Source organism: Artibeus jamaicensis, unplaced genomic scaffold, assembly GCF_021234435.1.
Source record: "Artibeus jamaicensis isolate MK-2021 breed Jamaican fruit bat unplaced genomic scaffold, CSHL_Jam_final contig_76, whole genome shotgun sequence".
NCBI classification, from domain to species: domain Eukaryota; kingdom Metazoa; phylum Chordata; class Mammalia; order Chiroptera; family Phyllostomidae; genus Artibeus; species Artibeus jamaicensis.
The window spans coordinates 4,325,959-4,398,047 of NW_026521954.1; the positions used below are offsets into that span (position 1 = coordinate 4,325,959).

Consider the following 72,089-nt stretch of genomic DNA (forward strand, 5'->3'; position numbering starts at 1 on the left):
TTAAATATTTTTATAAAATGAAACCATTTACAAGTCTAGTATTTAAGATTCACAAAGTTGCCAATATAAAAATTCAACCCCAGGCTTCATGTGTGCTGTGTCTCACCCAGCATTTTTTTTGTCTTTCATCTTCACAGTTTGATTATGATGTGTCTTTCAGCTTATCATTTTGGGGACTCAGTCAGCCACTCAAATGTGTAGGGTTTTTTTGTCTTGTCTTTCAGCAAATTAGGAGAGTTTGAGACATTATTCCTTCAATATTTTTTAAGGCCCGCACTTTCTTCTCTCTTTTGGTACTTCAGGAGCATAGATGTTAGATCCTCCCCCAGCCCCGGAGGCTGCGTTCTCTCCGCCCTGTTTCCTCTGTGCTGCTCTGATTGGATACTTTTCATCGATTTACCTTCTACTTTACTGCCTCCTCTGCCATCTCCACTTTGTTACTGACCCATTCAGTGAGTATTTTTATTTTGGATATTGTTTTTTTCCCTTCTAAATTTCCATTTGATCCTTTTGTTTTTATATCTTCGATTTCTTTGCTGAGATAGTCTAGTTTCCAGAATGTTTTTAATTACCTTCAGAGTTTTTATGATCGCTCCTTTCGAATATGTTCATCAGATAGTTCCAACACGTCTGTCTCTGGGCACTAACATCTGCTGACTTGCTTTCCAGTGCAAGACGAGATTTTCCTGCTTCTTGCTGTGCCACGTAGTTTTGGGTCGTATCTTAGAAGTGCTGCGTGGTGTGTTACGAGACTTTGGTTCCTCTTGAAGCCTTCTATTTTAGCAGGCAGCCAGCACATTTAGATTTAGAACACACATCCTGGCCCACTTTTGTGGGCTGTGGTTTGAATATTAATCTACCTCTTGAACCTCCGCAGTGCTGTTCTGGACTGCCCCACTGTGCAGGACGGAGGGGCCCGTCTGAAACCTGGCTGGAATTCCACACTGCAGTTCAAGTCTCAGAGCTTTTTTGCTACGTTGCTTTTCATCAGTTTTACTGCTTGGGCCCCTTGGAGATGAGTCTGGGACTTCATATTTGGATTTAAACGGTCTCTTTCTCCTGCTGCCTCTTCTCACAATCCTCCTCCAACTCTCTAGTGGGAAGGGGAGGAGGAGGCTGCTTCTCTGTGGTTAGTGCTGGGCCAGCGCCGACAACGAGGTCCCAGCCCACATTGTCTCACCGCTGTGCTTGGCGGTGAGAAGCAGCAATGCCTTTGCTCACATTAATTAAACGTGGCAGGGACAGCCAGCGGGTCTGCGTGTGAAACCTAAAGCTACAAAACTTCTAAGAGAAGACATAGGGGAAAATCTTGGTGATCCTGGGTTAGGTAAAGACTTTTTAGATAGAACACAAAAAACCCATTTAAAAAACATGATAAATTAAACTTTATCAAAATTAAAAACATCTGTTATTCAAAAGACACTGTTAAGAGAATGAAAAGACAAGCTTCAGATTGGGAGAAAATAATAGCAAAACAGGACCTATATCCAGAATATATAGAGATTTATCACCCAGGCTGGTGTGGCTCAGTGGATTGAGTGCAGGCCTGAGAAGCAAAGGGTTGCTGGTTTGATTCCCAGTCAGGGCACATGCCTGGGTTGCCAGACAGGCCAGGTTCCCAGTGCGGGCAGTGCAAGAGGCAACCATACATTGATGTTTCTTTCCCTCCGTCCCTTCCCCTCTGTCTAAAAATAAATAAATAAAATCTTTTTTAAAAAGATTTTTCAAAACTCAATATGAAAATGAACAACCTAATAAAAAATGTGCAAAAGACTTGACTGGACACTCCACCAAAGAAGAGATACGGAAGCAAACCAGCACATGATAAGATGCTCATTGTAAGTCATAAGGGAAATACAAATTAAAGCCACAGTGAGGTACTGCTCCACACTTATTAGGATGGATAAAACAAAACCAGACACTGGTCAGTACCAAGTGTCGGTGAGGCTGTGGCGTTGCCTCGGGACACTGACTCAGTGCTGCTGGTGTTAATGACAATGGCACAGCAACTCTGCAAAACAGCCGGGCAGGTCGTTACAGCACTAACATTCACTTACTCACCATCCAGGAACCCTGTTCTTAAGCAACTGTCCAAGAGAAGTGAAAATTTATGTTAACACAGAAACCTGCATATGATTATTTGTAGCAGCTTTATTCTTAGTGGCCTCAAATTAGAAACTGTCCAAGTAGACTTCAAATGGAGGATAGATAAGCACACTGCAGGACATCATACTGACTAACTAAGAGGAGCAAACTACTGCTACATGTAACAATGTGGGTGAACACGTAACACCCAGCGACAGAAGCCGTACCCCAACGGCTCCAGTCCTCCTGAAAAAGACCCAAGTGCAGGGGAGTGAAACAGGCCCGGAGGTGGAGACTGACTGTGAAGAGGCCTGAGGGAGTCTGGGGAGGATGAAATTGTCCTGGGTCTCCACTGCGGCGACTACATGTGCGTATGTGTCTGTTAAACTCGTTGGTAGGTGCACACACACACAGATTTTTATGTGAATTATACCTCCATAGACCTGACATTTTAAAAAGTGCATGAAGCTTCATTTATGGAAATTGGCAGATTTCCCCCCTCTTTCAACCCTTGGAGAGTTCTGGCCATGCCATCATTGAAGAATCGTAGCATTTTCTGGGTAAGGGATGGATGAGTGGGGCCCGGGGTGGTGGGCGGGGCATCTCAGAAGATGGCCCTGTCTGAGCAGAGGCAAGCGCATGTGGGCTGAATTGTGAGAGGAGGTGCTAAAATAACCCACAGGCCCCGCAGAGCAGAGGCCTGTGCCACAGTTGAGAGAGCAGGCTCTGGGGTGGTGAGACAGCCTGAATTTGAACCTGGCTCGTCTACTTCCCATCTTTGTGACCTTGGGTAAGTTACTCAACCTGCCTGTGCCTCAATTTCCTTCTGTCTAAAGAGAATGCTAATATAGCTACATGCCTTACAGTGGTGAGGACTAAACTGATTAATCCCCTCAAGTGCGTAGAAGAGTGCCGAGCATACAGTAAAGTGCTCAGTTAATGACCATTGATGAGGCTTTAGAGGGGGCAGGGCTGGGTTAAGAAGAACCAGTTTGGGTGCCCCTGAGTTCCGTGGAAGAATTTTAATTTTAAAAGGTGTGGCAGCCACACGATCAGACCTTCGTTTTGGAAGGGTGGCGCTGGTGACTGCTGCGGAGCAGGACATCTGATGTTGAGTAAGGGGACTTCTGCGATGGCCCCAGAGGCCTGAGCCGGGGCAGGGGAATGTCGGTTCTATTTCTCTGGGGAATGCTGATGCACTGAGTCTTGACAGAAGGAAGAAACAGCAAATGTGTTATGGTCTAAGAGCCTGAAGATGCAGCTCCTGTCTTCCGCCCTTCTCCTGGACCATTCAGGATGCTCAGAGAGGTAATGCGCAGAAGCACTCAAAGCAGTGTACCTGTCTGTCTAGACTCAGTGAGAACCACAAACCCTGCCATCGCCCAAGTAATAAGTTTTAAAAGAATTCTGTTTTACAGTGTGTATCTTTCTAATTTGAAGTGTGCTCTCTTATTTTTTCTTTAAAATAAAAGACAATTTTCATTTTCACCAATAACTTTACTGATGATATTTCAAGTATGCCAGCTAACTCCTGCATGATTGTTTTTAATTAATGTCTTGATTTGATAGCTATCAACTTCAATTGTTCTACCCAACCATGGAGCATCATCCAGTGAGAACTCTCCAGCATGAAACTTTGTGAACCACTTTTGACATGTTTGATCAGTCACAGCACCTTCTCCATACACTGCACAAATCTTTTATTGCGTTTCAGTTGCATTTTTACCTTTGAAATAATAAAGCACGATATGCTGAAAATGTTGTGTATTTTCTTCTGTCTTCAATATTAAATTGGCCACACAAAAATTCACCAATTTCAGTAAGTTTTTTAATGCACGCTGATATGACAGCTGTCACAATACAATCTAACAAAATTGTTTTGAATTAAGTTCAAGACAGCTAAGCACTACAGTACCATTCCTACCCATCATGACCGTGACCACCTCAGATGACAGGAAATGGTAACAGGTTCAGTTTATACATGAAAATGAATGTACCCTCAAAGGGCAATTTATTGCTGAGTTTTGTGCTGCAAACATACACACAGGTCACTGGTCTTTAATAGTCTAACTTACACATCTGCATGTTTTCACTGTCATCTCAACCCGTTCTCCCCTGAGCAGAGTCCCTGCTTTCCTCTAGCACACACTAGGACTGATAACTTGCCCCCCAGCAAGGCTCCAATACCTTCTCCTTCAACCCAACAGCATTTAAAATATCGGGAAATGACTGTGAATGAGCATGTTCGTGCAGTGAACATCCTTGCTTTGTTCAACCATTCCTCATAGACTCCTTCTCATAAAATCTGCGTTTGCCCCGGCCCTCACCACGCACCTGGGCAGAATCCAGCTTTAACATACTCTCTCCTAGGTTGGGTCTCATTCTGAACTCATCAAGTGTCATCTGACCCATGTCTGAAGTATCAGGCATGGGAGCATTACGGCCAACCATCCAGACTAATCCAAACCAATATTCCACTAGGATGCTAACAGTTCCATGCAATACCTTTTCAAGCTTGCAGTCCTGTGACTCAGGGTAAAAGCAGTTTCCTGGAGAAGGCTGAATTCAACCTTCTCCCAACCTCCTTCCTCACTCCAACCTGTGAAGGTGACTCATGTGATGAAGTGCCAGCCAGACATTATTTCACGAGTTGTTAAAATGCAGTCTGGGCTGGAAGCTGCTTGAGATCTAACAAGCCAGTATCTTTAGGGGAAGAGGGGGAGGTAGGTTACTGTTTGCTTTAAACCAAAGAACTTAAATCCTCATCAGAAACTTCCTGTGTGGCCGTGGACGGGGCAGTTTGCGGACACGGCTTACTCAAAAACGTTTACCCAGAAATGTTTACTTTAATGCATTTATTGCCTCATGCCTGATTCCCCAACTCCCAAAGAATCCTGAGCTTTTATTTTAAGAATAAAGTATTTAACATATGCCTTTTAACACAAAGCACTGAAGTTTTTTGGGGGGGAGAGCAGGTAAATGTCAGAAACAAATGGCCATCCCAAGATATGCATTAGGTGAGTTTATGGCCATATGCTGGGTTGTCTGCAGGTGTATAGTTTGTGCTGAGATTTCCTATTGGCCATTATCAGAAGACAGGGGACACAGCTTTAGGGCCGAGTTAATTTTTTTTAGTGCATCTTTTGGTTATTCTGTTTTCCTTTCCCTCCATCAACAATGGTTGCCTATCAGAGTGATTTACTTGGAAATTTCTAAGTAGGGTGTCTTCCATGGTAATGCTGCTGAGCTTTGTTCCTCGTGACCCCTGCACACACAGTAATCACATGATCACACTTAATAGTCTGATGGTTTTATTAACAAGTATATAATACATATATTGCATACTGTATATAGTATATGAGGGCTGTACAGTACAAATTCGTGTTCACAGTTTGACATGACAAAATGTCATTACTGAATTCCCATTGGACTACAGAGTAGAAACAGAGAAGGTACATTAAACATTCACATCTTTAGTAAGAAAGATTACCAAAATGTTTCAGTATTTGCAAGTATACTAATGCATGCTAAAAACCTTTACCCATTCAGTCTTATTAGCTTATAAAATATATTACACTTTATTAAAAATTTCTGCATAGTTTATACAAGTATTAAAGTACTGTCAATGTAATAATCCTGCTACACTCGCAGGGATGGGTTAAGAGATGCTAAGCAGACAGATTATTTTGACCCTCTAACACTAAGTACATATCAGCGAAAAAAAAAAGTGCTAGTATTTGTAAAACATAATATTGTAGCCCTCGTTTAATGCATGGAAAATGGCTTTGTAAATGTCTTATTTCTGAAGTAAATTTGTAATCATTTAGAAATTATTATCCTTAACCAAGAAGAGAATAAATACCACTCTGAGCAACTTCATGTATGAAAGCAATTCCTTCAAGATGACTGTATTTTCAAACCAACGGATTTACTGTAAAACTTCAGGTCTTTGAGATTGCCTTGAAAACAATCTCACCAGGAATGATGTGCAGACATATACAGTATCGGCAACACTCTTTCAAATTCCACATTAGTGCAACACTGATAGTGCAGACGGGTGTAAGAAAATATACGTATGTAGTTCCCCTGTAAATCTGTTCCCAGGCTCTTGAATTTTCTGCCTGTTTAGCATTTCCTCAGTTGAACACAGCTATACGGTGCTAGCCCATTCATTCTCCAAACCAGGTGACTCCGGATTTTAATGCCCATTTCTGATGCAGATTCACATTTTACAACTCTAATAAAATATGATGGGTTCAGATGGAATCTTTCTGACTTCTTCAAGATGACACTTGGATAGTAACTGAAGAAATTCTCTAACAATTTATACAACACTAACGCCATGTTTACAAATCATTCTCACCCACTTCAATATTGCAATTAAAATCACCATGGATGGGAAAACCACACATTCAAAGGGCATCTCATCTTGTTTGAGGCCTCCCACAATTACAGCTAAAAATGACTAAGACTAAATTTCTCAACTATCATAGTAAAATACAAATATATATAAAAAAGTAAAATTTGGAAAGAGCCGATTGGTCAAGTATATAGTCTAGCATGGGAACAGAGAATGGCTTCTCTGGGTTGCTTCCCGCCCCCAAGTTCAAAAGGAACTTTGTTAATGAACTGTTAGCATAATCAAAGCTAAGACTTACATAATAATGTAAGTCTCTGCAGGGTCTTGCTTACACTACCAAATGGAATTTTTATACACCACAGCGCACAGTAAATTTCATTAGAACCCATGAAACTTTCTATTCACTGGACTCAGACTCAAAAACAACCACACAAGAGCCATTTTTATCCCTCAATTCCTATCTTAGTGGCAAACATACAAAACAAAAAAATGAAAGGAAGGGCCCAATTAGGATGTTTTAATCAAATTGTTCTAAGCAAATTCTGCAGTGCTTAAAAAACAAAACCAAACCAAAAAACCCAAGTGCCAGATAACACATCACTTTCCACTTCTCAATCACATTTCCTTTCAGCCAGTTCAGAGAGCTATTGAGTGAGATCTTAGGTGCACCATCCTTACTTTTATGAACAACTAACTTTTATGAACATAGCGCCAAAGTAAGCTTCCCACACAATCCGCAGGCCTCCAGAATCCCTTATTCACCGATGCTCTAAAAATAGTGCATTCCTCCCAGGCAAGGTTGCGTTGGGTCCCGAGTTGTGGCTGGGATGCATCTTCAGGGTGCCATTCTTCTCCATCCTCTACGAAGGGCCATTTGGTTATACACGCCCCCATTTGACCACCACCAATTCCTTCCAATTTAGGACCAATAGCATCTCTACACACGAATTATTTTTATTGGCATATAGACTATGGTGCTCAAAAGCCTGCTTTTGAAAAACTTCCCCCAAATAATGGTGCTATTTATCTTCAACATAAACACGAGTCATTTTCAGTCTGTTCTTCGGACAGGACACTTGATAGTGAAAGGAGATCGCCAGCCCTGACGGTAAACATTTGCGAGTTTTTGGGCTACATATGTGAATCCCTGAACTGTGATTTTCTGCATTTTTCAGAAATCTACCCCCCCAAGGTAAGGTCTGTGTGCTTCACAACTATTCACAAATAGTGTCACTCAGGTCTTATTGAACCGACCAAAGCACTAGCAGATGCTTATTCATGATACGTGTCATGCATGCAAATGACAGCCAATTTGGCACCTGTATAGCTCACACAGAAACTATAGCTCACAGTTTCTGTATGAAAGGTATGTGAGAAATTTGATATGGGGATATCATTACCACTCGATGTTTCCTTGTTTGTGATAAAAAGCTCTAAGTAGATTGGGTAAAAGGCCATTCAAATCATATCCAAAAGATTTTTTAAAAATAATTACTGGGCAATTATTTTTGTGGTATCCGTACTGTCAATGCTGGATGATCTCCATTAAGGACACTGTAAAAAAGGAGACCAGTGCAAGGGGGACTCCATCAGAATTTGGCTTTGCAGGACAGCTTAACGCAGCTGAACATGCACAGAGACCGAAGCTCTAGGAACGCTCCGCGCAGCTAACCAGAGGATGAAATCTCCCTGAAGAGCCCTGGCTGGCTTCCTTGTTTGCCCCTCTGCTCCAACTCCATGCAATGCAAATACATCCCTTGAACTGAGAATCACCTACATCAACAGCTCTAGCCCCGTCTTCCAGTGGTGACAGAGACCTCCTTACTATCTGTAGGCACCAAGGAGGGGAAAGGACTTGATTTAGATGATGTGATAAATCCCAGCTGACAAGCGAACCTGGTGAAGGACAATGAAAGAACTGACTGTACTAGCTTGGAATCCTGCTGCCCTTCTAGCTAACCCATGAAGGGATCCGCCCATCTTCTGCTGTGCAGCACAAAATGCGATCACAGGGCTCAGAGGTATGAATGTCTCTGGCAAGGACTACCAGGCTGGATACTGTATTTCTAATACATTTACTTCTTTAGAGGAATACATGGACAAACCGACAACTGGTTCTGTTAGTTTACATGTTCCCTTGTTCTCATTACATTAAACGTATCTGTAAGAAGGGTTTGCTTAGCATCCCCGGAAAAAAAAAAAAAAAGTGTTCACATTCTTTAGGTCTGACCCGTGGTAAGGAGAAGGGGGGATTAGAATATTTACTACTGACCATATATGGAAGTTTGAATGATATAAATTCAGAGATTCAGACCAGCTGAATCAAAATTAAAATGTACATGTAAAAAATGAGTTAGACAGTGGGGGGGAGGATGAGAGAGCCGGGCGAGTGGGGCACCAAGGCGGGAGGGAGGTGGAGGCACTCAAACTAGCATGTGGCGTTTCCTGTGGAGGGCAAGGTGGTCAGAACGGGAGAAGCTGCGGTCACAGTCTGGACACTGGAAAGGTTTGATTCCAGTGTGTTTCCGAAAATGTCTTGTGAGTTCATCAGACCGAGCAAACTTCCATGTGCATCCTTCCCATGTACATTTGTAGGGTTTTTCTCCTGCAAAAAAGAGAAAATGAAAAGAGCTTATTTTTTTTTTTTTGATAGCAAAAGACTTTTAGTAAAGGTAGTAACATTAAATTTTTCAGCTAAAGCTCTTGAACGGATTATTGTAAAGGCGTGTTTATCCATTTGTCCCTCAATAACAGTGCCTTATAAGCCACTATAGGACAGGCAATACAAATTTAATTCATTCTCTTTAATATTTAACTGGCTTGTTGCCCCAGCCCCCCAAAGGAGGGAGGTAATTTTAAGAATGCTTATAGCAGGAAGGTGCAGAAATCCATTCTGAGGGGCTAAATAATTTTGGTTTTGTCCTTCAGAATGGGGATTAATAACTTAAGGAACACCTGGTGACCTGTATTTGTCTACTGTCAAGTCTTAAACCTGCTGACAAGCTTAGTTATGTGCATTCCCAGCCCAAATTGAGCATCTGTGGGATCTTCATGTTCTTTTGAATAGTCTTCCAAAAATCTGGACTCTCTACCAACTAAATTATCTGTTGAGATTCCAACATCTTTTGTTCAGTCAGCAATAACTATTCCTAAGAATAATGCTGTAATCAGAAGCACTAAAAATACAGTGATTCCTGCCCATCCCGCCAGAAGCCAGGCTCCTCCAGTCCCCTCTGGTGGGACGAGGGTCATTTGCAGAGGAGGACCAGAAGACCCCTGTAGGAAAACCCTCGGGAGAGCCATGATGAAGACCCTCACAAAGAAAAAGGCTTTTAATGGCCATCTCACACGTTCACATGAGTAAAAATAGGTAACGGGCATCGCAAAATAATTTCCATTGCCTGTTCTCTAGAACATGGCTGCTATTCCTTGGCCTTTCGGTGGGATATTCAAAATATGTCTTATCTGTTTTGCAGCACAGAAGATAAATGCTAAGAGGTATTTTTTCCTACATCAGAATTCTTAAGCAAATATTGACTTCGGTCTTTTTAATCATAGGCTGGAATTTGGTAGCATCTACTTCTGAGGCCCCACTAATGGCCTGGGGATGCTTTTATGAACCTCTTTGTTATCATAGGGCTGGGTGACTGAGAGTTTCTCTAAGTGCAAGGCTATCTACCACCCTCCCCTCTCTCCCTAGCCCAAGAACAGCTGTAGGTAGGCTGCTTTTGTTTCCTCTCCCCAAAAGTCACTGAAAAATTCCACCTCCATTCTGCCACATACCGTCCCGCCCTTTTCTCTTCCAAATCCCAGATTCTTCTCTTTTTAAATTTTCCTAATAAGAATGACTTGTAGGAATTAAAAAAAACAAAACACCTACATTCTGAATGAAGAACAATACACATGAAGACAAATTCTTACTATGCTAGAATTTCACATTGAAGAGTGTGAGGCTCGGTCAGATGAGGCGTACAGTACACATTAATCACCAATACTCAGTACAGTTGACCAGCCTGTTTAAATAATTTTATACAAATCCCTTTAGATAGTTTTCTACAAAATGTTTAAGAGCCCACAGAACAACTTTTATGTTTTCTTCACCTACGCAAGAGTTTCATGAGATCCGGATTCAAGACTGGGCAAGATGGAAAATATATCCCCAACAACGAGGGCCGGCAGTCGCACCGGGGTCTCCTCAGTTTCAGAAGAGAGGATTTACCCAGATTCCATTTCTACGAACTGATGCCTTTATTCTGCATAAAGAACTGAATTTTTGCTATTGTGAGTTTGATAATGTATGAGGTCTGTCCGGAAAAAGCCCAGCCACTGTTAATACAACAAGGATGGTTTGTATGCCATCCTTGTAACCTGGCAGCCAAAGAGAGTGGACTGGAATGCACGTGTGTGAACAATGAGGCCTTCACTGTACTAGTCAGTGGGTGTGGTAGACGCCACTGAGTGAGCCTGGGCACTGAGTGGCTGTCACATTCATAATGACTGAGTAGAGCAATGGATCTGCATCAAATTTTGAGCTAAACTTCAACAATCCTCCATGAAAACTATTTGGATGATTCAGAAGGCCACGGATATGGGCAACTGGTGATCGGCACTTTCATTAAGACACCATGCCTGCTCATTCATCACATCTTGTGCAGTTTTTTTGGTGAAAGATCAAATCACCCCATTGACTTAGTTCCCTACAGCTGAGATTTGGCACCCTAGTTCGGGGTTTTCCCAAAACTAAAGTCACCTTTGAAAGGGAAGAGACTGCAAACTGTCGGTGAGATTCAGGAATATGGTGGGGCAGCTGATGGCCAGTAGAACTATTGAGGTTCCAAGGTGCCTACTTTGAGAGGGCCTGAGGCTTCATTGTCCTATGTACAATGTATCTCGTATCTTCTTCAATAAATGTCTCCATTTTTCATATTACATTGCCAGATCCCTTCTGGACAGACCCTGTCCATTCACTAAATGGGAGCCCATATGCAGACCACACCCTGACCAAATGGGCCCTCAGCGGAGAGCACTCTCCCTCTGTTACAGTGGGGATTCCGCCCCGTCCCTCCCCTTCACTGCCGAGTACAGACTGCAAGTGATGGACTGCGCCAGACATAACCTTGAATCTCCTCCGCTTATTACAAAAGTCAATCATTATCAAAAACTTCATTTTTCATGACAGACCATCTGTAAATGACTATGGTAACTTTCAGAGGCCTAAAAACCAAATTTCATCCGAACAACCCCTGAAAGTTAGAACATTCGACTTAACATTTTATTCTAATTCTTCTTAAGAAGAAAGGGAGCCTTCTATCTCTGATACCTGTATGTGTTCTTCTGTGTGCTTTCAAGTGAGAGCTTTTAGTGTACACTTTGTTGCAGCCGTCATAGTCGCATCTGTGTATCCGCCGCTTCCTCTGGGTATCTGGAGACTCCACAGGTATAGGTCTCTTCCCAGGCTGCACTATGACTGAAGGGTGATTCCTGTGAAAGCCAATGGTCAAATGCAAAATGTTGAGTGAAAGCAAGGCTCTTCCTTTTCTGCAGTGTACCAAAAGCATTAAACACCTCTAGGCAAAAACAAACAGAACACCCAACAAAATAAACACACACAAAAATAGCTGATCAACCCAAGAAGCACTGCTATATTCATTCAACAAACATCGAGTGAGCACCTACCATAAGCCAGGCATTGTGCTTGGCACCAGGACACAAAGATGAATAAAAACAGGGTTCCTGCCCTCGAGGAGCTCACACTCTAGGGGGAGACAGACATGTAGATAAGTAACGACAGTAAGAAGGGTTAGGTGCTACGCTGTAGGGAGGTGCCAAGTGCCAGCAGTCTGTGCCTGACAGTTACCTATGGATACACTTCTGCGGCACTAGGTACTGCCAGACACTCCACTATGCTTCACAGGCCGTCCTGGTTTCATTTATTGTTCCTTAGGGCAAGGTCAGATTCCTGCGTGCCAGGCAAACACACTATAGGATATACCTACATTTTATCCTTTCCACAACTGGCCTTCGGTGGGACTCTTAAAAATCGACAACTCACACTGGATTTTCAAAAGCTGGCTCTTCCAAAAACCAACCAAGCAAGCAGGCTGGCCCTGCTGCTTTCACAATTCAAGCCTTTCCTGTTTCTATCCTTCCTGCCAGCGGGAGGCCGTTGGGGCGGAGCCGGCAGTCAGGCGAGGAGAGGAAGCTGCAACCGGGACCCTATGGCGCAGGTGCTCCCCCCGGGACCCCGACATCCGTTCTGACTGATGGCTCTCACCCAGACTCACCTGCCTGCACATGTACAAATCCACCCAGGGGAAACCTCAGTCCTAGGGACTTCCTTTCTCAGAAAGGTAACTGGAAAGTAAAGGCAGATGGGAAAACCCGGGAAGGGTCTGTAGTTTTCTCAGACTTCCTCTGCTGATTAATGTTAAGTAATTCAAATTTCTCATCCACTCATTCATTCTGATCCATTCACTTGCTTTCCTACTGACTAATTACTTGATACATTACAAGCTTATGTAGTTGGCCTCCAACTATAACAGAAGACTTTAAAAAAATTAAAGCTCTTAAGATGTTGCAAATAACATATAGAATGTTTACACAAGTATGTAATTGGGAGAACGAAGATTGTGAGAAGAAAAAAAATAAAAGAATTTAATGAGGGTAAACACGCAAACCTGAGATGAAAAAGGAAAATAAAATTTAGCCATAAAGATAAAAGAAGACTCTCTGACATAAAAGTTGGTTTTTTACCTTGGTAAAAATATAAATACATATCCTTCACCAGTACATTTTTAGGCAAGCTAGGAAGGAACTAAAAAGAGAATAAAAGGTGTGTTTAAATGACCACACTTATTTATCACTTTCATTAGCAAAGGAAACCGTCAGTTCTGAACCTCACTCTACCTTCGTACCCTGACGATTAGAGGGGCGAAGCAGAGAAATAAAACAGCCAAGTTTGGACACGTGGAAAGTAAACATGAACCAGTCAGGTGGAGGAAAGACAAGAACTTAAATTTTATTAACGCATAAATAGTGAAGAAAATAAGATGTGAGAGGTGTACAGACAGATAAAGTTCTTATAAATCTAAATGACCAACTTAAAATTCTCCAATTAAAAAAGTTACCAGTTTATTTAACTTTCAACTTTAATGCCAGTGATTGAAAAAATGTTTTATTTTCACTAAAAGAACTTCAGGAAATAAAATGCTGAGAAAAAAAATGTATGGCATATGCTCTGAAATAATGAGAATGTTCTAGGTAACTTCAGAAGTCTCTCCTGATTATTGGATTTTATGGGTTGGGACTCAACCTAATAGTTTCTGTGCAGGAGTTACAGATTGCTTTTTCCGGCTGCTTATTTTGCATACAAAGCCATGTGCTCCAGCTTTAAATCCCAGCTCTGTGGCTGACAGTCCCCGAGACCCTGGGCAAGGTGTTTATCCTCAACGGGAAACGGGACTGACGGTATGATCCGGAGGGGGACGGTAATGTACACAAAGCATTTAAGAACAGTATCTGTTCCGGATGTACATCTTCTCAACGGTAGCTGTTCATAATTTGAGGTTCAGAACTTTATTTGCTAACTTTGCCCCTATATGGTTTAATTTAATGAGGAGTTTGGGGGGCGGGATATCCCAACACTGTATCAGGAAGTCTCTATACCAGCTAACATCTAACCTCGAAAGGTAGCCTCATTCTGAGGGTGCTTAGCACCCCTCTCTCTAAAGAGCCAGATGTTAGCACAGGCCGAGGCTAGAGATCAGAATCTTGGGATCTCACCCTTGGTGAGATCTTGGTCTCCTCAACTGCTCATTTCCAAAGAGGTTGTCTGGGATCATCACAACCAAGAAGTCAGAAGAGCTATTAAATACCAGAGACTTCCTGGTCCTTGTTTTGAGTTAAGCTGACCTCTCAAGTTTGCTACCATTCATATAAACGAGCACATAGGGAAATCCGATCCTTAAGCTTTTTGTGATATTTTCACACGGGCATACGTACATGCAGCAAAAGGAATTGGATATACATTTGAGTGCCTTTACAAATCATTCTAGAGCAGTAGCTCTATGACCAAGCAAATGGATTTCAAAGCTGTGTTTTTAAAGTCAGCTTCTAAAGTAAGGGTTTCCTAAGGCAAATACTGGGGCTGCATCCTCATAATGGTACTGGGTGCTTGGTTTCAAGCGATCTCTTCCCGGCTGGCTGGCTTCCTACGTGGGCTGTGACTGGCCACACACCAAGACATTACTTAATCGCATCTGTGAGAAAACTTCTTGAAGAGTGTATGTCTTGGTTGTGGCTCATCTGTTGAATTTTTTGAGAAGCAAAATGCATTCTTAGGTCACAGCATTAGACTAAGCATATTGCTCATTAATCATTAAAATCTATCCAGCTTAAGATCATCAAAAGAACATTACTCAAAGTAAGAAAGGAAAAAGATACTTTCTCTTCACCAGCATTCAATTTAGAGCATAGCATATTGCCTTTAAATATTCTTCTATAATGTTTGACACTGTAATTCATAATAACCTAGATGCTGGAGTAGCCCCTTTCAGTCAACGGGTCCCTCCCTATCTGGGCAGTTGGTTTCACAGCATCTTTTCCATCACCTGTGCAGGAACAAGTACAAGTCCACCAAGCCATGTCGTCGGTTACCTTGCCAGAGACGCCTGTCATCATAAACAACAGGTGGCCCTGGCTGGTGTAGTTCAGTGGACTGAGCATGGGCTGTGAACCAAAGGGTTGCCAGTTCAATTCCCAGTCAGGGCGCATGCCCAGGTTGTGGGCCAGGTCCCCAGTGGGGGCCATAAGAAAAGCCATTCTCCAGTTATCAGGGGGTATATGAAAACAACAAAAAATGACTATGGTTTGGTGCAATGGGCAATTAACACATGTGATACTGTGAAGGCACCTACTTGGGATGAATATGGATTCAACTAGAATATTTGGAGTTTCCAGAAAACAAGCTATTCTGAAACCAGAGAATTCACCTTCTGTTGCAGAATTAACTGTTTAAGGGAGAGGGATGGAGATGATTAAATAGAAGTGTGGGCAGATCATTTGCTTCAGGTGCAGAAAAGGTGCCCCGGGAAGCAGATGATGGAAGGGACCCTGAGACCACAACTGTTGCCTCAGGACCAGGAAGCTGGCTGCTGAATCCAATGTTGACAGCACCATAACACAAGACAATTGCAGCAAGAAAAATAATTGCAACCAGTAATGAAAATCAAGAGGCAACAGAGGCAGCAAGATTAAATGATTAGCCCAAGGTCATAGACATGGTAGAGAGCGCAGCTGGGATCCAAGACCAGAGTGCTCACTGGTAAACTTTAAGATTATGCAAGAACTATGTATGCACAGTCTGGAAGAATGGGGGTTAGGGGGGGAAACAAGATAAAAATGATGTATGTTGTGAGCTGGCAAATCGTGGTGACTTGAGGTCACTGTCATGATGCTGCCGGTATAACCGCATTGTTTTGGAGAGATTCTCTCATCTTGTTCCGTGGCTGCCACATGAATCCATGTGTCACACGCTGGAAGCCTGTGCTTCCATTGCAGGTCCCCAGACGCAAGGTGCTACGCAAATGCCGGCCAGACCTAAATATACTTACTCTTGCAACAATGCTTGCGGGGGGGACACTGAGTTCATTAAAGGGGGTGACATTTCTTCAGGATAATAATCTGTCCTCTGTGGTTCGATCCCAGGTTCTACTTTAATTTTTTTCTGTAATATAGGCTTCTCATATGATTCAATTACAGGTACTAAAAAATAAAAACAGAAAAGGCATGTTATGTACAATTTACCAATTCAGCTTTTAAAGTCTTATCGCACAGATCCTATCTATAACACTACCTAAAAAATGTGTGACTATCTGCTTTTAAAAAACTTACAACAACAATGAATCTGTGGACGAATTCTCGTTTTTCTGGACCATTATTTTGCCCATAAGCAGTGCACATAGGAAGCCGGACTTTAAAGACATCAGCTCCAAAATGTTCTTCCTATGATTTTTTGATTATCTCCTGTTAACCCCAGGAGATCTTCTGCCCACGACTTGTCAATAAACAAGGTGCTTTTGTTAGCCATTAATGATCACCAAGATATAAAGGTATTTATTAAATGCCTCTTTGCAACAAGAACCATGTAGGCATTCCATGAAGCAAAATATAAAGTCAAGATTCTTGCTATCTCAAAGTTGACAATGATATAGTGAAAGTAATCATTTCACAACTTTAAACAGACGGCCTAATTTTGGGGAGCTCTTCCAGTACCCACACTTTAAGGGGGGAAATGAACCCAAAGGGAAAAGCCTTAGGTGGACTCTACACAGAGCACTCCTTTGAAGAGCCGGGCCCTCTGCTCCCGTCGATCTCGCTGGGCTGTCTGGCGAAGACACTGGCTGCACCGAGCAGAGCACAGGCTGAGTCAGTGCCGGTATTTACCTTGCATGCTACTATTTGAGTTTTCCATCTCCTCGGACAAGGACACCATGAGCGGCTGCTGGAGGTGACTGGTGTACATGAAGGGGACGGGCTGCACCACGACCGGCTGTATGACCGGCAGTATCCCCGGGCTCCGGATGCCGTGCCGGGACAGGGCAGCGGCCATCACCGGCGGCATGGACAGCGGCATGCTGAAGGGCTGCACGCCCGGGGGAGGCGGCGAGTACTTCTTCATCGGCGGGCTGGGGGATGGCATGCTCAGCCCGGGCGAGGCTCTCCGGTGCGAGGACTGGAACTTGAGCGAGGAAGGAGAATTCCCAGCCGAGGGCGGTGAGCTCCGCTTGTTCACCGTGAGGTCCACCGGCTCCATCTGCATCCCGTGCGACAGGACTTCCGGGGCCTGGAAGAACTTATCCGATAATGGCGGGGAGTAAATGACTCCATACTTGCTGGGCTTTATGGACTCCATGTAATTAGATGGGTATGACTATTGGAAAGGAAAAACAGAAACGTGGGAACAGCCACGTAAGTACATTTGCTTCTAACATGAATTACGATGAAAATACACAACAAGGCACTTTTAGTTACATGGACTATAATAAGTGCTTAGGGTTCAGATGTATGCTTGACCCTAAAAATATCACCACGAGAGAGCTGGTCTAATAAACATCAAGAACTAAGGTTAATGTGATAACCGTGTCACATGAAAAATCTCAAATTTAATTCTAAGACGATAGTCATGTGAAGTCTGAAGGCCGAGGTTGGTATCTGGTGAAGTTCTAAACCAGGTCCTAAAACAAAAGTGTTAGAGTCAGCCTTGGGGTTCACCAAGAACCAGTCAACCCAAGTAACCTTGTTGCTTTTTCTAAAGCGGTTTCTTAATTGGCAGGAAATGCCCTCTCTGGCTTTAGCATTTTATTCAGCAGCAGGGCACTGGACATTTCTCGTGATATCCTTTGTTTAATGGGAAGGAACAGCGCTGCACGGCATCACCTCTGGGCGGGCTCGACCGCCGACCAGTCCAGGCCCAGGATGTCCACAGTCCCGATTTGCCCAGGGCGGTCTTGGCTTTAGCACTCAAGTCCTACAACCTAGTGAATGCCTCAGTCTCAGGCAAACCAGGGCGGTCAGCTACCCTACCCGCCTGTGGTCTTATTCCCAGTCTGAACGAAGCTTTAGAAGATGACTTGATTTCCAAATATGTGGATGACACAGAAGAACCAGCTACTACGATATGACTCAAATCAGGCCACCTGATGCTCAAAATGACTGGGACACAATTTGAGGCCCAGTTTTCTCTTCTCTACATCTGGCCAGCCCCTCCCCCAAAACCATCAGAAGAAACCATCAAAAGCGGCTGGAAAATAAGCTAACAAGACACTGGAAGAGACTGACGAAATGATTTGTTTCCTCCCAAATCTAAGATCTGTTCTACAAATGATCTAATTTGTCTACACACCCCCCTCTCTTCTAATATAAGGATATCTTAACTCTCATCTACCAGCTTTAAATATAAATCAATCATAATAATTTCATACTCTCACTAATGTCCTTGGCCATAGAATTCACTAAAATTACTCTATTCCTTAACTAAAATTTTAAAAAAGTCTTTGTTGTAGAATGCTCTTTGAGAAATTAAATATAAACCCTTATCTTGACATGTAGGAGTTTCAGAGAAAATTTTAGTGATAACACGTCGAGTCCTCCTGGAGGAAATTACTTGTATTTTAATATTTTACAGTCAATAAGCAACACGCTGTGCCTCTCTTCCAGCTCCAAACCCCATGTTTATAATTCTGAGGCAATACTAGCTCACGATGCTACTGAGAAAACCCACCAATAGGACCTTGTAATTAAATGGTTCAAATGCACTGTTAATTTCTCAGCCTCCCCAGTCCCCTCCAGTGGCCATATAAGGCGAGTTATAGGTAATTGTGAGGCAGCAGTGGCTTTGACTGGGACTGCGACAGGGAGCACAGCCTTTCCTCTCTGGGCCTTGCTTGGTGACTCTCCACCTGGCTGTGAACCAGAATCACCTGCGCTGCTCCTACAACTCAGATGCCTGGTCCCTCCCCCAGGCCCACTGAGCGTCAGAGAATCGGAGAACAGGGGCCTTTGTCTCCGTCTGTTCGGCGGCCAGTCTCTCATCACTAAGGGGAGGTGTTTTGTTCTTCTGTCCTTTCTTTCTTTATCCATATCATCACGATCTATCTGTATGGTCTCCTAGAACAGGGAGGCCCGGAGTCTGGTGCATCTCTCTCTGAGGGTACTGAAGGCACCTCTAGACCAGGGGTGTCAAACTCATTTTCACCGGGGGGCCACATCAGCCTCGCGGTTGCCTACAAAGGACCGAAATAATTCCAGGACTGTATAAATGTAACTACGCCTTCACAGTTGAGGAGTTGAACTTACATTCTGTGCTTTGAAGGCAACTGCAAGGCTGATGTGGCCCCCAGTGAAAATGAGTTTGACGCCCCTGCTGTGTTCGGTACATGGTGAACACTCAGCGCTTTAAAATAGGTAGGCGTTTATTTAAATGCCTAAGAAATAGTAGGGATATGTTTCCTGTTAAAATAAATTCATCACGTTAACAAAAGCAATCCTATGAAAAAGGCAAGAAAAATGACCAACTAAATACTGGCACAGGGGCCATCAGGATATGGCAAAATTCCTCCTAGAAAAGGTTGTGAGGTTGAAATTAAAATCGAATTCAAGGAGGTGAGCTTCATAATGGGCCTAAACACACACTGTAGTCCTAGGACCCCTCCCTGTTTCTCATGGGAGAGGCGTGCACTTCATGGGCTTTGACCCTCCCAATCAGCGCTCCTCAAACTTCACTGCGCCCACGCACGTGCCTGGGGACCTGGTTAAACCGTGGACTCTGAATGACCAGGGAGCGGCCCACTGGGCAGAGCCCGCTTTTGCACAGCTCAGCTCTCAGTGGTAGAAATACAGAACAAACACACTAATTTTTAATATTTTAATCTGGTATACCACTTAAATACAATTTAAAGGGGGGAAGGAAGAATTTTCACTGTTGATACTGCTCAAAAACAAGGACACGAAGGATATAAAACCAGAAAATACAAACTACACAAATCGCTGTTTTTAATACCAGCTTTGAGTTATGCATGGAGAATCAAATGAAGACAAGGCTACTTCTAACTTCCTCTAGAACCAGGCACACACAGGCACCCCCCCAGGGTGTGAAGGCCCCAACAAACAGCAATATTAAGTATATTTAAATTTAAATACTGAAAGAGGCACAAGGCTCACTAACCAAAAGGACAAATTAGAAATTATGTACAATGAGGGTCTAAGGAAGTAATTAAACACAGGGGAAAGACTCCCCTGGTTCTAAGGTGTAACCTGTTTTCTATATAATTCTCTAAAGTGCAAAAGTTCTGCTACTAGATACAAAACCTTCAGGAACTGAGAGGCAGCATTAGCTGTCTCCACTCACCAAAATGTAGTTCTCCCTTATTTTGAGCCCTGTTCTTCAAAAAGCTCCCTATGACCTAGATTTTAACACCAAGTTATTGGCAGCTGAATAGGAAGCAAAATGAGGACACACAGTTATTGCTGTAACGGCTGGATTTTTCTGTCCGTGGGTGAGTTCAAGGGAAGCAGGATCTTAGAACCTGGGTGAAATGCAAATTTAATAATATCCCCAGGCTTCTTAAGCCATCCAGAAAGCCAAGTTCTCTAAACGCGATGCAGTTTTGCTGTGAGTTTGCTGGAGTGAATGAATGATGGCAGTGCCCTGGCAGTGCCCTGGAGTGACGTGGGGGGTTTCTCAGGCTCCGGGGCTCAGAGCAGGGAAACACAGGTGGGCCCAAAGCCGAGGCCGCCATTAACTCTCTCCAGTCCAACTGCCTCACAAACGGTGAAGAAACCCGGCTCCACAAACTTCAGTAGCCAATTCCCTAGCAGTGTTTATCGGAACCTTCTACAAGACACGTTTAACTCTGCGTGGCACACAGGAGCGACTTCAATCAGCCCGCAACAATCTGGTTCCCCACAGCGTGGGGCCTGTGGCAGGGTTTGCTTGGGGTGCGTACACCCTGGTAACCAGCTGCTTCTTTTCTGTTCCGGACCACTGCCCTATTCTATCTACCTACGCAACACAAATAGCAAGGCCACACTGGCCCCTAATCCACACCCGAGGCGAGCACTGATGAAGCAAAAAAGCACCTCTGGCCGCTGACGGACATCCAATGCCCCTCCATACTGCTTACTCTGGGGGCTGGAGAGGCCTGAAAACAAGGCTCTGACAAGCCCCCTACCCACCCCCCACTAGGGGTGGCGCTGGGTTTACTTTCTGAAAAAGATTTTTTTGGTTTGGATCACTTTCCAAAGCTGTCACTTTATCATCAAGTGAGAATTTCAACAGTTTCTTATTTTATTGGGAATACTTTTGGTGAGTTTTCCATTACAAGACAGTTTAAGTGGATGAAGTCTCTATTTCACTCATTAATGTGGAAAAAAAAAAAAAAAGTAAATATCCGTGACAGGGTGGCTGCGAGTCAAAGGGACCTGCATGCTCAGGGTGGGGTTCCCGGAGACGGACGGCGTGGTGCAGGTACCAACGAGCGCTCCAGTGCGTGTCCCTCTGTGCACACGGAAGCGGAAAGCTCTTTCCACCGGGCCCAGAAGAGCCGTGAAAAGTCTGCTGGAACAGAGCAGAGGAACTGATGATTAAGCACCTCTCAATCTGTGAGAAGTCTGTTGGATAATATTTTTCATTATAAAAAAGAAAGGAATGCACTTTCTTCAAAAATAATCTTTTAGAAATAGAATAAGGCCCTGGCTGGTGTGGCTCAGTGGACTGAGCACCGGCCTGCGAACCAAAGGGTCACCGGTTCGATTCCCAGTCAGGGCACACACATGCCTGGGTTGCAGGCCAGGTCCTGGCTGGGGTGTGTGAGGAGCAACAGGTCGATGAATGTCTCACACAGTGATGTTTCTCTCCCTCTCTTTCTCCTTCCCAGGTCTCTAAAAATAAGTAAATAAAACCTTAAAAATAAAATAAAAAAGAAATAGAATAAGAAACGGTACGTTTTAAAAATTATTTTCTTTTTCACCTCCCGAGTTAAATTCTTTAATTTTTCATCTGTCTTTGAAAATGTATGGGTAAAAGTAATTCCTTTACATGTAACTTTTATATTCGCAAGCTATCGTAGTTTACAAATACAGTCTCCAATTTTACAAATTAAAAAAAATAAAATAAAATGAAGGCACAGAGAGCTGCCGGTGGCTTTGCCGACACCGCAGTGAGAGTAAGAAGCACACGCCCGGGTGCAGAGCTGAGCAGGCCGGGGCCACTCTGCTCCCTGGTTCCTGCGAATTTTAACAAGACACGTGAGGACTCACCATTCCCCTCAAAGCACAGGAAGGCACAAAGGCCTGTAATTGGGAAAGAAATGACTTTTCCTCACTTTCTCTAAATTACAGCAAAACACCAAAGAGGCACAGTGCTTCTGCCTTGCTCTTGTTTTAACAAAGATGGGGGAGTGGGGAGGGAAGAGAGGTCACTGTGAGATATTTTTATTCTTATGTGGAATTAGAACAAAAATACTCTTTTAAATCATCTATACGTCAGTATAGAACTCTTAGAACTCTGACGTGAACAGGCGAAGACTCCAACCTTCAGAACAAAGATGGAATTAAAAAGAAATAAGGAATCAAATGAGAAATTACAATAGGTTTATAATACACTCCACCCATGAAGGCAGGAAAAAGGAAATTTAAAAGTAAAAACAAAAGCTTATTTAATTTTGTTAAGAAAATAATCATCACACCCTACTCTCCCAATTTCTTAGTTAACTGAGGTTTCACTGAAGTAAAGGGAAAGTTTGTTGAGAACACTGACACTCGTTTTGGTGAAACAATCTAATAAATTCTATAAGCATTAGCTGAAGTTGAAAATTCAAGCAGGGAGGAGGAAAAGACTATTATTACCTGCAAAAAGTACTCCTATATGTTCGATGTATTAATGTCAGTCACAGCATTACAAGCATAACTGTCACTTCAAATGCAATACACTTCCTTCTTTTTAGTTAAGAGCATTTCCTTGTATTCTAACTTAGCCACGTGGGTTTCCATTTTTAGCTTTAAATTAGGCTCTTGAGCCTCCTATTTTCATGCGTGATTAAAAGCACTGGAAGTACACTGAATAGTCAAATGCAAGGTTGATGGTTCTGCATCATTTATAGAACTAATCATAATCTCCAGTACCCAAAACCTATTCATAGTTCAAGGATATAATTAATGGAGAAATTTTAAACCTTAATTTTCCTCCAACATGATCATTCCATAGTTGGGGGAGAGCGGCTGACAAACCCTCAATGACAGCAGCAAATAGCATCAGAAGTCCATTCGCTTTTTCGATCAATAAAACTCTCATCGCTCAGTTATTATATTCAGATATGCGGTTACCCAGTTATAATGCTGGGATGTAAATGTTTTTTTCCGTAAAGCTACTCTGACAACTTCTCACTGCACACAGTGAGAAACACTTCACTGGCTTAGTAATATCCATGGCAACTCAGTTCCAATAGAGTGACCCCCGTGTCTTGTATAATGGTTTTGGCAGGAACCTCTACAGCCAATGCATGAGGATGATCTAATTTTGCAAGCGTGTCATTACCAACCTTCTCATGTTCAACTCAAGCCAAGTTTTTCGCCTTGTGAATATTTTCCAAGCCCGGGGAAGAAAAGAGCGAGATGGAGTGAGCACTGCCTTGTTATTTCATGTTCACTAAACCAGATCCCCTCTCGTCTAAACCGCTCCCTGTTGGCAGTGGGACACACCGGTCCGCTGTCCCCCATGTCCCAACTCCACAGCACCAGTGTGGTACCTCTGTAAACACCTAGACTACTCACTTGTCTCCTAGTGGCCAGCGAGCATCTACGGGGGCCTGGCCCGCAGAGGGGCCAGCTCAGCACTAGCTGTTGAAAAGGCAGTGAACACAATCCCCACCCTGTTCCCCGTGAAGTGAGATTCCTCCTCGCCACCAAGTCCGCTCTCACCGTCTTCTCCTCGGTCATCTCCCACGGTCCTAGCTCCACAGAGCTGTTGTCATCGTTTTTTAAGCAAATCGTTTTATTCCTAGTAGATTTACTTTTACACGAAACTATTCTAGATACTTAGTGGTGAACTTAAGTGAAGAAAAAAAGTCTCTAAGTCATCATGTCCTTGATACAGATTTCTGGTAGGTACACATTTGGAAATTTCTTCCTAATTATGATACACACCACATACAGGTTAAAAAAAAAAAACACCTGTCCCTGGGTGCACATTCATGTAAAAAACAAACAAACAAACAAACAAAAATCAGTTTAGCTTAAGTTTGTTTTTTTTTGGGGGGGGGCAACACCAATAATTCTGAGAGTTCAAACTAAGGTAACTGAAGAGTTTTACACACCTGCTTCTGTGGTGACAAGATGTGCGGTGGCCCAAGTTCTGTGCTGATTGCACCTGGAGGGGTACGGAGTGTGAGGTGTGGGGCGCAGGCCTACGGAAGCTGGGTCCCATTTATTAAAGGACACACAGTTGCTGGTAAGGTATATTACCTTCCCTGACTACTGAGGACTTTGACAAATTTGCCTGTCCAATGCCTGTTGAGTGATGAGTAACTTTAAGGAATAACACGACATATGATATGTTATTACCGCTTGGAATAGATAAGAAAATGTTCGATTCTGGGAAACTTACCACCGAGACAGGGTCCATGGCCTCTTGCTTGACAGGCACTGGGTCGAACATGAGCATTCTTCTAGGTGAGCTTTCTAGGGTGCTCTGGTGTTTGGCCTAGAAAACAAAACAAGGTGTCCATCTAAACTCCAAGGTTACTTTAGGTGTCAACTCATAAAATATAGTGTTCCTCACTCCCCTTCTCTGAGTCCTTCCTCTCCCCTGCCCCCAGAATGGCTGGAAATTGTTTCCCTTACCTATGAACGATGCCATTTTGTATAATTAAAACCAGACTCCACAGTCATGGCCTGGTGAGAGCCAACTGGCATTCCTAACTCACACACAGAAACCCTCGTGGCCCCGGAACAGCACCCGCAGCTCCTTCCGAGCAGCAGCGCCACTCAGCAGAAGTTCACACTGCACACGGATGTTAAATGCTTCTCCTTACAGAAAAATCCGGGGGGAAAGGGAGAAAAGCAAAAAGAAAGCCTAGAACCAACCATCATTAATCTTCATTTATACCTGTCTAAACTTTTAAAATAATTATTTCCTGGGGGGGGGGAATGGGAGGGAGGGAGGAGACCGGGTGGGGGGGTGGGGTGGGATGGGAGAAATAGATTTAAAAAAAAATGTACTTGAAAAGTAACTAAATAAAATTTAATATTAAAAAAATAAATAAAATAAATAAAATAATTATTTCCATCGATAAAATAGGGCCTGTTTCCCAAAATTTCCATCAGCAATGTCTATTATCACTTAAAAAGCAAACCAAAAAAACCTCTACCGATATGCAAGTATCAGCATGGCAAGCTATTTTTATTCTAAATTAATTTAATTACTGAACAAAATTCTCATCTCTATTTACCATTTATGTTTCTTTTAAGAAATGCCTATTCAAGTCTAGCTCTGCCCCCCACCCCATGTCTTATTGTTTTCTGAGTACTTTTTATATATGAGGAGTATTAGTTTGCATTCACTCCCATTCTATTACATTTCTCATTAGGAAACCAGCCATTTAGCTGGATGCATCTTGATCTTGTTTGGTCTCTCTCGTCTCTGCTTCCACTGTTCTGCCCACGCTCTCCACACATTTTCCTCTCTGTTCTATACTAGACCACTTCCAGCACTAGCCTGCATAAAGCCAACTGCTTCCTTACAGGACAAAACATCCCATCTGCTCGATATTCAGCTGCATTTTCCATGTGATGGACTCACTGCCCAGCCACGCCACTCAGATCTCCAACAACCTGCCTTGAGCACTTACTATCCAAATCTGACTTTGGTGATCATTGCTTTGGTTAGGCAAGGCCTTTATAGGGCACTTTGGTTGGGGTGGGAAAGTGAACAAGTTCTAGATTGAGCTGTATCTGAAAAAGCTGTACAAGTCCCTGGTTCTAGACTACTGCCTGTAATTCAGTAGGAAAACTGCGCTTCCCTACCCCACCTCCGAGACATCAATCCTGTAGTTTGTTCTGTCCACACTCTGTGCTTACACTAAGAGATCTTCATGTACAATTATACAAGTGATACCGTGTAGTTCTGGGTCTCATGACAACACGTGACTATCACCATTAACTAGCAGCATAAGGCCCTGTCTTGAAACTTCTATTTTCCTACATCACAGGATGTGTTATATATAACTGTGAGCACAATCTGATACCAGTGTGCTCAAATCCACGGCGGTGCCACCCTCTTCTGTACCCCAGCAAGGATAAACGCCAACAATCAGTGAAAAATGGATGATTTCATTATGAAGCATGAAAACCTCTTTTGTGCCCTGAGATCTATTAACCAGTTCCCAGCCCAGCAGTTGTACAGATGGATATGGTTCTAAAAATTGCTGTCCGGTGCCCTAGAGTGGACCCTAAACAGAAGACGTGAGATGTGCTTATTTCAATGAGGTCTGAGAATTCAGCAGCCCTGACTCCCTGCTGGCCACCCCTCCCCCACGCCTTTGAAATGGAATTAACTCTTACAGATCCACCTACCCCACTGACAGTGCCCTGATGCAAACACTTCTAAATAAAAGCACTCATATTCTCAGGTGTTTAAGGAAAGAGCCCAGCTCTGGAGACTCCAGAATGGCATCCCAGACCTGCCGAGGGGCAGCTCTTTTCTCATGTAAAGTGAGATGACACCTCTTTTATCTACTTCCTAGAATCTTTAAGCACAATGTTTTAGAAAGATAAAATTAGAATGAAAAAACGAACAACAAAAAAGCTTTTTCGCCCTGTAAATAGTTTATAACAACAGATATGAACATAACTTTTGGATATACATGCCATATACACAGCGCTAAACTTGGTGGCTCCAGCTCCTGGAGCAATGTCAGGGATTTGCCTCTTTGCTAACAAGACCTAGCCTTACCGCCACTCTTGAAGATTAAAGTCAGTTTAAAAGCTAACAGCTATCTGTGTCTGCTATCCGATCTCATCTAGTGTGTTGTCACTCGACAACGGTACCATCGAGATAGCTTCCTGGCATCTCCTCACCTCCCCACGCACCCTTTACCACCAGGAAGCAGCACGGTGGGATTAAGGTGATCGGCTCCAGAGTTCATTTTGGTTCAAATGCTAATGTCACCATTTAGCTCATAAAGGCTTCGATGAATTTCCCTAATGATCACTGAATTCACTTAGAAATGAATTACACATTAAGCTGCTATTTCTTTTATCATTTTAAGACCTTAAATTACTTTTCATTCTGTAATTGTTATGTCTTACCTAAATTTAAGGAAATTGGACAATAAAAAAAGTCTGTGCAAAATTCAAAGTGTCACTAGGAACAGAATCAAATTCACACACCTGATGGCATGTAGTTTCCAACCTGGTAGCTTCTGCAATGATTGGTGATAACTTTTGGTGACAGCCACAGGGTAAGGAACAAAACAAAGGACAAGCAAAGAAAATGACAGACCATAATCTGTTACCAAGAGTGCCTTGGGAAGGGGGGTGGGGGCAGGACAGTTTTATACACGGATGCCAGTTTTTAAATGAATTCTACAACACAAACTTTCAGTAAAAAACATGCAAAGGAAGCAAAGCTAGACAGGAACCAAATTTAGGATGAGAATCAACATATTATCACAAACTGCGCTTTTTAAAAATTTATTAAAAAAACTTGTATACTCTCTACCTCCTGTGCTGATCTCTGAACAGACTGCTGTTGCCACTAATTTGGACTGTGTCTGGGTCCAGAAAGAGTGGCTGCACTGTCTCCACAGTGCCTGCTGTATAAATGTGAAGTAACTGAAGCCCTGGAAGAAACAGGGTCTCTTAAGTTAGTGGCTTCAGTTCTCCAGGAGCAACTCGGTTCTCTGGGGACGTTACCATCATTTTCAAGGAATGCTAAAAACTGCAGATGCCTTAGAAAAGGTTCCACAACACTGACAGCAATCTTCAGCGCAACCGGTAGGTGGCGCTCTACATATAGGTATTAGATGGTAGGACCCAGACAGTAAATGAGTTTGCCAACGTCAGGGTCTTTAAACCTAGTGGGTTTTAGGCAGGCTCAGGAATTCTGTTAATCATTTTATGTGGGTACCACAGACACGAGAAGGCCCCAAATGTGGTTCTGCTTTTTCTTACAACTATTTTCCAATCATAAACACATTTACATCTTACTTGTATGTAGTCTACAAGACATCTATTTGAAACTAAGCAATTCCAAGACAACAAAACTGCATTTAAAAGAGAAAAAAGGCACGCGGGCAGAAGAGGAGGGCTGGATGTTTGCAAAACTGGTTTTAAAAAACCTCTAAGTTATTAAGGTGTTTGAAAGCAAAAACATAGAAGCCATCACTGCCAAAATAACTTTCCGTAACTGGAGCAAATGTCACCCTTCCCAACTATGTTATTTTGCTGGGAAGGGCCAAGACAGCTGGATTTTCCTCCGAAAGGAAGAAGCACATTTCCCTTCACACTCTCTCCACTCATACTTCTGACTTTTCAGATGTTGAAATAAGGGCCAGATTTTTGCCAGGATGGAAAACTGTGTGATTATGTATTAAAAAGCTTCAGAGAGTGAATCATGCCCATGAAGTTTCAAAAGTAGCACAGCTGCCTGTCACCACCCCCTTCGGTCCTCCATGCTTTAGGGGAGTACAGATGTGCTCCAGAGCTTGGGAAGGCACGCAGCCCTTCATGTTAGGAGGTTGTGATTTACCAAATCTCCTTTGATAGTGGCTTGTTTTTAAGCTGGAGCATGTTTATTATAAAAACAACTTCATAAACGGCTGCCCCTTCCTTTGCAGGGGTCGCGGGAGGGAGAATATGAATGTGAAGAGCATGTGTGTCTGAAGCCAAGTTTCTCGGTGACACAGCAGGATTTGCTTCGGACCGGCTTGCCTCTCAACTCCTTTCTTATACCTTTTCCTCCAGATCTTTATTTCTTTACTTATATCCTCAAAGGGTTCCTGTGTTATCCGGCCTGACCTGACCCCAACGCTCCAAATCACCTGCCTCCCTCAAAGCAAATGTTTCCTAGCTGACCTCAGCCAAGTGTAAGGCGAAAAACAGTAGGACCAAACCAACACACACCATCTGTAAGTGCCCCCCCAGCTTTTAACTTTCCCAAGTGTTTGGATGTTAAAGGGGGAAGCATGAGACCTCCCTCTACTCTTTACTCCCAAAAGAACTTCAGGGAAAAAGAAAAAAAAAAGGAAAAAAAAACAACAACAAAAAACCCAACCTGGGGTGTGTGTGTGTGTAATTCTTGGCCAGAAAGAGGACCAGGACAGGCAGGCAACATCCCTGTAGCTAAACTTCCTTTCCAAAGAAACTTTTCTTTCTTCACTTCTGTACCCAAACTCTTCAAGCTTCCCAGGAGCTGAATGTTTAATGGCAGTTGCTCTGGCCAGAACTACAAGGGGCCAGGCAACAGATGGAAGTCGGCATTTGAAGTTGAAGAAGGCTCTTTTCAGAGCAGCCGAATGCTGGCACCCACCTGGAAATGCGTCCCGTTTTCGTATCTCTTGATGATTTTCACCTACCTCGGACTGTCCATTGGAAAGAAAAAAAATCCACAGGGTATTTCTAAGTCTTTGACCCTCACAAATTAGTTATTTTGTATTAAACTGTTTTGTAAATGGGTAAGAAGTTAATTATTTAGTTTCAGATTAAATATAATGATCCAGTGAGCAAACAAACCGCCCTCTCTCCTCTCCCGGCTAACAAGCCACCCAATTTTACTTTCCTGCCCCCACCCATCTGCTCCACCCTATGGAGAGTTGCCAAGGCAAGTCCAACTTGTCCAAACAGGACATGGCTCCAGATAAGACTCTGCCCACACCCTGTACTTCGGAAAGACCAAGTGAAGCAATTGATTTTGCATGTAAATAAGGACAGGTGCAAAGGTAACAACCCAGCAGAATCCCTACACTTTTGCAGAAGGAAGCCCAGCAAAGCAGGGGTGGGGGGGGGGGTGGGAAAACCCAACCCATACCCAGAAGGTAAACTCTCAAGTTCACAGCCACCTGGTTAGTAACATTCCATACCTTTCTTAAAGAAATTTTAGCAAACTGTAATCATTTTCCCTACTAAGTTACACACTTGTTTTCCTGCTTTAGGCTGAAAATTTTGAATTTCAGTTTTGAGGGCAAGCAACCTAAGATCAACTGAAAAATCCCCATGATGCCTAACCCTGCTGTGTACATATCTTACAAGGCCTGCCTAAGCCCTGGCAATTCTCTTCTGTGGGGTGTTATATAATCAAAGCCAGAAGGGCTGTGTGAGGCCGGGCTGCCTCTCCACTGGTGCCCTATCACTGGAGACCCACCCCACTCCACCCTAAGGGGCCTCCGCCCGTGGGGCCCCACCCTGGAGGGAGTGGGAGGCTGGGAGGGACCAATTGGCTCCCGTCAGCAGCCAGTTCCTGGAAACTCTGGCCTCAGCGGTGATGGCTGGAGCCTTAAAAATAACCCTCAAGAATCGCCAGGGTGGTGGTGAACTCACTGGGCTCCTGAGGATTCTCCATTAAAACTTTATCTTATAGCACCCCGGACCCTTTAGATGTGAACCATGAGCTAATACTGCCCTCTCCCTTCAAAAGCAAACAAAAAGGAAACAAATGCACTTGAACCACTGCTATGTAAGAGAATTAATTCAACATGTCCCAGATCCAAACCCTCCTCCTTGCTCCTGCCTCACCACGGCTGCCTGCCAGGCTGCCCCCCACCTCCCATTCGCCTTATTTTCTGGTCATCCGCCATGGAGACCTTTTCAGCCTCCTTCCCCAACTTTTCTTTCCATTTCTGCTCTTGCCATCCAGGGCCAGGCCCCCTTGGCGCCTCAAGACTCTGTTGCAGGGTTTTCCTCCTCTGGCCACCCCACCCCAGTCCTAGGCCCCGCCAATCTATCCTGGTCCCCTCGACATCTATACTTCTCAAAGCCCTCTTCTAATCCAGCCTTTCCTAAGCTCACAAACCTTCCTCCCTCCAACAAGATCCCCAGGGTTTCAGGCACCCCGCCACTAACCAGCTGCCCCCTGCTCCAACAAGCGCCCTTCTTGCTAGGTGCCCTGCCCCCCACCCCCAATGCCTTTGTTCATTTTTGGTCCCGATGCTGGGCAACCGGTGAGGAATGCCCCCTCCCCTTCCGGCTTATCTAAATCCTCCTAATTCTTCAAAGACCAGCTCAAGGCCCTCCCCACTCTGTGCAGCAGGCTGATTGTGCCCTGCTAGTTCTGAAGCGGCCTCCTTACCTAGATAGGCCGGGCCTTTTAACTCGCCAAAGGTTTGTCTCAGCCCAGCACCTGAGCACCTGAAGGACAGGAGTGCGTTATTCCCCCTCCCCACTCCCTAAAGGAGATCAGGCCTGTTCACTAAATGACATTTTTGGAGCCAGGCAGAAGCAGCTTATAAATATAAGAGAATTTAGTCCATGGTAGGAGTTACACAGTCATTTCCCATTCCCTTTGAATGCACTTGAAATCTTCCTTAAATAATTAATGGAGGTAAAGGGGATCTAACCCTGAAGGAAAACTAAACTCCTCTTAAAAAAAAAAAAAAAAAGTTAGGTTTTCTCTAACCTTAACCTTGCATGTTAGGGGTCCTCCAGAGACTTTATCAGTGTTATCTTCAAAGAATTTTTTATTACCTACCCAGAAAGATCTTCTGAAGGTCTCTATCTTGTTTTATAGCCTAAAATAGAAGAGACAGAGAGAGACAGAGAGAGAGAAAAGCAGCAACTGCATGAGGAAAGAGGGAGGGAGGGTATGTGCTTAACAAAAAGAACACTCTTTTTAAAAGGATACTCCTCTTGATCAAGGAAAGCCAGGAGATTCCTGTTGCTCCTTACAACCTTTACAACTGCCAGTCTCTAGGAGCTGTTCTTTACATGAACTGTGTCATTTAAAGCCCATGAAGTCAGTACTACCTTCCTATTTTACTGATGAGAACACTAGAACAGAGAGACAAAGTCATCTGCCCAAGATCACACAGCTGCTAAACTGTAGAGCAGAGATTTGAACTCAAAGTAGTCTGACTTCAGGCTGGTGGACTTGGCCCCCCCTCCACTGCCTCCCCGGGGCAGAGGGCATCACCACACCACAAACAGCCATAGTGGGGTAGCAATTTCTGTGAGCGTTCTGTGCAACTTGGGGGCTGTATTTCCAGTAGCTGCGATTTCAGCCCCTCCTAACTGGCCCCTGATGCCTACCTTCTCTCTCGGAGTGCATGCTTGGACACAAGATCAAAAGACATTCTGAAGGCCCCAAATTAGGCCATTATTCTTCCTAGCCAACACACCTGCAACTGGTCCATAAAACTGCTGAGAAAAATTGGCAGCTCGACTCAAGTAAATACGGAAATCCACATAATAACTGTACAAAGGTGGAAGGGTCAGGTCCTCATCCCCATTTTAGAAATGAGGAAATGGAGGAACAGAGGTGACAGGAGGCGCCCCGATTCGCAGAGCTGGTTGGAGCTGCAGCCAAGAACACAAGTGTGCCTGCCTGCTGACCAGGGCTCTTTCTGTTCTGCTTCGGTCTGCACAGCGGCCCCACAGCGGCCGAGTCAAACCGGCTCACACTCGGGTCCCTACCTGGGACAGAGGGTGTGAGGCCGGTGCAGTGCCACACTGGCCATGCCAGGCAGGGCCAGGGGGTGGTTCCAGTGGGCAATTAAGATTTCAAAATGCCCTTTCAGGTTAGAGCTCTCTGGACCCGCTCCATCCTGTGGCACAACAAAGAAGAAGAAGGGCCACACATAATTTGAGATTAGCTCTAATGAGTAGGTACTCAGTGAATACTTGTGGGGGGGGGGTAATAAATGAATGGATGTCAGTCTATACTTCTCATATGGGAGGATAAAATGAAGGGCAAGAGCCTCAGAATGACCTTCTTTCCACCAAGTGTGCACATGCAGAATTTGCCTGGAGGGCGGGTGGGGGAGGGGGGTGTGGCGAAAGAGGAGGCAGTGAAACTGGCTTGAAAAATCATCTTTTAAGACCTAAGACATAAAGTAAACGTGAAAACTTCTGGAGGCTCTGGAGAGATACTCCCTTGTTTGGAGAACTAAGCGGAACAGGAACTTGAACTGACTAACGTAAGTAGTTTTAGGGTGCGACACTTTGCACCAGGGGGTAGCACACAGGAACAGATAAAGGAGTGGGTTTCAGTGATGAGGCTCAAAGAACAGCAGTTGGTAGGAGGAGGAGCATATGGGCCAAAGGAGAAAAACCCACACCCGATTCACGGGTTGTTCTTCAGGGGAGAGGCGCTGGCCTCCGAGGGTCCATCTGATCTCCTATGTCTGGATTTGGCCAAACTCCACTGATCTGGGTTGAGACTAGCTCCAGGCCATCCCTGGAGATTCTCAGGCCTGCCAGAGATTGTTAACCTTCTTGAGCATGTCTCAGGCTAATCTGAGTTCTTCAGGGTCCTCCTGGAAGGGGGCAGCCTCAGGAAACACCCCCTTCATGGAAATTAGGGTAAGACCCGTCCCGGAGGTTCCAAGGGATACATTAGCCACTGAACTTGCCACATTGTGTCTCCAGCTCCCCTAATAATTAGATGGGGGAAATGATAATGTATTCAGCCTGCCAACACAATGGAGTGAGTTTCAAAAAGCTCCAGGAACCTGTTTTGCTAGAGAAAGAACTTTACTATTAAACACTCTGAGGGATACAAAATACACTGATAATTTTTAAATGTTCCACTGAACTATGGTGACCTTCCAGAAAAAAAGCAGAGAGCTAGTTAAGACTATATATATCTATATCTATATCTATATATCTCTCTATATATATCGTCTTATATACCCATATATATATGGGGTTTTTTTTTTGCTTTGGAGGAAAACAGTCCTACTTCTGGTTCAGAAACTCTCTCTCTAGCATTGTATCTCTTTCATTACTGCTAAATTTCAAGGAAGGGGCGGCTGGGGGACGGGGGAGGAGCAGGGCTACCACCTCCTTTGGACAATGCTCGCCCCTATGGGGCGGACCGTGGTCTGGTTTCCTGCCTCCAGCTCTGCTTTGGACAGACAGCAACGGGGCTCTGAGAAAAGCACAGGCCTGTCTGGGAAATGAGAATACTAAAACCCATCATAACCCTTTCCTTCCACCTCACTCCAAGCTGAATTTCAATTCGAGTATTACATTGTTAGCAAAGCAGGTAACCACTGTTTTATGACTCAAAGTTTTTTTTTTTTTTTAAGCTAGAACCAATGATAAAAGAAACACTTCAGAAAGGAAGCCAGTTTCCAGAACAGTGTAATTCCCTGTAGTAAAAGGAGGAGGGAGGTTGTGTGTATGGATTTATCTGCCTGCCTATCTATCTATCCATCCTTGAACACGACTGAGTGTAAAAATAGAGTAAGAAGTACCACTTAAAGCTGTTCATTTTATAGCAAAAATGTTGATTCGGAAACAGTAAGATGACAAGTATCTAAAAAAGGGTGGAGATAAAATGTTATTGAATTAGGAATGATGACTTAAATGGTCAAGAGATCAAAACTATTGTTCCCATTTTTCTAATTATAATAGCTTTCAGACTGTTATCATTTTCACTATTGTTCAGCCTAGCATTTAGAAACTTGCAGATTTTTTTTTCCTTGGTACAATATATTAGATCCTAATCATCTGTTAACCACCTCCCTCTTCTCCCAAATGAGGAGGGAAAAATGATTTAGGGTAAGCCAAATACAAATACCCAGTCTACAGAATCTATTTGGATTGCGAGTAACTTTGAAACTAAAACAAAACAAAAAAACTTGCTTCAATTTGGCTTACTTACAAATTTTAGTTTAAAGGCCTCTTGTCCTAAAAGTCAGCTTAATATTTCAAGTTTGCTGCCTCCAAAGAAGAAGAAAAAAATCTTACTGAAACTTTCCCAAACTCCCATCTTTCTTTAAGGGAAGTTGTCATTAGTCTACTATTTGATCCTAGAGGTTTTCTTAATTTCATATTATCCATAAGAAAAAATGTGGTGAAACAGGACATTAAAACCAAATACTACTATCAATTTTTGGAAGGCTAGGGCCTCACTCGCTGCCTCAGCAACTCTTCCAATTAATTCCAGTAGAGAACATTGTAAATAATTCCTTTAGATAAATAAGAACTTTTCAATAGAAACTTGCCAAAGTTTTCTTTTCCAACCATTTCTTTTAAACTTAGTTTCTGGAGAATCAAGAGAAAAATAATTTATTAAAGTAGGTTTTAAATAGTTAACCCAGAAATTTGTTAACCCACAACTGACAGAATAAACAACAAAAAAAGGGGGGGGTATGAAAAAGTTGTTATTGTAAAACAAAAATAACAGCATTCTTCTTCTTGTTTTCAAAATACAAGATTAAAATTTTCCAAGCTATCATTAAATGAATTTTTTATTTCTAGTTCTCCTTTTGTTTGACCTTTTTATTCTAACTATTTTTAGTTTGGAAATCAGGTGTAGAAGACAATAAAATCTTTGTCCTTCAAAAATTATCCTAGTGCTCAAGTTTTTGTCTTTAAAAAAAAAAAAGAAAGAAAGAAACTGGGATTCCCCCCTCCCCCCAATATATCTTGTTTTGCTTTTATACATTTTCTGAAGATTTCTTCCTTAACAGAGTATGACTTTCAAGTCAGCCCGGGCTGCCCAGGCTGCTGAACTTCTCCATCCAATGCAACTCCCCACGCCCCGGGCACCCCTGTTCAATGGGAACAAGGGCAGGCCACGTCTTTCAGAGGGCGCTAGGTCTTCTAAGCTGTACGGTGGTAATCCTGGTCCAAACCCGACTGTTTCAGGGCAAAACGCCTGTCTCAAAACAAACACCCTTTGCACCTCAAAACAAAAACCAACCAACCAACCCCAAACAACCTCCTTTACACTTCCAGCCAGTATACACACAAATTTCTCAAAATCACAATGGGCAATGATGAACTTACAAAGGTAAAAACTGTTCCTTCACTCAGAGAAACCCACTGGAGCAAAGGGTGTGTGGAAAAAGGTTAACCGACTTCTCAGTATGACATAACATGGGCGTCTTAAGCAACAGCAAGTGTGTAGAGACATGATAACCCCCTGGGTGGAGTTAGGGAATTTAGGGGCAGGGACCAAGGCCTGGTCTGGGCTACTGATCTACCAGAAAACAGCCTGAAACAGGAAAGAGCACACATATGCCACTTGGAATGTATGACGCAAACCCCAGCCTTGAAACAAAGAACAGGAAACAGCTCTGCTGGCCGTGCTGGAGAGAAAGCACAGAGAAACATTTAGCCGGCCCTCCCTGACCCTATATTCATGAGCAGCTGGAGTTTTTAAAGACAACAACAGAGGGTGGAGGTGTTTGTTCTATGGGTGTGAATAATAACACCAGCTTTATACAAGGGACCTGCCCTATTTACAAATAGGAGCTTCCACATACAGTAAACATCGTACGTGAACATGGGATTTTATCATATTCAACCAGCAGAGACCTTCCTCATTAACAGCAGCCTCCCTACCGATTTCTTTTGTCTCTTCATCCCCCATCCCAGTGGCTGGTCTCCAGCCATGATCAGATTCTGGGTTAGGGGAATAATTATTGCTCAGCCTCAGAGAGCATCAGCAAGAGAATGAAGACAAAACACTGTGGTTAAGGATTCAGATGGTTACTGGGTTATTCAACACAATTGAAAATTGGACCACTTCTAAGTGTCCCTTAGCCACAGAACTAAAGCTAAGACATAAAGAGTGTGGGACAGCTGGAGTCACCTCAAATTTTCAGTCCTCTCCAACTGCATGAATGTAAACATATTTGCACACAACTACACATCTGTGCACACACCTACAGAAATTCACCTTTTGAGAGCATGATCCTGGCCCTGACATTTAACATGCTAACATGTTTCCTCTAGTTATTTTTAAAGCAGTAAAATCCATGCCTATTCCTTTTCTCGTTATTTCTCTTCATTTTGTTAGGACTGTTAAACTCAGGGTTCCATTATCAGAGGTTTAAGAATCTGTGTTTAGACATAATGCCAGGTAAAAAAAGAAAGGAGAAGACATTGCAGGGCCTATTGCAACTGGATGATTGGATTTTAATTTAGAAACTTTGCAGTGGAAAAAAAAACACCCCAAAAACAAAAACAAAAAAACCTTTCTCAAAGCTATTTTTGCTGTTTCATATCTGACAAGGTTTTGTGGTCCAAGCAGCTACTTTTCTTTGTTATTGTCACATTAAAATTTCTATACTTGCATTCCCCTTCATGCAAGCCAAATGTTCCTCACAGACAGGAGATCTTCATTGAACTTACTAATGGTACACTAGGTTTTTTCCTCCTTGTGGTTCTGCAGCAAAGTCCACTGACTGTAGACAGGGAGATGTTTCTCTAGGGAGTTTAGATTAATCAAACATCTCATTTCAGGTTTCTGTTAACAGCCTAAGGTCAACTAACACACTCCATGTTTCAAGCCAGAAGAAACTTATTCCTCCACTCTTGTTTTAAAAAATACTCACTTGCAAAATTTTGGAGATGTTAATGCTACCAGATTGTTGCTTCCCCGTAAGTCTTCCCTCAGGTCAGGCAGATTATCACCCGGATGGATTTCTCTCACAAATAAAATGCTCCTCGGATCCACACACAAAGCGCTCACGAAAGGACATTACCAAGCTGCTCTGTGGGAAAACCTGTAGTGAACGACTGCCCTGTGCCTCACTTGATTTTTCTTATAATTACAGGTACTAAGTCTAAATAAATAATTACAGACTCCTTCTCCTCTTGTAATATAATCAATGTATCTCTTAAGTGTCTTGGCGATCTTAGTGGAAAAATATATTCTGAGTTAGTAAAAAATTCAGGGCAAAATATTTATTTTAGTGAAATACAAGAAGGTGAGCAATTACCAATTTCCTTTTAACCTGACATAAAAGATAGTCCCATTCACATGCTTTTCTCCTACGTTCCTGTAAAATTTAAAGCAGAAGGAGTCTCCCTGTTATCTGCCAAAGAAGTGGCTATGACCATTCCTAGTATTATCTGCCATCTCCAGGACAGCCGCTCGGAATCAATCCCTCGGTCCCCGCCCGCCTCTGGTCCCTAACTGCGGGCAGCAGCCTCCAGCGCTCTCAGCCTCCAGCCAAGCTGCAACCTCGCTCGAGGCACTGCGGCAGGTTCTCTCCGTGTCCCCGGGAAGGACGCTCCGAAGCCGGCCACCCCTCGGAGAGCCAGATACCCTGGCGGCTCCTGGGCTCCAGGACCGTGAATGGGATGCTGCCTCCAGTCCCAAATGCCCCAAGTTTCTTCCCAGAGGGACCGGGAGGCTGTTCCAAGTTTGCTTGGACCGGCGAGCCGCCGCGCGCCCCATCGAGAAGGGGGGCGGTGGGGGGCGCGGGCGGAGAGGGGGAGGGCGCGGGAGAGGAGGGTGGGGGACCCGGAGGGGGAGGAGCAGGAGCGCGGCCTCGACGCTACCTCTCTCCCAACAACGCTGCCACACGCGGAGAGCACTGAGATTTTGGGGGCTTTGGAGAGAATCGCGAGCGGGCGGGCGGCGGCTGGGCGACCACACAGGTGAGCCCCCGCCCGCGCCCTCACCGAGGCCGCGGCGGGCGCTGCCAGCCTCGCTCCCCCGCACCCCCGGATGCGCACGGTGGCTCCCCCCAATCCCACACTTTCGACCGCTGAACCCGGGGGCTTCCTCCCCCCAGCCTCCCTCTCCGCCGCCACCCCTGGCTGCAAAGAGCTGTTGCACTTTCCCAAGCCCACGAGGCACCCTCACCCCCGCGCTGCACCCCCAACCCACTCACGGAGCACCCCCACAAAAAATGAAAGTGGACAAGCCAAAGAGGGGGGCAGCGGGAGTCGGGCGAGAAGGAAATGTGAGGGAGAGGGGACTTACTTTTCGAGGAGCGGTGCTGAGCGCTGCAGACGAGAAATAAAAGGCCTGGCCGCGGGCTGCCTTGAACCCCGCGAATGCAGTAGTGTCAGCGCTCCAGTCCGGGCGCCGGCTGTGGCGGCGGTCGCAGGGGGACGGGGACAGGGACGGGCGCGCGTGCGGCGGACGCTCGCCCTGCGCTCCGGCTCGGGCCCCGGCTGCGCGCTGCTCCGCGCGGCTTCGCTCCTGGCTCCCCTCTGGCTCCTGGCACCAACTCTGGGCAGTCACATGACGCCGGCGCCGCTCGCTCTGCGAGCCTCCCGGGGCTGGCCGGGTAAGTAGAGGCTGGGACCCAGGGTGGGAGGGTCAGGGAGGGGAGATGGGGCCGCGGCGGCCGCCCGGGCTGGGCGGGTCCCCACCCACTTGGGTGGAGGCAGCCGCCGGAGGGGTCGACCGAGTCACTCGCGCAAACACGCACCCCGCCCTGCGCCCTTCCCCCGCCACCTCCGCCTCCCGCGCCTACTCCGCCCCGCCCCGCCCAGTCACCCGGGGACGGCCTGACAGACACTCATTATTCCCCGGAGCCGGGCGCCGCCCCGCCGGCCGAACCTGTCCCGCGAGGCGCGGCGCGGCCGTAGGGCTGGGCGTGCACGGCGCGGCCCCCGCCCCGGAGCCCCCGCCCTCCGGCCCCCGCCCGGCCCGGTGCGCCCGGCACCCTCTCCCCGCGCCCTCCGCCCAGGAGCTCGCGCCCCGCCCGCCCCCGGCCCCGCCGCCGCCCGAGCCCGGGGGGAAGGAAGGGCGGCGCTGCCCGCTCCGGGCGTCACACGGCTGCAACCCGCTGCGCCGCTTCCAAAACACACAGCCGGGCTCGCGGGCGAGCTGGGGCGGGGCGGGGGTGGGGAGAGGGTACCCGGGCCGGCCGGGGCCATCAATCAGCCGGCACCAGCGGGAAGGGCGGCCCCGGGCGCGGCGGGAAGGGCTGGGCCCCGCAGCCCGCGCGGCCCCTCCTGCGCCCTGTGCATAGAACTCTCTTAAAGAAAAAGCAGGGAAAGGCGCGGGTGGTGAAGGGGCGAGTGGACCTGGGCAGATTCGGGGAAGGAGGAGCAGCGGAGAGAGGGAGGGCACTTGGGGTGACCGAAACCCTAAAGTGGTCCCGAGTTTCCAAGGTCATTTCACTTTCTGTTAGGACGCGTCTTTGTGCCCGGGGCGCCGGGTCCCCCCAGTGGTCCGCCCCGCGGAGGGGTGGCTCCAGTGGCGCACCCGGCCTCCCAGGATTTTTCTTTGAAGGCCCGAGACCCCTGAAGCAAACTTCCCACGGGCCTGGCCTGGCCTGCCACTGGAGCGAAAAGGTGGCCCGTGGCAGCGGCGTTCGCCCAGCCCGGCCTGCCTGAAAACTTGGCAAACTTCGGTTCGGATCCTTCCGCCCAGAGGGAGACCTCTGGACGAGCTGAGGGCTCTGTCCCACAGCCTTGCGTTTCTCGTCGCTTCCCGGGACCGAGCGCAAGTGCGCGCGACCGCCTGCACAGCGCTCCGCGCCGGGCGGCGGAGGCCCGGGTTCTGGCCAAGCCAGGTCCTTTGGAGGACTTTGTATATGTAGCGTGGTACCCGAGTTCAATGCTTTTGGAGTTTCTTTTTAAACAGGATTAATGTAATAAAGACTGCAATTTAAAAAAAAAAAAGAACAAAAGACAAATTGGTTCAATTGTTTTAGTCCTGTGCAATGTTTAAAAACGCCCCTGCTTCAGTCTATGGCTCATTATTGCTTCAAGATGTTTTAAAGGCCCCTTAAGCTCACCATTCTCACTTTGATGCTTCATCCAGGCATGGGACTACTTAAAAAATGGAGATAGAGTGTATTCTGAACCTCATCATGTAGCTATACAGTGATATAAAATTATTACCGGTAACCTCAAGTAGTAGAATTGCGTATTGTACAAAATGCACATAGAAGACCACGTGCAGAACACCCAGAGCTGACACCAGTTCATGCGCTGTCCTGCTGTCTCACAAGACTAATCTTTAAATGTAAAGAGATGAGGTTTTTTTTTTTAAATGAATAAAATACGAATGCAAGGGGTGGGGGGTGTTGAATTCGTGTCAATTATTAATTGCAGTTCATTGATTGCTGACATCCTTAAATGTCTGATCAGATGTCTTACACTTGTATTAGCTGGAAAACTTTTGTTAGTGGTGACTGCTGGAATTGTTTCGCGTTTCGGTGCCCGCCTCACAGTAGGGGCTCCAAAAGTACAGGCTTTGCTCAAGGGACAAAATGATAGGAACCCGAAGCACAGAAGTCGTGTGTTTTACATGGTCCCCGTGGGTGCGCATCCAAAGGAGACGCCTGCAGTAGGTCCGTCGGAGAAAAGGGGCAGTGGTTTTGACAGGAAGGAAGAGGGGGGGAGAAGGAGGAGAAAAGTCATCCAAAAGGTTAATTAACGAACACAGTTCCGTGCAGGGCCCTGTGGGAGGCTGCTCAAACAACGTGCACAGAAACGAAGCCATCGGGGAAGGAGACCCCCAGGTGGCCATCCAGAACCGCCTGCAGTCAGGCACCCTGGCCTCCTCCCCTCTGCGAGCAGTCACAGCCCTGGGACGCCCTGAATCCTGGACCGCCTCAGTCACTGCCCACTCCTCCGCTGCTGTCCTGGTCTGTTGCCACAGTGACTTGTCCATCACCCTGTCTGTAGCGTGGCTGCAGTGTGGGAATCGCAGCAAAGGAATACGAATACATTCTCTAAAAGTCAAACCTGAACACCTCAATCCCTTCCACGACTTCCCTCCAGAAGCCCAGGAGTTCACCACTGAGCTGACCTGGCCTGGTCCTGCCATGGTGGGTTCCTCTCTCCCTGTTCTCCCAGCCCACTCTTCTCCGACAACACTGAGCTCTCCTTTGCTTTTTCCAACTCTCTCTTCCCACCTCTGACCTCTCCCTCATGCTCATTTTTCTAGGTGGGCTAGCCTCCTCGCCTTCTCCCCTAACTTCTGACCACCACCCTCATTTCCCTAAATTCTGTTCATCCTTTAAATACTGTTGTAAGTGATATTTTCAACAAAATACAGCTTCTTTTATTAGCAGCCCTCACCCCACCTTTGGATGAGTGGAGGCTCTCCTTGGGACTCTGAGAGCCCCCATGCTTCACCTCTTGTAACATTTTACATTTTTTTCTTGTAACTGGCTACTACTCTCTATGGCACTGAAATATAAACTCTGTGCATGGCCCTTGTGTTTTGAACAAAATCGTATTCCCATGCCCCAGATGTTCAGTGGATATTGGTGAAATAAATACATGCGAGCTGTGAATTGAGAAGTCATTCATATCTGAAAAGAAGAGAGGAAGCTTCAGGGTGGCAAGTGACCATGAACGAGACCTTTGGAAGGGTGAAGAGGAGGGAAGAGGGAGCTCCCTTCACTGAAGGTTTTTAAGTAGTAGAGTTCGATGGTGATAGTGCCACCTGGGCCTCCTTTTTACCTGGGACACTCACACAGTGCCTGGCGCATGTGCGGTGTTCGGTAAGTCCTGGGTAAATGAAATGTTTCCAGCTTGGTCTTCGTAACTGCTTTGCTCCTGTTCTTTGAGGACAGGATGGCCCCCGCAGCATCCCTCCCAACTGGTAGTCACAGTCCCAGTCTCTTCCGCAGAGACCTGGGGGAGAGTAGATATGTGACAAGAGTTCTGGCCAGTGGGACCTGAAGGGAAGTGTGCTGGGACTTATGGGAAATACTTTTCTTCCCAATAAAAGGAAGCTCTTATAAAGATAATCCCCCCCCCCCACCAGCTTTGAAGTTATGTGAGGATGTGGTGCTTGTAGCGTTGGCGGCCATCTTGCAGTCAGGAGAGGAAAGCAATGTCTCACATTTCCATATGAATAGCTCTTTTTTCATCATTAGTTTTTAGCTCAACTGTTACCTCTTCAGGGATGACTTCCTTGACCATGCAATCTGAAATAGCGCCCCCTCACAGTGCTCCGGGGGATTCCCCTGGATGTCTCACTTCAGCAGCGTCTGGACAAAAGAGACCCAGGGACACGCCTTTCACCAGCCTCTGACCACTCTCCAGCCTCTTTTCAAGTCTCCGCTTTGAGAACCATCTCAGCCACCCGCGGCCTCTGAGACCAGCCAACACCTTTTGGGGGGAGGGGGCGAGGGGCCGGGGCTTAATTCCTTATTGCGGAGCAACCATGAGCTCCCAAGTTCGTCAGAGTTAATTCTGCTAAGGTGAAGGGCACCATCCACTGCCTGATCACTCTGCTTCCGTGGGCCTCTGACCTCTACCTCTGTTCTGTTCTGACCCTGACGATGTGGCTCTGCAGGGTGTGGGCCACTTCTTCACCAAGTTGGCAGAGCAGAAGAGGCAGGGCACCCAGTGCCTCTTGAAGGTGCAAAACCAGTGCAGCGGCCGCGCCCTCTTCTAGGATTAGCAGAAGCCTCCCAAGGAGAGTGAGGCAATAAATAAAATGCAGGATGCAAGGGAATCTGCCATGGTGCTGGAGAACCTGAACCAGGCCCTCTGGGACCTGTGGGCCCTGGGGTCTACGTGCACAGACCCTCACCTTTGCCACTTCCTGGAAGAGGAGGTGAAACTCATCAAGAAGATGGGTGACCACCTGACTACCGTCAGCAGGTCGGCCCGCCCCCAGGCTGGGCTGGGCGAGTAACTCTTCCAAAAGCTCACCCCCAGGTACAAGTAGGAGCCTTTGAGGGCTCTCCTGCATCCCCCTGTGTCTGGCTTCTGCCTTGATCTTCTCCCTGCCACCACTAGGCAGTGTTTTAACCACCCAGAGCCCTTTCCCAGGCTTCGGACCAAATGGAAACAATAAAGCTTTTGGCCGTGGAAAAAAATAAATAAAAATAAGGTATTTCTTCCTTCCCCATTCAACGTCTCATCATTTTTGCTCATTTTTTTGGTGTCCCTTTCCTCCAGCTAAAACCTGTGCTCCGAGAAAGCAGGAATATTGTCTTCTTCCCTCCTATTTTCCAAGCTCCTTGAACAGTGGTTGGCGAATACGAAGCGTTCCAAAAATATTTGTTGACCAATGGGTGACAACGAAACGGTAACACTACGTCGAGGCTGACGCAGGGCCCAGTAGACAGAAAGCACTGCAGACCCCATTCTCTCTTTCGTGGCTCGTATCCCAGTTCTGTTTCGGGTGATCTTTCTGATGCACAACACGGAACATGTCCTTGAGGTTCCGTCTGCCCCCTGCACTCTCTTTCAGAGCGTTTCCATTCCTTCCCCAGGAATGTTTCTCCTTCTTTGTGATAACGGACAAAGTTATGAAAGCAGAAAAGTGCCACGTGCTTGTGACATTATGAGCAACACAGGTACATTTACCTTAAAGAAAAAACAAAGCCATATGATTTTATTTTCTTCCAGCTTTAGTGAGACATCGTCCACCTATAACACGCAAATTTAAGGTGTGCAACATGATTAGGTACATGTGCATATGGCAGTAAGGTTAGTTCACATTTCCATCCCTTATGTAATTATCATTTTTCACGGCTATAATAGTTACAATCTACTCCAGGGGTGTCAAATTCATTTTTTACTGGGGGGCCACATCAGCCTTGGGGTTGTTTTCAAAGGGCCGAATGCAATTTTAGGACTGTATAAATGTAACTGCTCCTTCACAGTTAAGCAAGAGCTTGGCGCTGCCGCCTGTAGAAATAAGGTAAGGGGCCGGACAAAACAAGGCGGAGGGCCGGATTCAGCCCATGGGCCTTGTGTTTGCCACCTGCGATCTACTCTGGTAACAACTCTCAAGTATAGAATGCAGTATTATTAATTATATCCACCGTGCTGTATGTTAGATACCAGACCTTACTCATCTTACAGCTGGAGGCTTGTGCTCTTGACCAGTACCTCCTCATTCCCCTCACCAACTGCCCCCCCCACCATTCTACTCTCTGTTTCTATGACGTTGGCTTTTTTTAGATTTCACAGATAAGGCGATCGTACAGTATTTGTCTTTCTCTGTCTCACTTGTCTCGCTTACCACAATGCCTTTAAAGCCCATACATGCAGTTGCAAAAGGCAGATTTCCTTTTGTAATGGCTGAATACTATTCACATATGTTAAATTTTCTTTGCCCATTCATTCACTGATGGACACTCAGGTTGTCTCCAGGTCTTGGCTATTGTCCACACTGCTGTGATGGACATGGAGGTGCAGGTACCTCGCTGAGACAGTGATTTCATTTTCTTTGGATGTACACTCAGCAGTGGGATTGCTGGATTCTGTGGTAGATCTATTTTTAATTTTCTCAGGAACTTTTATACTGTTTTCCATAGCGGTTACCAATTTAAATTCCCATCAACACTGCACGAGGGTTTTCTTTTCTCTGCATCATCGCCAACTCTTGTCTCTTGCCTTTTTAAATAATAGCCATTCTAACAGGTATGACAGGTATGAAGTGATATCTCGTGTGGTTTTGATTTGCATTTTCCTGATGATTAGTGATGTTGAACATCTTCTCATACACCTCTAGTCTGTCGGGCTGTCCTCTTTGTATTCAAGTCCTTTGCCCAAACTTAAGTTGGATTTTTTTTTCTTTGCTATTGAACTGTATGAGTTTCTTTTATATTTTGGACATGAACCCCTTGTCAGATAGATGGTTTGCAAATATTTTCTTCCATTTTGTAGGTTGCCTTTTCATTTTGCTGACTATTTATTTTCCTGTGCAAAAGTCTTTTAGTTTGATGTAGTTCTACTTGTTTTTGTTGCATGGGCTTTTGCTGTCATCTCCAAAAATTGTTGCCAGGACCAATGTCAAGGAGCTTTCCCCCTATGTTTTCTTTTGGTAGTTTTACAGTTAAAGGCCTTACATTTAAATATTTCATCCATTTCAAGGTAATTGTATGAGTGGTGTAAGATAGGTGTCCAATTTCATTCTTTTTCATGTTAATATCCAGTTTTCCCAACATCGTTTTTATTAAAGAAACTATCTTTCCCCCGCCGAATATTCTTGGCTATTTTATTAAATATTAGTTGACTGTATATGTGTGGGTTTATTTCTGGGCTTTCAATTCTGTTCCACTGGTCTATATATCTGTTTTATGCCAATACCTTACTCTTTTGATTGCTATAGCTTTGTAATATAGTTTGAAATCAACCAGCGTGATGCCTCCAACTTTGTTCTTTCTCAGAATTGCAAAGCCATATGATTTGAAGTAAAATTAGAAATGCTAGACTAAGGGCCATTCACCTTGAAAGCATTACAGAGGGTTCAGTGATTCTCTTCAGCATTTTTGCATCTCCACATATTATCCATCCCCCACCTATCCATTTGTCCATTCAATTTAGGATTGCCAGGAAAGATTAAGGTTGAGTTAAGGGACCAAGAGTACAATAAAGGTTAAACTGGGTGTATGGCTGGTTCCTCCCACCCCCCCCGCCCCTGAGGCACTGTCAGAATTTCTAGTACAATTTCCAGTGCACTGCATGAACCACTGCAATTGTCCTGGATTATGTTTGATGGAACAATGGAGTTGAAGGACATTGGTACCAAAAGAGTTGAAAGGTTGGATCTTGGAATTTAATCTGGAGAACTGAAACAGGAGGCTCTAGAGATCTAGCCAGGAACAGCAAACTGGATGTTTCAAGTGGGCTGAAGAGCTGGCATGTTGGGAATAATGTAGTAAATGACCTGGGAGGTTAGGAGGTAAGTAGTCAGAGAGTGGGTTCCACGTGTGAGTTTAACATTTAAAGATGATGCAGCCTTGGGGATGGATAGCACGGTCTGGGGTGTGCCTGTGGGAAGATGAAACTGGAGGGGGGTGGTGAAGACCCTTGAAGATGAGGAGATGAAGGGAACGAGTGACTGAAGTATTGAATGTGGTTCCCTGTGGATCCTGAAATTACTCAGAGTTGCGGCCGGACTTGAGGTCAAGAGTGAGACTTAGGCCCTCAGGCCACGTCTTCATTTCGTAAGAGAAAGTCTGCAAGAAACTGGTGATGACAGCAACCAGGAGAGAGTGGTTAGATGTAGCCTCCTTTTTCTATGGTTGAATCTGGTTTTCCTTGGGTCGTGATTATTCGAGTTAAAAATAATCACTTGTATTTGGTTGCTCATTGGTTATTTTACTAGGAAAATACGCCAGTAGTTATATTTCCTACTTTTATAGGAAAGTTGAAAATATACCATTTCTGCTTCACTGAGAGTTCAAATCAGCTTTGGGAGACTTCTCAGGGATCTTAAACGTTATTTATAATATTTGTCCAAAGGGAAATAAATTGTAATTTTTAAATCAATGACATATACATGCAAAGATGGAAAATGAGACTTACTGCTAAACTGAAGACGACCTAGATTTCTTCTGTGCTGGGAGGCAGAGTAGAGAATGACAGACCCACAAAGTAAGATAAACTACTTGTGATTTTTCGGTTTGTTTTGCAATGAGGCTAACTTATATTTTCAACCCTCTCTTCTGTGTTACAGAAAAATTATTGGCATTTAAATCGTGGATTTAAGTTAGTTCAGTAAATGTTGATTGAACATTTATCATAGATCTGGGGTGGGTACAGAAGTACAAGAAATATGTGTCAAGTGATCCTTACATTCAAAGGATTTGAGAGGATTTGTGTGTATATTATAATTGCCTAATTAATTATTGCACAATGCAGAATATAACGAGTAAAATTTAGGAAAGGGCCGTGGTATGGGAGTTAAAGGGATTGAAGAGGTAAACTGATTCATTTGAAACCTATGGGTATTCCTGGGCAGTTTGGTCCTTGTCTTCAAGGAGCTTACTGTCTTGCAAAAGAAATCACATCAGGTCAGGAAAAACAAAGTCTTCACAGAGAGAGGTGATACCAGTGCTAGAACTTCACTGTTAGAGCGAGAGAGGGCTCTATGCCATGTTGTGGGATCTGGAAAGGGAACAGAGCAAGGGTCCAAGGGGACATGGACCTCTCGGGAGGTGGGAGGTGAGGGAGGCCAGGTCAGCCTCGGCTGTGTTGTGGAGCTGCTGGTGAGATGCGAATTTTTTCAGCAGATATCGGGAAACCATGGAAGGTTTCTGAACAAGTAAGTTGCATGACAGTGTATGAAATGACATGAAACATAACCCTAATATAAACCTTCAAGACTGCAGTCCAGGAGGCAGTAACTATGGTCCAGGTAAATATGTATACACTACATGTGTATATATGTGCATCATCTTTATCTCTTACTCTGTACACACACACGCTTAAACACTTCACATACCCCAGCTCAGTAACTGAGCCAGCAAAGAGACAGTGCGTGACTTGTGCTCTAGGGAAGTGGCCTTGCTACCTTCCTTTTTCTGTCATTCCAAGGGGGTCTCAGGGCTGCACCCCAGACCCTGGTGTTTGAGGAGCCTCCCTCCCTCTGTGTCAGAGCTCAGTTGCATAGGTTTCCCTGGTACTTACTTGCCTGCGAAGAGGACTTTGGCCTTTTTCATTCCTTAGCTTCCCAACCTGGCAAGTCAGTCCACACTCACCCATGCTTTAGGACTTTGGCTAATACCTCGTTCAAAAAGGAAAAAAAAAAGTGTGTGGTTGGATCATCTGAACAGTACAGAGTTACTCATTGCTCTTGTAATTCAAAAAGACTTGCTAACATCAGACAATATTAAAGTCACAGTGATGGTTGTGTCACAGTGATAGGAGTGAGGGGAACATTTTTTTCTCTGCCTTTCAACACGCTTCTGTTTTTTTTTTTTTTCCTTGAGTGAGCTTATATTACTTTTGTAATAAGAAAGAGGTGTGCTTTTAAAACCATCTGAGAAATAAATGTACACACTGTGGATAATTAAATGTGGGGCCGCCAGCACAGTTTTGCAAGGTGGCCCCTTTCGAAAGCACCCTGGACTTAGAGGTGTAGCTCCACGCTTGTGAGTTTTGAAGGGGGGTGGGGTGGGGTGGAAAGGGAGGGGCTCTAGGAGGAGAGGGAGGCGGGAGAGGGCGAACACCCTCCTTTATTGACTCTTTGGCTTTTTCACTGCTGCTTGAGCAGCTGGATTTGTGCAGGGTCTTGGAACTGGAATTCTTCCTCAAAACGATACGTGTTTACTTTAAAAGCCACTTCCAAGGGAAGAAAAGTTAAAAAAAAAAACACCCCAACAGGAAAACCAGTAAACTGGACTGAATAGAGCCGAAGTTCCTATTTCTCAAGAGATAGTAATAATACTTCCTGGAGCACAGGGTCCACTCACCCTCTTCCCGCGGTCTTTCGCCAGGATCTGTTGATTCAACGGGAACCAGAAGCGTCAGCATTTGTGCTGGATGTGAATATAGTGGGAGATCACCCTCGGCCTCCTAACAGCGCCAATAATGCAGGGGGGGCTGCCACGTGTCAGCTGGTGTGGTTCCAGCTTGTCTCATGTTTCTTTCTAAGCTACATGTTTGTCTGTTATTGTTCTTAAGGTTTTCTGTGTAACTATAAGCAACAGACCTTGTTAGTTCCTCTTGAGATTGCCCACTACTCCCCACCCTTATTTCTCACCTCCCAGCATCCTGTTTGTCTCCCTGACTGTCCCCCGCCCCATCCCCACCCCCACTGAGCCACCAGTTCTTTCAGCCATGTTTTTCTTCCCTCGCTTAGTTCATTTTACATTTCTATTTTTTTGTAAGTGTTGTCACACCAAAGGAGGCATGCTGCATAGTAAATTCTTATGTATTGATTTGTGCTTTCTTGTATTGTAAATTCCTCCAAATTACGTATAGGCCAATGTTTGTCCCCTCTTTCACTTTTCTTGAAGACACTATTTCCAGGAGCTGTTAAAAGAAAATATGGGGAACTTTGGACTATGTATAGGACTTTTTTTGGTGACTTTTGCCTATTTAATGTTACTCTGTTATGACAGGAACAGTATCTACAATGTATATTGTGTTTATGCTCACATCAGTATAATCTTTAGTTTATTATATTTTAAAGAATATTTTAGCTCATCAATTTTATATGGACTGTTTAGACTTCCATTTAAATTTTGTTCATTATTGTAGCAAATGGTTCTAGTAGTTATTGGGCATTGTGGCATCTCTTGAAGAGATTTAGCAGGCTTATGAGAAATATTTTTTAAAACTTTAGATCCCTATAATAAAAGAAATCATTATTATCATTGAGTGCTTCTACCTAGTAGTCACGGTATCTTCACAGGAGAAAGAATTCATTTTCTAAAAGAAGGAGGAAAACACTTTCAAAACTCATTCAATGAAACTTCTGCTACATGGCCATTTATCTAATCATTTTCCTTTCTGTGCCAAAAGTAAGAAAAATGAAGATTCAAAAGAAGCAGAATCCTACACTTGTTTATCTTTCTAACTTGTGGATGTCTGAAAAGTGAAAGTTTTCTCTCCTTTTCCATAAGTTTGTTTGTTTGACAAAATTTTCTAGTACAGTTCACTTTCACTTGGTGCTGAGAAGATGCATCTTCAAGTTGCGGAAATTCAGGAAGAGGCAAGAAAGGTCTTCCAAAAAGTGTTTTTAATTGAATTGATTGGGGTGACATTGGTTAATAAGGTTATATGGGTTCCAACTACACGGTCCTATCGTACAGCAACTGCATGCTGTGTTGTGTGATCGCCACCCAAAGTCACGTCCCTCCTGTCACCCTCTTCTACCCTCCCCTGATCGCTTTCCCTCCGACTGCCACCACACTGCTGTCTGTGTCTACGAGGCGTATTTCCCCCTTCACCTGTTACTACCATGTCCCCAGAGAGGTACTCTCAGTAGAACCTTAGTTAGCTTCCCCTATTTGGAATACCAAATATCGAATATTTCTAGGTATTCCGTTCTGTTGCCTTTGGAAGTACCTTCTTCCTAACGTCCAGTCCTCAGAACTTTGTGGTTACGATTTAGGCTGTGGTGCTGCTAAAGAAGTAGTGCCATTTGGATAACAAGATTTGCCTTAATATATTTCCCTTTACTCTCTTCTGTTCTTGAAGCAAAAGTGCATTTAGATCCTTAAAAAAAAAAAACACTAAAAAACAAACCCTGGTTAATTTAATCTTGACTGCTTGGTATCGGTGGCCCGACAAAGCTGCACTAATCCAGACAGTGACGGCTGTCTCAGATGCCCCCCTCATCATGCTGTTGATTATGTTACTTCAGCTCCAGATAACGATCTTTCTATTCTATAGTCTTCAGAAACTAGGGAAGGAAGGCAAAGTTTGTTTAGTTCACTTGAAAGAAAACCTCACTTGTATCACTGGTTTTTTTTTTTTAAGTGTATAATTCAAATTTTATTTTTGAATCTAAAAAAGAAATCTTCCAATAAATTTTTAAAATTTGTTTTTATACACTGGAATTACCTCCTCTTTCAGCCCCCAGTACAATTTATATTTCTACTTAGCTGGAACTCCAGTAGGTGTTTGTAAGTACTTTATGGTGAGGGCTTTAGGTTTTTATAGTTCCTGATATAACTCTTCATAGATAATAGAGTTTCCTATTATTCCAACAACTAATTTCCATGACCATGTAAATGACTTTTTAATTTTGATTATATGTATGAAAGGATGCCTTACTCTGATTTATATAGTAATGATTTGTTTTTTAATATTTTATACTTTATTGCATATCACTTACTTTAGTAATCTCTGAGTTATATGCCTGAAAATATAAGCTTTATTTACAATACTATTATTAGAGCCTAATTTCCCAAGGAAAATATTATAATTAAATATTATATTTAAAATATTATAATTAAAATGTGCACTCAAAATGTCCTCTTATCTGCTTAAAAATGGAAAGTTAGACTGGGGATTAAATGAGGAATGCTTACTAAAATAGTCAAAGATGGTGACATTCATGTTTATGTGTGAGGTCAGGACCCTGCCTCTCCAATTATCTTTGTCATTATTGCTGGGAACCAATGAAATGAAAAGAAGCATAGCAATAGTATTTTTAAAAGGTCATATGAAGATAAGTGGTCAGAAAGCAACTTGAAGAATACCACACTCATTTTTCCTGAAGGCTTTGCATTAAATCAAGGGGATCAGAAGAATCATTGACAATTGTAATTAACTTTATATAGTATTTTTTTAAACCTATGATTGCATAAACACACTCTGTTTGCCAAGGCCCAAGGAGGTAGAGCTCAAACATATTTCTGAATCCTGCTGCTGATTTGGTTATCAGAAGTGAGTGGCTATTCAATCAAAAATAGCCAGAGGATAGAATAGTAAGAATTCTTGGAAAGGAACTCCCAGCATTAATCAAATAGGCATAATTGAAAAATAGAGCGTGAAGTTGTGTTTATTAGACTGATGTTAATGGTGGTGCTACACCTTGTGGATGCCACAGCACAGGCTTACTGTGTTAGCCTGTATGTTAATTACAAGCTATGTTAATTACAATTCTCCATTTTCCACTCTTAGTAGGACTTGTGCCTGTGTTTTTAAAGAAACTTGGATTGGCTGGTACCTTCTCTGGTTCTTTGTACAGTCAGGGCTGAGGTTGGGTGTGAGTGTTGACTATGCTATTTTCCAATAATTTAATTAAAAATCTATTTTTCTTTCTGGACCCCCTACTTAGATAGGAGTAGACTTGAGTAATTTTAAAAGTTCTTTTCCTGAGAGAACTCTCAATCTAAAGTGGAGACCAGACCCATGTCTTCACACAAAGATAACCAGTAGAATGAGCTGGTAAGTGATCTATGTGAAGTCTGTTGAGAAGATATCCAACCATGTAATATGAAAAATAGAGACATTTACTGAAGAAGATACAAGAAGCATTGTACACAGGACAATGAGCCCACAGTCCCCTGCAAAGTAGGCCCCTTGCTACCTCACACAGTTCTCTAATTGCCATCAGCTGCTCCACTATATTTTCCTGAATCTCATCAATGGTCTGAAATCCCTTCCCTTTCAAAGGTGATTTTAGTTTTGGGAAAAACCAGAAGTTGCAGGGCACCAAATCTGGGCTATAGGGGGGGGCTGAGTCACCTGGGTGATTTGATGTTTCACCAAAAATCTCTGCACGAGATGTGATGTGTTAGTGGGCACATTGCCATGATGAAGCTGCCAATCACCAGTTGCCCATACCTGCAGCCTTCTGAATCATCTGAGTAGTTTCTGCGGAGGAATCTTCAAGCTTAATGCAAAATTGGGTGCAGATGTGTTGCTCTACTTGCTCAGTCACTTTGAATGTGATGACCACACAGCACACATGCTCACTCAACAGTGTCTACCACCCCCACTGACTAGAACCACCCCCACTGACTAGAACCACTCCCACTGACTAGTACAGCATCTACTGGGATGCATGTGCATCCCAGTCCATTCTCCTTGGTTGCTAGGTTACATTTACAGTGTGCAAACTTGTTCTTGTTATATTAACAATGGCTGGACTTTTTATTAAGAGACTCCAAATTAAGAGAGGCATCAATTTGGCTTCAGAAGGTCAGGAGAGACTTCATGTGGGAGAAGAGCTTTGAGCTGAGCCTAGAAGGATGGTATGTCTGGAAGCAATGCAAAGACCACTGTGGCTCCTTCCAGCAAAGCGTTCCTGTGGAGGACCTTGGCAAACGAGGTTGGAGAGGCGAATGAGAGCTATGGAGGACATCAGACAATTGGCACCTTACTCTACCAAAGCTGGGTTTTTTAAGACTAGCTTCGATTTCATGACATTTTTCCCTTTACAATTAAGATGATTTGTTAAATGCGATTTAATATTTGAAGTTTTACATTGTTTATATAAATATATTTATATGTATATTTTTTCAGATTATGTCCTGATTTGGTTTTTGGGAAATAGAATCATTTACTTAGTCCTCAAATATTTGCTGAATCTCTTGCACCAAGTATAGGACTAGACATTCCTGTAACAGTTGAACAAGTATTAGGTACTCACTATGTGTCAGGCTCTATTCTAAGACCTTGGGGTTGCTTCATCACTCAACAAGGAGAAAAAAATCTCTGCCCTCATGGAGCTTTTATTCTAGTGATATATTAGTTTGCTAGGACTGCCACAGAGTAGGTGTCTTAATCCACAGGGATTTACTTTCTCACAGACCTAGAGGCTGAACGTCTGAGATGAAGCGGTCAGCAGAATTGGCTCCTTGTTAGGGCTGTGAGGGAAGGATCTGTTCCAGACCGCTGTCCTTGGCTTGTAGCTGTCTTTCCCTATCTTCACACCGTCTTCCCTCTATACTCCTGTGTCCCAATGTCTTCTTGTTGTAAGAACACCAGTCATATTGGATTAAGGGACACCCTAATCCTCATTTTAAATTACTTCAGTAAAGACCCTATCTCCAAATACAGTTGTCTCTATGCAATACTGGAGGTTAGGACCTCAATGTATGAATTTTGGGGGTGGGGTATGCATAATCTAGCCCATAACAACTGAGCACTAATGATAGAGCAGTGAATGAAGCCTAGAACTTGGGTGGTCCTGGCTGCAGTGTGCGAGGCCCAGTACCAAACATGCCCAACATGTGAATCATTGCATTTAATGCTGCTGCCAGTCCCTAGCTGAGCATTGTTATCCCCACTCGACAGTGCGGACACTGAGGGCAGAACACACTGGTGTGTGTGTGTGGGGGGGGTTGCCTTAGCGATTCTGTGTTTAATGTTTTTATTGGGTTGAAGCCTCTAAAATTGAAATGTGTAGGCCTGTGGGGCATACATTTATGGTTAATTCAGATACAGAACCCACCAATATCTGGACGTTAATATAGAAGGTGGAAGGACTTTTGTGTTTTTGTTTTCTACATTAGGTTCTAAGAATAAAACCACAGATAGGAGTAATCTTCGATAATTAAGCATCTTTTGTTCTCTGTAGATAGTCCAATATATTATGTCATAACATATGTAATAACACATGATTATAAATAGCTATAATTATTTATAATGAATATCTAATTATTACGTAAACCCTACATTTGACATAGCAATGATGTTCCCTTTGATTATGGAGATTCAAATAAAGCTGCAGGTTGTTTCGGGCCTGTAGCCTTGATCTACCTCCAGCTAGCAAGCCTGCTTTACTCCGTCTGCTTCCACGGAAGGAATACTCCCCATGTTGTCTGTTTTACCCATTGATTCCATCCGGCTGCTCCTCTGGAGGACGGATGCAGGTTCAGCAGACATTGTGGAGATCCTACGCCACGCGGCAGGCCTGTTCGCATAAATCTCTGCTTCTCATGACTATGGAATGCCAAAGGATAACATGGTGCTTTTTGATGAGCATCGGTTGTACTCAATTATGGCAAAAAGTTAAGTAAATTACCAGTGAATAATTTAAAACGCAATTTAAATATTGAAACAATACAGATACATATTTAGGGTACCAAATGCAAAATTTGCATGAATTTTCTAGATGCAACCTATCTCAGAGAAGCTGCTTTTGTTTTGAGTTCAACAGAGATGTCCACCCACCCCACTCCTTCCTGGGGGTTCTAGGGAGAAAAGCTTGGAGAAGTTCTGTACACTTTTTAAATTCAAACTTCCTAATAAGCACATGAGATCAGAAAATAGAAGCCTGGATAAATCACATTGCCGTAGTTAACACAACAAGTAAACAGCACAGGCAGGTGTTAAACTCAGACTTTCTGACTCCGATGCCAGGGCTTTGTGTCTTTCAGCACAGCCCAGCCACTCCTTGGATGAACAGGCTTTAATCCTTGTGAGGCCGCACAGGACTCACTCCCGCTCCACTGTCCACAAGTCCCAGCCTCATTCATTCATGGATTCATGCACTTATTTGTTTAACAAATATTAATTGGAAGCTTAAGATGGGTTAGGCTTTATCCCAGGTTCTGAAGACACAATGGTTAGTGGAAAAAAAAAACATAATTCTTTCCTTCATGGAGCCTACAGTCTAGTGGGAGAACAGGTATTAAACAAATAATTACCAAAACTATTTGTTTATAAACTGTGATAAGTGTTATAAAGCAAAAATAAAGGGCCATGAGAAGGAAAAAAGGCAAATTAATTTACATTAATGATCAGCAAAGACTTCTTTTAAGGCAGTGAGCTTTGGTCTGAGGCCTTAAGCAACAGCTAGCTAGGAGAACTTATTTGCACTTAAAATAGTTACAAATTGTCATCCTGCAAAGCCCACCGCTACAATTTCCTCTATTTCTATTATTTCTTTCTCTATAACAAGATCCGTTTCTATTATATTCTTCTGACTGTCCATCTGTCCATCCATCCAGCCAGCCAGCCATTTAACCCATCCATCCTCTCTCATCATCCGTACAACCTTCATTAAGCATCTGCTATGAACCTGGCATTACTGTGCCCCAAATCCTTTACTGTTTCATTTTCTCTCTTCTCTCCTTTTGCCGCCTTTGACTGCTTTAACTTTTGCCCTTTTATCCGATTCTTGAATCTCTTATTTTTGACTCACATCTTCAATGCAATGCCCTTCCCAGCCCTTTCTGTCACTTCTCGCACCTTTGGCTAAACTATCATTTCTCATCCTGTTTTCAACAAGTGGATTCTTACCCCACATGTTTCTGAAATTTTTCTTAACCATTAATAAAATTAATGATTTTTTTGCCAGAGAGTTGGAGTTTCATCTCTTAGTAAAGAAATGTCAAGAATATAAATCCTTTCTTTCTTTCTTCCTACCCACCAACCACCTATTTATATTTTGATAATTTCTTTCTTTTAACTAGAAACTCCTGGAGAGAGACCGTTCTCTGTTTTACCTACCATAGTATCTGGAGCTGATGGTAATCACTTCATAAGTTTTTTACATGTTTTTAAAGGTGGTACATCCTTTCTGGGCTTACTATTATATTTATTGTACCCCGGATATAAATGCACAAATGCATTCAGAAGTACATAATAGGTTTAGACTAACTTACATTCAGATGTTCTTATAAAGTCATCTCTGTCCCTTCTGTCATAGCCTGCCCTTCCTGTCATAACCTGGACATGAAAAATACAGGTCAGCAAAAATATAGTGTATCATCAGCTATATAGGCAAACTCACCAGGAAAGATTTTATACTTATTTCTATCTCCACACAGCCAGTCAAATGTAACAAGTCTCCTTTGGAAAGTCTGAAGAGCCAGAGTGTACTATCTGGAAAATCCCACCTATCAAAAGGTAAATAAGAGGAGTTTCCCCTTCAAGGTATGTTGGGGAACAAGGACCACACTTAACAACCTGTGAAAGATAATTAGAAAGCTGGATAAAATACAAAACAACAGCCTTCACAAGACTGCGATCCTTGAGAGAAGAGAAACAAAATGAGTCTGATAATTGCCCTGGCTTTCTGCTTGGAAGCAATCTCTAGACTGCAGGCCTGGAAAGTGAGAACCCAGACAGATCCCGGTGGCCTTCCTGAACTGATGAGTTGGAGGTGGGAGTCTGGGGAGTCTGAGGGGGCTAGAGAAGTGGACACAAAATGAAATGGTAAAAAGTACCAATTACCTTAAAAGAAACAGAAGAAGAAGAAAGTAACAAGAAAGGATAAGACAAATAGAGCAAAATAGTAAATGTCAGATTTAACTCAATCATGCTTATAACTGTATTAAATGTAAATGGTCTAAAGACTCCCATTAAATTCAAAGATTGTCAGAGTAGATAAAAAAATGAAGATTCTATTACATGTTGTGTACAAGAAAACCACTTTAAATATATACATCAGATAGGTTAAAACAAAAAGAATGGGAAAAAGATATACTATGACTTACCTGACCATTTCAATATTCCTGGGAGCCAGAAGTTGAAGATCATTATACACAAATACAGAGAATTTCTGGAGAACTCAGGTGGTCAGTAAGATGCATTCTAATTGTCATAGCCACCTTTGTTCCAACTGTTTCTGTTCGTTCATTTACCATTCATTCTTTCATTCAAATACTGGGAGCATTTTCTACATTATCAAATGTTGGAAACAATCCAATATTGGGTGCTGAGATATGGTCCCTGCCCTTGAAGAGTTCTTGTATTCTCTTGGGGCTGGTACAGACAAAAGTAAAGCATTACAGAACAGGAAGAAGAGTGACATGGTACAGAGTTGATCAAATGGTCATAGGAATATGGAAGAAAGATCCACTAACTTTTCCAGGGAGGAGGAGAGGGTTTGGGCGAAAAGAGTAGTATTTCAGTGTGTGAAGTTTTTGAGGAAGATGTTGAAACACTCAGGAAGTGGGAGGAGCTACTGCAAACGGGCTGCCCCTTCAGACTGCTCAGTACAGCTCACTCACAGGTTTACCCAATACCAACACTGATAACGTAGCAGTATCTATACATTTCTCAGATTTATTTTATCCTGCTGTTTTGTCAGATTCACTTATTAGATTGAGTAGTTTTTTGGCGGAGTCTATAGGATTTTCTATGTACAATATCATGTCATCTGCAAACAATAACAGTTTTGCTTCTTCCTTTCCAATTTGGATGTCTTTTATTTCTTTTTCTTGTCTGATTGTTGTGGCTAGGACTTCCAATACTATATTGAATAGGAGTGGCGAAAGTGGGCATCCTTGTTTTGTTCCTGATCTTAGTGGGAAAGCTCTAAGTTTTTGTCCATTCAGATTTATTTTAAACCTCCTGGGAGTAATCACACCCCCTCGATTTCAGTCTCCCTAACCTAAATTTTTAACATACAATGAGTGGAGGCCAGCTCCCTTTTCTCCTCTCTTCCCATCCAACTTACTCTGTTTTATTTTTTTCCACAGCACTTTTCACCTTCTAAATATTATATAATTTACCTATTTATTGTGTTTACTATGTGTTTCCTCATCCCAGAAGTAAGCTCAAGAAGGATGGGATTGGTCTATTTTGTTCCCTCTGATGTGCCCCCAGCTCTTGGAAAAGTGCCTGGTATACACACAATAGGTTCCTGGTAAATAATTGGAGTGGCCTGAATAAGTTAGCAAATTTTTGTATCCAGGACATAATTAGTATTGCTCATGTTTGAGGGAAAATAAAGGCCTGAAAGGGACCATTTATAGTAGTATCCTTTTTCTCCCTCCCTTCAACGGTATTTATTGATCATCTGCTCTTGGTCAGCTCTTCTCCAAGCACTGGGATTTCAGAGAAGGGTAGACAGACCCTATTTATATCTCCATGGAAGCTCACTCTGGCAGGTGAGGATGCAGATGTTAATGAACTATGTAATTGTAAATTTGGGATAACTGCTAAAAAAAAAAGAAAGCATAGAACAGTAGCACATTTCTTGACCTGGGAAGCTAGGGAAGTTCTTTTTAAGCCAAGTAGAAGTTAATTCAGAGAAAGGGAGGAGTGGGATAGAAAACATCCAAGCAGAAGAAAAAGAATCACACAAGTACTATCTTGGAAATTTTTGCATGTAAACTAGAGAAAAAATGTGTACCCTGCACTTTTAAATGCAATGCTCTATAACTATCTATCAAGTAAACCTGGTCTAATATTGCAGTTGAGTCTATTTTTATTTTTTAATTTATTAAAACACAGTGTTTTAAAATTTAAAAAAATGACAAAGACTACCAAGTGGGAGAGAGAATGCCTAAGTGTTCCAGGTGTGGCTGGAGCAGCAGAGAGGAAAGAGGTACTTAGCAGGACAGAAGAGGTAGGTGGGGAGCCTGTAGGCGGAGCCGATTGGGTAACTCCAGTGGGCCTTCAAGTGAAATGGTTGGTTGGCTCTTTAGCCCCAGAGCTGAGGCGAGCCCTGAGAGTGCTGTAAGCTGGGGGGTGCTGAAAAGGCAGCTTAGGCTAAAGTGTGGAGAGTGAATTAGGGATCATGGCAGAGAGGTACAGAAGGTAAGTTAGGAGAGCGCTGCAGTGGTCAAAGCAAGATGCGATGGATGGAGTAGAGGTGGAGAGACATGGGTAAGTTAGGGAAATATTTAGAAGATGAAATCGAAGTTAATGGGCTTTCAAACAAATAGGTGATAGCTTATTTGTATAAAGTGTTTGAATGTTTCTATGAACCAAAATATAAATAAAGATGTGACTTGGAGTTGTTTGTCAGCATTAGCTGTGATATGTACACAAATATTAGTAAGAAACGAGCCTAGTCTACAATGATCTAGTAGCTCCAGTGTGGCGGAGGGAGTGCTGTAGGAGAGGCTCTGTGCGGGTACAGGTAAGGCTGCAGAAGGTGAGTGTGTGTGTGTGAGACAGAACTCTGGCCTCGGTCTCTTCACTCCTTTCTAGCCCTGCTTCTTCCTTTCCACATGCTTCTTTTAGCTACGGAGTTTAAGATCAGTGATTCTTAATGTTCTTTGGGTCTTATCCTGAGAATGAACATTTAATACAGGACAAAAATTTCATATCATGTATCAGAGGCTCTGGACCCCAGATTAAGAATCTCTGAACTGTAGAGTTTGTAAAAAAGCAGTTCATAGACAAAACAAATATATTTAGCCAATAAATATAATAAATGCAAGATGGTCAAGCTCACTAACAACCAACTGAGGAAACTGAGATACAACCTTTCATCTATCAGATTGGCAAAGATTCAAAAGCTTGATAAAACCCAACTTGGCCATCATGAGGGGAAATGAACACTCTTACAGACTGGATAAGCATAAAACACAAAAACTTTAGAAAGCAACTAAGAAGTAGCTTTCAAAATTTTAAATGCCTAGATCCTTTAACCTAGTGATTCCAATCTGAGAAATTCTCCTTTAGGAAAATAAACAGGTGTGCAAATATCCAAGGATGTTCATTGCAGCAATAACTAAGAAAATTAGAAACTATGTAAATGACTACCACCGGGGAAATAGTTAAATACATTTGAAACATACCCATAACCTGCCCTGACTGGTGTGGCTCAGTGAGTTGGGTGTCCTCCCACCAACGAAAAGGTCGCCAGTCCAATTCCTGATCAGGGCATGTGCCTGGGTGGTGGGCCAGGTCCTCAGTTGGTGGCACACAAGAAGCAACTGATTGATGTTTCTCTTGTACATTGATGCTTCTCTTCCTCTCTTTCTCCCTCTCTTCCCTTCTCTCTAAAAATAAATAAATAAAATCTAAAAAAGAAGACATATAACCATACCATACAGGGGAATACTATGCAGTCCAGAAAAATGAGATTCATCTGTACTGACACTAAATTAAGTGAAAAGGGCAAGTCACAGATGGACTTATGTAGCACAATATATTTTTCTACTAGAGATTTCACAAAAAATATATGTTACGTAGAAATAGTTTTTTATAGATTTTTGTATATGTGGATTTACACGAAACTCATAATTGTGATTAACCCTGAGGAGTAGGATTTATTATTTAAAAAAATTTGTATGTCATTTATGTTTCCATAATGAGTGGAAAGATGACAAAAATCCACTGGCCCCTCCCCTCCTGCTCCCCAGTGCAAACTCCTGAACACCTGCAGCGCTTCTGCATCACTGGTGTCCCCCAGCAAGGCATCAGAGGACCCCTTGTTCCTCTGATGGCACAGCAGCAGGACTCTTAGTGCTGGGAGTCTCGAGCAACTGGTGTTCGCAAGCAGAACTGGGATCTTCCTGTTCAAGTAACATGGCAAGTTGTTACTGCTGACGGCCAACCCCGTGGACAGCTACAGAAACACCGAGGGGAGGGGGCCATGGAGACGGCCCTGGTGGCGCCCCTCGCAGGCTCCGAACTGGACTGGCAGACAGCTCCTGGCCAGGGGATGGGCTAGAACTGCCGCAGATTTAGTGGTCTGGGGACTCCTTGGGCTGGTGCAGAGTGATCACCGGGCTCAGCTGTGGCGTAGCCAGCTCTAGCCCAAGTAATCTGAGGGACATGGGGCGGCACCCCGTGAAGGCAGTGGATGGGTATATGCCACACTAAGAGCGGAGAAGCCCACCTACCAGCAGTCAAAAGCAGCCTCAGGCTAAAGAGAGGCTGCCACCCTCGTAGCGCAACCCACGCAGTGGCTCTGTCACGGATGTCCCAGACTGCTAACCTGACGTCGTCTGCACGTTTCTTCTGATCTGATTTTCGATTTGTCCTTCAAGCTTGTGCAGCTCAGACCTGCCTCCCACCCTCTCCCTCTCCTTTGGGTCGGATGCTACTTCCTTCTCCAAGCCCTGACCACAGAGCCCTCTGGGAAGGGGATGAGGTCTTCCTCCTGCGTTGAGCTCTGGCCACCCAGACCAGGGGCTTCAGATACCTCTCTACTGTCGGGTGGGGGTGGTGCGGAGGGGGAGGGAAACGAGCTCAGCTGCCTCTCTAGCACTTTCTCCTGCGACTGCCAACATGGCCTCCCTTCTGGTCTTTCTCCCAGGAAATCCTGGCAGTGAGAAAGCACAGACCACTCTGCCTGGGTGACAGCGCAGAGGAGGTGCCCCGCCTCCCCAAGACACCAGCTCAAGTCCTGAGATATATTCCAGATGTGAGCCCCATAGCGACTGTGGTGAAAATCCCGGCTTCCTGGGGGCAAAGCTGAGGATCGGGGTTTAGCTGAGGGGATGGGGGTGGAGGAAGCTCAAAACTATCCTCTTTTATTTAATGCATTTCCATACTGTTTGAATTCATTTTTAACAAGTCTGAATTGCATTATTTTTATTCTTAAAAAAAATAAAGGTAATATAAAAATTTCTCACCTTGAGGTACTTTTCAATGATACAACTCTACTTTAAATTTGAGATGGGGAAGAGGCAAACAGTAAGGTATGCTTCAGTGCCCCCTCCCAATTAAAATATTTCAGTGACATTTCAATGTTCTGGGAATCAAGTTCAAAGTCATTAACAAGTTCTCTTTGATTCGGCCACTCATCTGTCTGTACAGTGTTGTCAACAACCTTCCAACTCATGGACCCTGTCCTCAACTGTACCTCGCTGGGATGTGGAGTTCCTGGGATTCACCATGCTTTCCGATTCACCTTAGCTTCTTTATGCAGGCTGTGCATCGCCTGTTAAGATATCCTTAGCTGGCGGACACCAGTTCGTTTAAGTACCACCTTCCCAGGAAGGCATGGCCCCCCAGCTCTCTCCACCCCAGACAGGGTGCTCGCTGGTCCTAAGCGTTCCGTGTCCCCAGGCAAACTTCCTGTACTGCATACTTCCTCGTACCCTGCTGCCACTTTATGTTGGTGTCCAGGTGACAACCCCCTGAAGGCAGAAGCTGTGCTTCGTGTCTCAGTGTCCCCATGGCATACGCCCCATAGTGCTGGCCGGAGGAGGCCCTCACCAGCGGCTATGAAAGGGTGAAATGCTCACACCCTCTTTCTGGGGTCTACTTGTTTGCAGCCTCCAAGAAATATCAGAGACTGAATTTTTGAATTTTTAAATTCCTCGCAGATCACTTAAAAAAAACAACAATGTAGAACATAAAATTTAGAATCACAAAATCATTGCACTTCAGAACTGGAAAGGATTAGGAGTTATCAAGAAGAGGTATTTTCAATCAAGAGTCTGTACATTAGTGTGAATTTCCACAGCCTAATACAAAATAAGAAAAATATGAGCAATGGAGCAGGTTGAAAGAGAATCAGGTTAAATGCATTTGATGCTTTCTCAGTCAGAGGTTATGTCTCCCTCCCATTTTAAGGTTATTTATAACTAATGTGCTAGGAGGCTTTGTTAATAATTGGTCTATTAAAAAAATCTGGAAAACCCAACTCCTGTGACTGTCGCCTCAGAACTAAGACCAGAGATTAGAGTTTTGCACATGGCCGAAAAAACCATTTTCAGTCCAGTATCCTTCTTTCGTTGTGTGTAATGCGACTGTGTACAGACAAAAAATATTCCATATGTTTGGTGTGACTGGTTTTCTCTTCAGCACTTTAAGTTCAGCAATGAAACGGTCAGTTGCCACATTTGTCGTGTTATTGCCAGGAGCAGGCGTGCTCTCTGAGATAACCACGCAGTACTGCCATCAGTACTGGGTGCGGGTTTTAAGGCATGTTGCCCTCTAGAAATGATATATATGTAATGTTACTAGTAACTTTGACGTGGAAATAAACACCAGTTTCTTTCACTTTTGGTTTGCTTCCTGAGTTCACTGGTGTTGTAAGGACTTTTTAAAAAGAATGTAAAGTGACTTTGAATTTGGTATTTGCTTTAATCCTAATTTTAAGCATCTGAGTACCATCCAACTAAGAAATTCCGCTTCTGAGAATTGTTCATAAGAAAGCAATGAGAGAGTGTGCAGAGATGCATGTGTAAAGGTGTTTATGAAGGTGTTTGTGATAATAAAGATTAGAAAAAAACATAAATGCCCTAAAATAGAGAACTGGCTAAATACATTTTGAAATACTCATTCCACTGAAGGTACTTTGGTTATTTAAAATGGGTATATTATTACTTTTTATATACTTGTCCATAATTTTTCATTTTTATCTACCACAAACATATGCTTAGGTAATTAAGCCTACCTCACTGTTTCATCCAAAATAATGTTCTTTGTTTTTTTAATGCTTTTTTCCAATTTTACATTATTAATACAATTTGATAGCCAAAGTTCAGCATATGCAGGAACTGTGTTTTACTTTTTCAGTTTTAGCTTTTACATTTTCTGTTATTAAGTAGTTAAGCCTAACCTTGAAACCTGCCCCTGAACTGCTATAGATAAGCACACTATCCAACGGAGGGCTGTCATCTTCATTTTGGACACTGCGTTCTCTGGCAAGTTCATGTGTGAGGTCTGTACATACTCATTCGGCATGTACGGGGACAAGCACAACCATAAACTGGAAGGTCTAGAAGACATTTGAAGATGTAACCACCCTAAGTATTCATTTTCCCTCTAGACACGACTGCATCTTGTCTGGCATCAGGGATGTTGGCCGTGAGTCTCGCCAGGCCTGCAGCATTTTCGCCTAAGGACCAGAAGGAAGAGCCTCCTTGGCATTTCCAGCCCCAAAGCAGTCTCTCTGAGAGAGGGAGACAAGAGGCACCTGATCACACCACAGTTACGTGAGCCTGTGAGCGCGCGCATGTGTGTGTGTGCATGCACGTGTCTGGGAGAGGAGAGATTGAGAGAGAGGTGAGGGAATGTGTCACATGGGTTTCTGGTATCTTTGGCACTAGGTAAATTTGCCCTTTTATAGTTCTTACAGCCTCCGATAATTCTTCCCAGTAGTTGTTCTAATTTTAATGAGTTCATTAATTACTTGTTTAATGTCTGACTCTTTTTAGAGTGTGAAAGACATGAGACGGGACCCCCTCCCCGCAGTCCTCACTCCCCAAGCCCATTTCTCCAGTACCTCACACAAGGCTGTGCATAGATAGTGAGGATTTAATCGATATTGGTTGAATAAATGCCCGTATGGGTCTTAAAACCCCTTCTTCTTTTTTTCACTTTTGTCTAACAGCTTTTTCTCTGGCTGCTCTAACTTTGTTTTTCCCTCCAGCTATTCCTTAAAGCCAATTTCTAGGACAGAAGAGGACCATTTTATCAAGCCGAAGAAGGCGCTCGCTGGCTCCTCCTGCAGCCAAAGGTAGGTCTGCTCTCCATTTGCTGTGAGCTCGGGAAGCTGAGACCTGGGCCTGAGCGCTGCTCTGTGGCTGTTAGGGTTGGTGTTTGCTCCTGCCTGTTCTAGCTGCTTCTGTGCTCTGGATAGTTTTGTGACAAAAGCCAAGCATCAGTTCTGAAGTCTATAGTAACACAGGGCTGTAGACTTTTTAGGAGGACTGATTTAGAATGCAGAATGGCAGTGAAAACTCCAGCTCTCCCATGAACAGTATTGCCATCCATCTTTAATTTGTGCAGCATTCTGCGCTTGGCCTCAGGAGAGTTCAGTGAACTCTCTGTTTTGTTCTGTTTTTCTGTTTTGTTCACTGCTCTGTCTCCATCCCAAAGGACAGTGCATGAATGCCCACTCTGTGGATGCTCAGGAGCAACTTGTTGAACTAGGTGGACAAAGGCTGAAATGTCCTCATAGCTGTCAAATATCTCATGTTTCATGTGCCATTTCGGCTATAGTTCCCCCAGTTAAGAACTTAAAATGTGTACTGTTTATGAAGAGAGCCACTCTCTGCTCACCATCTCCTCAAAACCGTAGTTCCAATACCTTGCTACACAACCCTCTACACTGGACACTAGCTCTCCCACTTTCCTTTATAGAACAGGCCAAACCATTAATATCGTCACATGTGCTAGACAGTATGGTTGACACCTGACAAATAGCCAGAGAGTTCTCCAGCAAAATGATTTTTTTTGAAGCAAAAAAGAATTACAATTTGGCCTTGTGATCTAATTGGCGAACCATGTGAAAACCATAGAAAAAGTAAGGAGGTGAAAGTTCGGTTATGGACTTGGGAGGCGCTGCTATAAACTGGAGAAAACTGAACGCTCGTTAGTTGTACAGTGACTTTTCACTGGCTGAGACGTTACTGGTCAGGGGGAATCTTTCTTCCTCCCTCGGAGGGAGTGAAGTAGCATCACTTCCTGGGAGGTGCCAGGTAGGTCTCCCCTCTGGGGTCAGTTGTAGTGTTGAGGGGTGTGTGTGTGCTGTCCCTCTCCAAGTCTCCTGACGCCATTTTAAATGGTGTTTTTGTTTATTAATTTTCATAGTGTGTAGTTATAAATTTCCAAATCCTCTGATCCATCACAGACTTTACAAATAAATCAGCTTTTCTTTTTATAAAATCTGTACTTTCAAATCATGTTTTCTGTAAGAATACTGATTTTTTTCTATGTGATTCAGAAATCAGAGGACAAATGGTGATAATATATGCTAAACTTAAAATTGGTGTGCATCCTTTTATAAACAAGAACTCGGTCCCTTCCCAGTTTGTCTCATCTCTCAGGAAGCTCCGAGCTGATGTTTGTGCCCTTTTGTGCTTCCTATTCTTACCCTCAATTTTTTAAAATAGGCTTTTTGTCTCTGCCACCCTTCTTTACTTTGTTCTTTTAACCTTTAAGAGAAATTATGGCATTATGTGTTTTTGAAAGTGGTATCAAATTCTCCTTGGTAGACGGAGAAATATAATTAATGGGGAAAAAATAGTCCCCTAACCATGCACAGGTGCTTTTCAAAGCTTGCATTCCATGATGCCACCAATGCCCCTTCTAACTCAGTTAATGTGGACCTTTAATTTAATGAGCGTGAGTTCTCCAGTGTCACGGGCCTAGGACACAGGCCTGTTATGCTAGAACACTGCATGCAGTAGCACCGGCCTGGGGCTTGGGGCCAGTGGAACTGGGTCCTTGTTACAAATTTACTTACCTGTGGAGTGATCTCGGACAAGATGCCCAACCTCCCAGTTTCCCTTCTATACATTGGGCATAAAAATCCCGAGAAAATACATGTCCATGAGTTTCATAGACATAGCTGTCCACATTTCTGTGCCCCTTGCAAGTCTGTTCTGTATATTTCTCAAGATCAGGGACTACATCCTATTTATATTAGTGTCCCCAGGGCCTGGTTTGTTGGTGTGAACTGAAGACAGATTCAGGGGCCACTCAATGTGGTGACGCTAAGTTACTCGTCATTTTCTCTCAGAAGCTCTGCATTGACAAACCTTCATTTGTGAGCTGGTCCTCACCGAGTACCTCTTTCACGCTTTTTACTGCCCCCAGGATACTCAACCGAGGGAGAAGTAGAGATGAACACAGAAAAATGGAAGCACACACATACCATTGCAGAGTCGTAATGTCAGAGGTCACAAAATAGTGACCGAAGGCTGTGGTCCCCAACTTTTTTGGCACTAAAGACTGGTTGTGTAGAAGACAATTTTTCCATGGACCAGGGTGGGGGTGTCGGTTTCAGGATGATTCAAGTGCATCACATCCAAGATCATCTCCTGCTGTGTGGCCCAGTGCCCAACAGGTCTGGACCGGTACTGGTCTACCACCTAGAGGCGGGGGACTCCAAACTGAAGAGGTAAGTCTGCCTCAAGACATGCTCTCTTTGGTTCAGATTTGCAGTTTTTAGTGTAAGCCAATCATTTAAAATCCAGAGGTATGGATTTGCCTTCTCTTAAGATTATGCAGAGCTGGTCAGTCCAGGCCAGGTCCCTCCCCTGGGAGAGCTGACCAATGCAGCCTCCACAGTTTCAGGCACGCCCTCGACAGTTCACCACGGAGACAGCACCCACCACCGCTGGTGCCACCTGAGCACCAATCAGATAGGAGCTGCCACTTACTACCATGTGTATTATGCGTGCACCTATTATGTAGCATTTGCTGGACACCAGGCACTGTCTAAGCTCTTTGGGTATTCTGTCTGTCTGCCTATCTTTTAGGTAAGGGAACCGAAGCATAGTTAGTTTGTGGTGGATCAAAGATGCAAATCCTGACCATCTGGCTTCCAAATTCTAGTTCTTAATCACTCAGCTGTATCGCATCTCAGTGGGGAGGGGAGGATATCAAAAATCATACTTAACCACAATGCAAAGTTGTGCCACAGCCTCTTGTCCAGGAAACTGTGTTCTGCCTAATTAGAGAAGACTTCACAAAAGAGGTGACTTTGTAGAGTTTTCAACAAAAAAAGAGGTATGAGTCCAGACCTGTCGAATGCCCCGTGCAAAGGCCTTGTTGGAGATCTGAGAGCTGTGCAAATGGACAGTGGGTGAGGCTGACTGAGCCAAATGAGGACACAGACAGAAGACAAGCAAGAGGTGAGGTGTGGCGGCTAGGGCCCACGACTCGGAGCTCAGATCTGATACCCAAGGAAAGCAGACTGTCCTGGGTGGTTGGGTAGGTAGGCGATAAGGTCGGAGTCCTGTTTGACCAACCGTGAGGTGGGACGCACCAGCATTCCTGCAGGAGTCCTGCTGAACTTCATTCATTGCTTTCACAATGTAAGAAAGTCGGTTTTGTAACACAGGTGTCCCTACAATACTGGCCTGACTGTTTACTTCTGCTTCAGTCCCTGAGCATATGAGCAAATACTTCAGGCACTTATAACGAGCAGAAACTTGAGACAGAGCTTATCTTGTAATGCTGGGTTTTGCATCATATCCAGGGTGTGGTGTTACTTTAGAAGGCAAGTTAAATAATTACGTGTTTACAGATTGAGCAAACAGTGCATATGCCCTGAAAGGGCTCAGGATTGAGAGCCCAGTGAACTAACTTATTCAGCAGGACAGCAGGCTTGTTGCCTGGATGTCTCAAGTGGTCACAATACATTTAAATATATATGTGTGTATATATATGTATTATACATATTCAATAGATGTGTGCATGTGTGTATATACATACATACATACTTACATTGAACATTTATGTAGCACCTTGTACTTAATCCTACTTGTTCACAAAACAACCCAGGTAGGCTTAGACATGGTAAATGAATCCATTGAAACTAACGCAGGCAAGCCTAGGTCATCGATCCAACCAGCACATTTCCTCTTTTTTACGTGTGATCTATTCAACATAGCACTCTGTGTTTTTGACGTTCCCTAACAACATAATGAAGTGACAAAAATTAATGTTAAAAGCACTAGGGTCACCCAAACTGCCTTCTTTAGAAAATAAAATGTCAGTTAGACAGTTACATGTTTTATTCTTTTGCTTTATTATTTTCTCTCTCTCTCCTGGGGAGAGACTGGAACTGTGTTCACTTCTCTGTTCTTAACAGGGCCGGTCAACTATTGTCAACAGTGAGTGTTTATAAGCATTAGTAATTATCATCCACAGTCCACACCCCTGCCTCATCTCTGTTTCCCTGGTTTATTGCCCTTAGATAATTTCTTCCTTTTCCATTCTGCATTTTCAAGGACAATGCAAGGCACAGTTGTTATCTGATTTAGGGCTTTTTAAACACATCTGTTATTCTAGCTTGATAACAAACCTACAGGAGAGCTCTCAAGCACCGACTTGTCCTTTCACTTCTCATTCCAGCTTACACTGTCTTAAAGTGAAGGGCTTTGCAACTATCTGCTTGATTGAGCTGCATGTCACTGCTATCTGTAGAAGTGGCTTTAGGATGCAGGTGTTGGCTTCTCAGGCCTCCTCTGCTCTGATTTTACATGCTTATTTTTATTGCTACTAGCTTTGTAGACCAGGCCATATCCTTGGCTTCCTTGAGGGGAGTGGGAAGGGTACACCTTGGATTGTTCTGTTCCCTTTGAAGTATCAGTAGATGCCATCTGAGTTTGGCCCTGCTTTGCTCTGGTCATTCAGGTGTTCTGGACTTCAATTCCTGCTAAGACTTTTGGTGCACTTGGAGCTGTGTCAGGAGAGGCAGGAAATGACTTCCCAAAGAACGTGGTTCCTGCCCTCTCAGAACCAGCAAAGGGAAGGCCGTGGCTGGACCAGTAACCCATTCTAGTTGAACGTCAGTGTCTCTGTTTGTAACGTGGGAGGGTCAGACCTGTCTGCCTTTACCATCTTTTTCTGCTTGAATATTCTGTAAGCCAAAGAAGACTAAGAACACATATAAACCGCAAATTGTAGTTTTACGAATCATCTGGAAAAATGGAATTCTGGCACCAGCCAACAGGACTGAGATAGAGTTTGCAGTCAGTGGAATCAAGGTTGAACCCAGTTCTGCCAATTCCTTGCTCTATTACCTTTAGTGAATTAGTTCTCCCTGAGTCTTAATTTTCTTATCTTTAAACTGAAAATGCTACTATGTGGCAGGGTCGTTGTAAGGATTTAATACATGTGCATAGTACATTCTAAGGGCTCTAGGCATAGCTGATGGATTCGTCACCCTGTGAACAGTGAAAGCCAGTACGATGACTCTGGGAACAGTAATATTATACAGTAAGTCCTCACTTAAAATCGTTGATAGCTTCTGCAACTTTAAGCGAAACGACGTACGACAAAACCGATTTTATCATTGGCTAATTGATATAAATAAGAACCAAGTTCCTATGGCATCTTATAGACATCATAAAAAAGTGATTTCAATGAAATGGTGTCATTGGAGAACCCGCTGTCTGTGGTTTTTGGAATAGCTGCGGGTTTGCAATAGATTGCATCTAAGGAAGATAACACGTGAAGGAGCCTTTGAAGCTGAAGGACTAAGAATGACTTTGAGAACATAGTACCTTCTGAAAGAAAGGGTGCAGCGAATGAAACAAGAAATTGAGGGGAAAGGCTCGGGTGGACAAGCTCATTTATTCACTTATTTCTAGAACTGGTTACAGGTTTAGGTATTTTTGATGAGAAAAGTTCTTCCTTCTCAGTTTAGTTTTGTGTCTTGTCCAGCATTTTATCTTCCAGACACAGAGTCATTCTCAATATTCAAAGATGATAGTACATTGGTGATATATGGTTATTCTTGTTACCCATAAAAGATGTGGGTGTGTCTGAAAAGACCAGCTCAGCATCAGCAGCTGTTTTCTTCAGTACCCAAACGTGGAGAATGGCTTTATTTTTCAGCTACTGTCAAAGTTTATCGCACCTGCCGTTTTGACTGTTTCTGCAAACATCTGGTTTCTTGACAATTCCACCTTAGTTTAGATCTTCTCAATCTTATGCTCTGCTAGGTCTTGATTTTAATGCCCTCGAAACTCTTTGCAGAATTGCATGTATATGAGCATATGTACGTTTTGAGGTGACGAAGAGCAAAGTGATCAGATTCAAAAAAGCCAAAAACTGCTGCTACAGGTGTCTTGGACTAGGAAAGAACTGGAATGGCTTCACGAGATGAAAGAATGGCACAACACAATGCAGAGTGGTCCCTGGTACCTATTTGCTTCTTCAGGTTTAATACTTCCCTATCTCCCCCATCGCTCTGACAATGGAATGGCTGAGCCTCAGAGTTTCAGAGTAGCTCTCTAGGACACATGCCAGGGTCTGATTGAATGGCCAGGAGAATCTCTGGTTAGAGACTTTGCATGTTTTTTATTATCCCTAGAAAGGGGATTACTTTTTTTTTTTTTTTTTTAAGGAAGGCTAAAGTGTCAAGAATAAGGTTTCCATGGAAAGAAATGAAAACCAATTTCGATATCAACAACCTCAACGTGTAAAGTAAATGTGGCAGGATGAGATTTTTAAAAGAAAAGAAGGTACAATGCTTGTCTTCCAGATTTCATTTGCAAAAAGAATCAGTCCTTTGTATTTGGCTTTGCCTCCAGGCCAGAAGGGGCCACAGGGCCACATCTCAATGCAGGTTTTGGCTTTGTTCACTATCTTCCTCCTCCTTCCCTTCCTCCTCCTCCTCCTCTTCTTCCGCCTCCTCTTTCTTCTTCTCCTTCTCTCTCTCTCTCTCTCACACACACACACATGCACATTCATCTTTAAAAGGTATAACCTTTACAGTATCACCAGTGTTAGGATTTAGAGCATCTTTAGTACACGTTGGACATCGTAAGGCAGGTGTGTCAAACTTATTTTCACTGGGAGGCCATATCAGCCTGGCGGTTGCCTTCAAAGGGCCAAAATAATTTTAGAACTGTATAAATATAACTACTCCTTAACTGTTAAGGAGTTGAAAGTACATTTGGCCTTTTGAAGGCAACCGCCAGGCTGATGTGGCCCCCTGGTAAAAATGAGTTTGACATCC

At 43.8% G+C, this 72,089-nt stretch overlaps 1 protein-coding gene across 3 annotated transcripts; it reads right to left on the reverse strand.

Moving 5' to 3' along the window:
- Positions 1 to 5,379: 5,379 nt before the first annotated feature.
- KLF3 (KLF transcription factor 3) lies at positions 5,380 to 38,963 on the reverse strand. Of its 3 annotated transcripts, XM_037140360.2 has the most exons (7): positions 38,880 to 38,956; positions 37,501 to 37,659; positions 24,606 to 24,701; positions 16,889 to 17,375; positions 16,057 to 16,207; positions 11,766 to 11,926; positions 5,380 to 9,050 (listed from the first exon to the last, which is right to left on the reverse strand). In XM_037140360.2, exons 3-7 carry the CDS (start codon positions 24,660 to 24,662, stop codon positions 8,869 to 8,871), a joined length of 1,038 nt encoding a protein of 345 aa, XP_036996255.1. In that variant the 5' UTR covers positions 24,663 to 24,701; positions 37,501 to 37,659; positions 38,880 to 38,956; the 3' UTR covers positions 5,380 to 8,868. The 3 variants fall into 3 exon arrangements, with proteins under 3 accessions (XP_036996255.1, XP_036996257.1, XP_036996256.1); XM_037140362.2 differs by lacking the exon at positions 37,501 to 37,659 and having other exon boundaries at positions 38,880 to 38,963; XM_037140361.2 differs by lacking the exons at positions 37,501 to 37,659; positions 38,880 to 38,956 and adding an exon at positions 29,529 to 29,647.
- Positions 38,964 to 72,089: the final 33,126 nt, after the last annotated feature.

Coding starts and splice junctions, on each gene's coding strand:
- KLF3 (XM_037140362.2), bottom strand. CDS start 24,662: ATGCTCATGTTCGACCCAGTGCCTGTCAAGCAAGAGGCCATGGACCCT. Junction 17,376..24,605: donor CCATGGACCCTGTCTCGGTG/GTAAGTTTCCCA, acceptor CCTTTCCAATAG/TCATACCCATCTAATTACAT. Junction 9,051..11,765: donor ACACAGAAGAACACATACAG/GTATCAGAGATA, acceptor TCTTTTTTGCAG/GAGAAAAACCCTACAAATGT.